We start from the raw sequence: 72089 nt of genomic DNA, 5'->3' as shown, positions 1-72089 counted from the left end.
GCCGTCCCCTTCTTCTCATGCCTTCAATCTTTCCCAGCATTAGGCTCTTCTCCAGTGGGAAGTGTAGGCCAGTACATTTAGAGGGCAATCATTTGGAGAAATCTACCTGGATACCACTGAAAACTACCAAAACCTAGTTTGTTGCCATTTACAGAGGTGGAATTCCCCCCCCCCCCTTGCATTGATGCTAATAGAAGAATTTATCATTCTTTTTTTAAAAAAATAAACCCAAAGCACTGGCATAAGGAATTCACGAATTAATGGTTGGGTGGGAGATTCCACTAAATTTTAGGTAGTCCTTGGGTTATAAGGCCATTGGGATTGATGACTGCTGTCACTAAGCAATGCAGTTGTCAAGTGGAATATCATACAGCTTGTCCTCAACTTACAACAACAATTGAGCCCAAGATTTCTGATGCTAACCAAGACAGTTGTTAAGTGAGTTTTGCCCCATTTTTATTGTATTGTATTGTATTTTTTATTGTATTTGGTTTATTTGTATGCCGCCCTTCTCCAGGAGGGACTCAGGGCGGCGAACAACTCAGGGGGGAAAGGGGACATAAACACAGTAACACAATTTTATGGCCTATCTCACCACAGTTGGGAATCACTGCAGTTGTTAAGATAGTAACATGATTGCTTGGCGACTCTTGCTTCTCCGTTAACTTTGCTTGTCAGAGGTTTGCAAAAGATGATTGGGACACGGCCAGTGGTGGGATCCAAATAATTTAACAACCAGTTCTCTGCCCTAATGATTTCTTCCACCAAACTGCTCAGAAAGTTAACAACTGGTTCTCCCGAAGTGGTACGAACTGGCTGAATCCCACCCCAGGACATGACAACTGTCACAAATACATGCCAGTTGCCAAGCATCCGAATTTTGATCACATGACCATGGGAATGCTGCAACGACTGTTAAGTGTGAAAAGCAGCCATAAATCATGAGTCACTTTTTGCAGTGCTATTGTAGCTTTGAACACTCCCTAAATGATGTTAACTGGAGGATTCCCTATATTTATTAGATGGAAAGCACAAAGATAGGAGTTTTCAGTAACTCTTTACATGAAGCCTCCTTGAATTAACTGCCTGTCCTTCATTCTGAAAATCAGTGGCTGAACGCTGGTTCCTTGAAGCATAGATGTGATAATACAATTCCCTCTCCCTCTCCCCCCCTCTCTCCCTCCCTCCCTCCCTCTCTATCAAGCAAAAGCGTTGTTAAGTGAGTTTCACCACATTTTACAAGTTGGCCACGCCCACCCAGTCACATGACTGGCAAGCCACTCCCACGCCTGTCACATGACCAGCAAGCCACTCCCACAAAGCAGGCCACACCTACAGAAGAGGTTGTAAAAAAAAATTCAAACCCACCACTGCCCTCATTGTTCAGAAACACATTCTCTCTCTCTCTCTCTCTCTCTCTCCCCACCCCTCTCTCACACACACAAACACTGTACAAATAATAATACAAGAAACGTGGTGGCATAGTGGTTAGAATGCAGTATTGCAGGCTAACTCTGAGTTCCACTGCTAGGAGTTCAATCCTGACCAGCTCAAGATTGATTCAAACTTCTATGCTCCCGAGGTTGATAAAATGAGGACTCAGATTGTTGGGAGCAATATGCTGACTCTGTAAACCGCTTAAAGGTAAAGGTAAAGTTTCCCCTTGCACAGATGTGCTAGTCGTTCCCGACTCTAGGGGGGCGGTGCTCATCTCCGTATCTAAGATGAAGAGCCAGCACTGTCCGAAGATGTCTCAGTGGTCATTTGGCCGGCATGACTAGATGCCAAAGGCGCACGGAACACTGTTACCTTCCCACCAAAGGTGGTTCCTATTTTTCTACTTGCATTTTTACATGCTTTCGAACTCCTACGTTGGCAGAAGCTGGGACAAGTAACGGGAGCTCACTCCGTTACACGGCACTAGGGATTCGAACCGCCAAACTGTCAACCTTTCTGATCGACAAGCTCAGCGTCTTAGCCACTGAGCCACCGTGTCCCTCGTAAACTACTTAGAGAGGTCTATAAAGCCCTATGAAGTGCTATACAAGTCTAAGTACTATTACTACATGCAGTAGCTTCAGGTCACAATGAGTCTGAACAAGGGAGTCCCAGTTAAGATAACGAGGTGCCAGATATTGGCAGGGTGTGTAACCTAAGAATGCAATTATGAAAACTTGAGCCAAGGCAATGACAAGGCAGGGCAGCTGTGTTCCTAATCAAATCGCACTAGCACTTGAGGCTCTGTAAGAACACGGTTTTTGGATTCCATGAGAAACATTCTACTATTCTGGACTTTGGTGGGGTTCCCGCCACCCCACCCCTCCCATTCTTGTTCCTTGTCCTGCATTCAGATCCTAGGCTTGACATTTCGTGATGGTATGGAATTTTCTGCTGGTCTTACAGATAATAATAGGATGCAGTGGCTCAGTAGCTATGATGCTGAGCTTGTCGATCCGAAAGGTCAGCAGTTTGGCGGTTTGAATCCCTAGTGCCACATAATCAGGGGTGGGTTTCAACCGGTTTGCGGCGGTCCCCGTGAACCGGTTGGTTGGCGAACCCGGAAGTAAGTAACTTCCGGGAACGACGAAGGGCCCACCCGCACGCCCGCGATCCTTACCCGGTTTTCACGAGTTCTGCGCTTCCACGCATGCGCAGGATGTATACAGCGCCTGCGCGATCCTCCAGGAGCAGCTGGAGCATCGCACAGACGCTAGTACGCATGCGTGCGTTGCACGCGTGCATGAGGACGCCGCCGGCCCCATTCCAACTGAACTGGTTGGAACGGGGCGAGAAACCCACCCCTGTGCATAATGGAGTGAGATCCCGTTACTTGTCCCAGCTTCTGCCAACCTAGCAGTTTGAAAGTATGTAAAAATGCAAGTAGAAAAATAGGAACCACCTTTGGTGGGATGGTAACAGCGTTCCGTGCGCCTTCCGCCTTTAGTCATGCCGGCCACATGACCACGGAGACGTCTTCGGATCACACTGCCTTTTTGGCTTTGAAAAGGAGATGAGCACTGCTCCCTAGAGGTGAGAATGACTAGCACATATATGCAATGGGAACCTTTATCTTTACCTTACAGATAAATCTCACGGCTCTGTTTTTCTCCTGCTAGCATATGGCTACCACCTTAGTTACAAGGCAAGTTATGGACTTTTTGAACTTTCTAAGACATAAATGTTCTCCAGCGAATTGCTCACATGAATCCTTGACTACTCTCAGAAAGTTCATGGCAATAAAGCTATTCAGGAGTAAATCCACCTAGCTTTCTGTGTTGGGTTAGTTGCCACAGGACAGGCATGGTGCACCAGCCAAAATTAAGAAAAGGCTCTCCTCAGCCAAAGCTTCCAGGTGCTGACTGTGCAGAAGTCACGAGCCCAAATCAACCCTCCTAAGATTGCTTCACTGAAGAATGCTTTATTAGACTTCATTGCACAACATGATTGTAAGCAACAAAAGTCATAAGGAAAATATTCAGGTGTGTTACCACAGAGAATTCTCCGTACTCCAGAAATCTTAGTTTACTAAACTTAAACTCAAATTTGAGCTAATATTTGAGCTAATATATAGGTCCTTTGCTATTTTTATACATACACACATACATTTTAATTTGCAATTTGCCCAGTGGTGAAATTCAATTTTTTTTACTACTGGTTCTGTGGACATGGCTTGGTGGGCATGGTGTGGCTTGGTGGGCGTGGCAGGGGAAGGACATTGCAAAATCTCCATTCCCGACCCACTCTGGAGCCAGCCAGGGGTGGCATTTGCCAGTTCTCTGAATTACTGAAAAATTCCGCTACTGGTTTTTCAGAACCTGTCAGAACCTGCTGGATTTCACCTCTGAATTTGCCCAATCTAACTTCTTTTTTTTCCAAATATTTTTTTGTAATAGAATTCTGCATTACATGAAGGAATTACTTTTGTGAATATGGGCAATTTGTATTGTTATTTGTCTAATCTGGTTATCTGGGTGATATTTGTCTAATCTGGTATAGGTTCTCCTGCTTGAGCAGAGGGCTGGACTAGAAGACCTCCAAGGTCCCTTCCAGCTTCTATTCTATTCTATTCTATTCCATTCCATTCCCTATTCCTATTCTATTCTATTCCATTCTCTATTCTATTCCATTCCATTCTCTATTCCATTCCATATTCTATTCTATTCTCTATTCTATTCTATTCCATTCCATTCCCTATTCTGTTCTATTCCTATTCCTATTCTATTCTATTCCATTCTCTATTCTATTCCATTCCATTCCCTATTCCATTCTATTCTATTCTATTCCATTCTCTATTCCATTCCCTATTCCATTCTATTCCATTCTATTCCATTCTATTCTATTCCATTCCATTCCATCCCATTCTATATTCTATTCTATTCTATTCTATTCTATTCCATTCCATTCCATATAGAACCAAGGTGGCACAGTGGTTAGAGTGCAGTACTGCAGGCTACTTCAGCTGACTGCTAGATGCAGTTTGGCAGTTCGATTCTTCCTGGTTCAAGGTTGACTCAGCCTTCCATCCTTCCAGATTGTTGGGGAAAATATGCTGACTCTGTAAACCGCTTAGAGAGGGCTGTAAAACACTGTGAAGCAGTATATAAGTCTAAGTGCTATTCCATTTCCATTCCATTTACTTTCCTTTAAAAAAAAAACCCTACTTTTTAAATGGCACACCACTCAACAAAACTTGGAGAATAAGCATATTCCCCATCATGTATTCTCATTCACCAATGTACAATGACGAGGTACGTTCCCTGTTCAAGCGTAGATTGTGCTGCCTGCCCCTTCCTTCCATGCGCAGCCTGTTCTGTCAGCCCTGAGCACAACAAATGAAGGAGAATGTTTCAGGCATTGGTCTGTCAATGAAGTGATGTGTAATGATAGTAATCGTGATGATAATCATTTTTGCAATAGCCATTTTAATGCCTCTTCTTCTCAAAGTGCCGCAAATGGTTCTCAAGGACAGCTTCATGGTTAAAAAAAAAAAACTTAGAAGGGATTAGAATTCCTTGTCTAGGAGGGTTTGGATAAATTTGTGCCTTCAATTAATGGAACTTATTTTTAAAATATTTCTTGGGTTACCTATTCTGGACAGAATACTTCCCAAGGAGGGAGAGGTAGATAAATAAATGCCTGCAGGAGGCAGTTTTCACCCTCCCAGAGGCTCAAGAAAAGCCTCCGGAGCCTGGGGAAGGGGGACATGCCCCCCCAGCCGTGGTGCAGGAGGCTGACTAGGCCACGCCCACCGTGGCCACGCCCAGCCAGCAACCAGGCAGAGAACCCGTAGCTGAAACTTTTGAAGCCCACCCCCTGATATAATCACTCTGCTCCACTGGTTAACTACAATACAATACAATAGCAGAGTTGGAAGGGACCTTGGAGGTCTTCTAGTCCAACCCCCTGCCTAGGCAGGAAACCCTATACTGTTTCAGACAAACAGCTATCCAACATCTTCTTAAAGACTTCCAGTGTTGGAGCATTCACAACTTCTGCTGTTCCACTGATTAATTGTTCTAACTGTCAGGAAATTTCTCCTCAGTTCTAAGTTGCTTCTCTCCTTGATTAGTTTCCACCCATTGCTTTTTGTTCTACCCTCAGGTGCCTTGGAGAATAGTTTCAGTCCCTCTTCTTTGTGGCAGCCCCTGAGATATTGGAACACTGCTATCATGTCTCCCCTAGTCCTCCTTTTCATTAAACTATACATACACAATTCCTGCAATTGCTCTTTATATGTTTTAGCCTCCAGTCCCCTAGTCATCTTTGAACTGACTGGGAATATTTCACCAGTCAATTGGCACGTGAAATATGGCAGAATGGTTCCCAGGATAGTTTTGCAAACATAAAAGTTTTATATTTATCAAATAATAATAAAGCAAACTAAGAGTGTCCCTGTGAGGGGTTTGCTTGTGAGATCCCTCAAAGAATTTACTTAGCTACCTTTGAGAGCATTATAGTTAGTAAGAATATACTAGACATTGTACTACGTACTACAGGTAGACATAGTACAATATCTAATATATTACTATAAGTATTTTCAGTGGTTGAGGGGTTGTTACAGAGAAGATCACCAAAGAGGGCAGAATGAGAAGTAACAGATGGAAATTTATCAAAGAGGGATCCAATCTAGAATTAAGGAGAACATTCCTGACTGTGAGAACAAATAATGAATGGAACTGTTTGCTTCCAGATGTTGTGGGTCCTCCATCATTGGAGGTTGTCGAGATTGTCTGGGATCTTCTGCTTGATCAGATAGTTGGACTAGAAGACCTCTCAGGTCCCTTCCAATCTTATTATTATTCTATATTCTACGTTATAATCAGCTCTTTGTGTCTATGTGATTATGGGTAGAGGGGGTGAGGGTTTCATCCAGCCGGTCAGTTACGTCATCTTGCAGAATTTTCCTTTCTACTCTGGGATCATAAGCATTTTGTACTCACAGCAGAGATGGATTCCTACCAGTTCGGCTGAACCGGTAGCGGTATGGCGGCCTGAGTCGTTGGAACTGGCAGCGACCCAGGCCTGCCACACCCCTGAGCTGGTTCCCCAGTTGCCACTGCCATGGAGTTCTGTTTTGGAGTTCTGTGCATGTGCAGAACAATTTTAATTGTTAATTAATTAATTAATTAATTAAATGCATGCACAGTGCGCATCTAGGTCACGCGCAAAAGCGCACGCACGAGCTAACCGGCAGTACAGCCAGCCAGAACCCATTCCTGACCCATAGACTATGCTCACTGGTCTTTGGACCGCTCTTCAACTTTGGAGCTGTTGTGACCACCCCACACCTAGACCAGAAAACTCTGTAATTCATGCCTTGGTCACCAGTTGGAAGAGCATTCAAATACCTGCACATGGAGCAGCCTTTAGAGATGAGTTAAAGGCTATCATTGATTCGGAATGCAGTAGTGAGATGACTGGCATGTTACAGGTAAAGGTTCCCCCGCATATGCGTGCTAGACATTTCTCGAACTAGGGGCAGTGCTCATCTCTGTTTCAAAGCTGAAGGTGCACAGAACACTGTTACTTTCCCACCAAAGGTGGTTCCTGTTTTTCCACTTGCATTTTTTACGTGCTTTCGAACTGCTAGGTTGGCAGAAGCTGGGACAAGTAACGGGAGCTCACTCCGTTACGCAGCACTAGGGATTCGAAACGCTGAACTGCCAATCTTTCTGATCGACAGGTTCAGCATCTTAGCCACTGAGCCACTGAGTCCCGCATGTTATACCACCCCCCCAAAATGGGGTTGCTGAGGCTACCGATAGGCTTCTTGGTCTATTAACCTTACCTGAATTGTACTGGTGAGAACACCTCAAGAAGGTCTACTGAGATTTCTTTTTCCATCTGAAGTTAGGGGGACGTGGATGAGATGATATGCCTCCTCCAACCCTCTTCTTCCAGGTGTTCACATAATCTCCTCCCGTGTAATATGTAGAAGATCATTGAAAACACCATTATTTTATTTATTCATCAAACTTGTATGCTGCCCATCTCACCGAAGATGATCCTAGGGGGCATTCAGTGAGTCTTCCTTATAGTTAAATGCTATTGGTATCTCTCCTGGACAAGAATTTATTTGTTGCGGCCTGCCAGTGGCAGCAGATTCGACAGTGAGGAGGTTGGGGAGGAAGATGGGCCAGTCCTGGAGTCTGGGGAAGCCGACTGATGAAGGCTCTATGTCGGAGGCAGAGAGGGGGCCAGAGCCATATGCCAGTTATCAGCTGCCTTCAGAGTCAGACATTAGTGAGGTAGATGAACAGCTGGAGCCTGTTCCCAGTGTGCACATGCGCAGAGTTGCAGATGAAGGGAACAGCTAAAGAACAGGGGTCAACTTGGGAGTAAGGCCACAGGTGGACGATGAATGGCCCCTTCTAGAGGAAATAAAAGAGGAGCGAAAGGGGAGTGGAGCTTGCAGGAGACAATTAGTTCGCTTAATTGGTTCGTGACTCTTCGAGACTCCTTGCCAAGTTTTGCAGATATCGGCCTGTCAGTTCTCCAAGCCAGATAAGGTCTGTGACTGTAAATCCTCCCTTGAAAGACTTTGCTGGATGTGAATGAGCAAAATTCACAGTAAATTAATAAAACGGGTTTTGGTTGGGACAAGGGGTTTGCTTCATGCTCTCGGGAAGCCTAGGCTCAAAACATTATTATGGATATTTTTAAAAAGGGAATCTATTGCAATCTTCCCAAAACTGGGTCTCCAGTTCCAGATAGTTGCAGCGCTTTTGACTAACTGAAGTTTCTGGACCATCTTCAGCAACCACATCACCTGTAAATATGCTGCACAACAGTGAAAGATGCAGTCTTTACAGCTGTCAGTCAAGTTGCCTGTTAGAAATACAAATCGCTTTGGAGGAATTAATTGAGTGCCACCACCTCCGCTTCCTTCCCCTTCCCCTCCCATATAAACATAATAAGTGATAAGTAGGAAGTAGTAATAATAATAAGTGACCCAGCAAAGCAGTGAGCATGGTGGAAGACCTCATTCAAAGTAATTAGCAATCCATCATTTCTCTCCACCGCACCAAATTTCTATACTGACCTTGGGCCAAATGCATTTGAGATAATCAGCTCTGTGTTAATTATAAATAATGCCTAAACTGTCTCCACCAAGGTTGGCCCCTGAAAAAGACAGAAATGAAACTGGCAGCAGCTCAAAAAGAAGGAGAAAAACATGACTGGCACGTGTTCACCCAAATTCACCACTGCGGTTGTCCAAATTCAGCATCCAGAAAGCTGCATACTCTTCATATCAAGTTCAGATGGTACTAAACTTAAACCAAGTTTATTGACTGTATTTTTCGGAGTATAAGATGCACCTTTTCCCTCAAAAAGGAGGCTGAAAATCTGGGTGGGTCTTATACACTGAATACAGCATTTTTTGCCTCCCGGAAACCCCGCCCCTTTCACCAAAATGGCCATGCAGAGCCTTTAGGAGGCTTTCAGAGAGCTCCTGGAGGCTGGGGAAGGCAGAAACGAGCAAAAAACGGGCCATTTTTTGTTCAATTTTGCTCCCTCCAGCCCTTAGGAGGACTCCATAAGCCTCCTAAAGCTAAGCATTCCATTTTTTTGAAAAGAAAATGGGCCCGTTTTTTGTTTGTTTTGCCCCCCACACCTCCCAGGAGGACTCTACAAACCTCCTAAAGGGTATGCATGCCCATTTTTGTGTGTGTGTGTGGGGGGAAATGGGCCCGTTTTTGCTCAAAGTCATGAAGTGGGCGTGTGGGGGTGGTGTGAACTGGTTATAATCTTATGTGAAACCCACCTCTGAACTGCCTATCGTCTACTGTTTCTATAGTTTGCATAATTCAGGTTGTTTCTACTATTCTTAGTAATAGCAATAGCAGTTAGACTTATATACCGCTTCATAGGGCTTTCAGCCCTCTCTAAGGGGTTTACAGAGTCAGCATATCGCCCCCACAGTCTGGGTCCTCATTTTACCCACCTCGGAAGGATGGAAGGCTGAGTCAACCTTGAGCCGGTGAGATTTGAACCGCCGAACTGCAGATAGCAGTCAGCTGAAGTGGTTGCAGTACTGCACTCTAACCACTGCACCACCTCGGCACCTTGGAGATGAGGATAAAGTTTCTGACAGTCCCAAAACTGTAAATCTTAAAACAGTCTTTCTGACCTCATTCCAAGTACCTCATCTGCTCTATTACAGGATCAGAATTATTTTTGCAAAACGCATCCAGCATCTATTTATGGAAATCCCTCAATGGAAGGAAAACTCAAAGCCAATAATGCCCTGTTATGTATTTGCATGTGCATACGCTTTTTCTACTTTTCCTTAAAATATCCCACGGGGGAAACCTTAAATGTGGGAAATCCTATCCATGTAGTGAAATGTTACATTCCCAAGGAACCCCCCTCCCACCCATCTCCTTTTTCAGTAAATTGGCTTAGTGTTTGGAACCGAAGCTTCTGTGATTCCTGCAATCGTGTTCAAAGGAAAAAAATTCCTTTCCTGTATGTAGAAAGATAAGATAGTGGTTTTTCACTCATCTGTTATTTTTCCAAGGCTGGAAAAATGAAAGTGGCTAAAAAAATATATATATCAGATTAGAGGATGCATCAGATTTTTTGTTTTCATTTTAATTATTCACCTTTGTATATTGAGTTGGGAGAAGGATGCACTTTCAATGCTGGTTGTCCTTAAAAAGTGTTTCATTTCTGGGTTGATTACACATTACACATTTTTTTCCTCTGCCCTGTGAAACCCCCTTCAAGCAAAAATGCTGAGGATTGGAGGGAAGCATTCAGGAAGTGGTGAGACGGAGGAGGGGGAAGAAGAGGAGGAGGAGGGGGAGAGAAGGAAGAAAAGGAGGTGGAGGTGGAGGAAGAAGAAGAAAAGGAGGAGGAGAAGGAGAGGAAGAGGAAAAAGAAGAAGAGGGAGAGGAGGGGAGGAGGAGAGGAAGAAGAGAAGGAGGAGGGCAGAAGGAGAGGAAGAGGAGGAGGAGGAGGAGGAAGAAGAGGAGGAGGAGAAGGTGGTGGTGGAAGAAGAAGAAGAGGAGGAGGAGGAGGAGAAGGAGAAGGGGAGAGGAAGAAGAAGAGGAGGAAGAGAGGAAGAGGAGGGGGAAAAAGAGAGGCGGCAGAGAAGGTGGTGGTGGAAGAAGAAGAGGGGGAGGAGGAGGGGGAGGGGAGAAGGAGAAGGGGAGAGGAAGAAGAAGAGAAGGAGGAGAGGAAGGAGAGGAAGAAGAAGAGGACGAGGCAGAGAAGGTGGTGGTGGAAGAAGAGGAGGAGGAGAAGGAGGGGAGAAGAAAAAGAGGAGAGGAAGAAGAAGAGAAGGAGGAGGAGAAGGAGAGGAAGAGGAGGAGGAAGAAGAGAAGGAGGCAGAGAAGGTGGTGGTGGAAGAAGAAGAGGAGGAGGGGAGAAGGAGAAAGGGAGGGGAAGAAGAAGAAGAGGAGGAAGTGGTGGTGGTGGAGGAGGAGGAGGAGTAGAAGAAGAAGATGAAGAAGAGGAGGAGGAAGAAGAGGAGAAGAAGATGAGTAAAATTACTACTACTACTACTACTACTACTACTACTACTACTACTTCTCCTTCTCCTTCGTCTTCTTCTTTGGAAGAAGAGGAGGAAGAGGAAGAGGAGGAGGACAACCAAAATTTCTTCCAAAGTCAATCCCACATGGGTTCTGGCTACACACAGGGGTTGCCACAGTAAAGTAGGACAAGTTATGGAAAACTTTGCACCTCGGTGACGTCACTGCCAAGCCCCTCCTTTGCACATATCCGGTTCTCGCTTGCTAAGCACGGGGAGCATGCTCAGTGGCTTATTTTCTGCCAGTAATTGCCAATGGCCAGCCAAGACCATACTAGCTTGTTTTTTTTTTGCCGCCAAGAAATAATTAAACTATTAAAATTATGTTCTGCCATCCTGCCATCTTTTAGATTGAAAAAAAAAATCTGACAATTAAAGTTATGCCGTTGGTTCTTCATTGCATTCCAATACATTTATGTAAAAAAGGATTGTCTAAGAGAGAATTTTATTGGAGATGTAATAAAGATAATGATTCTTTATAACATGTGTTTTTACAATGTCCTACGCATAACAGGAGGGACGCAGTGACTCAGTGGCTAAGACGCTGATCTTGTCAATCAGAAAGGTCAGCAGTTCGGAGGTTCGAATCCTTAGTGCTGCATAATGGAGTGAGCTCCCGTTACTTGTCCCAACTTCTGCCAACCTAGCAGTTGGAAAGCATGTAAAAATGCAAGTAGAAAAATAGGAACCACCTTTGGTGAGAAGGTAACAGTGTTCCATGCTCCTCTGGCATTTAGTTATGCTGGCCACATGACCACTCAGATGTCTTCAGACAGCGCTGGCTCTTCGGCTTTGAAACGGAGATGAGCACCGCCCCCTAGAGTCGGGAACGACTAGCACCGTGACCCGTCAAAAGCGAGTTCCACAAAAGCGCGGTCGACGAAATCGCGTATGTGACATCATCACAACGCAACGAAAAAGATCGAAAAATTGAAATAAAAATTAAATTACAGCAAGCCGATTCACATAAAGGTAAGGGTTAGGTTAAGGGTTAGGGTTAGGGTTAGGTTAAGGGTTAGGGTTAGGGTTAGAGCGTTAGCGTTACGTTTAGCGTTAGGTTAAGGGTTAGCGTTAGGTTTTTCGTTACGTTAAGGGTTAGGTTTAGGGTTAGGTTTAGGGTTAGGTTAAGGGTTAGGTTTAGGGTTAGGTTTAGGGTTAGGTTTGGGGGGGTTAGGGGAAGGTTTTAGCTTTATTTTTACATTTTTTGATCTTTTTCGATCTTTTTCATCGCGCTGTGATGACGTCACATACGCGCTTTCGTCGACCGCGATTTTGTCGTCCGCGGTTTTGTGGTAGAACCGACTAGCACATATGTGCGAGGGGAACCTTTACCTATGTAAATATCTAGACTAATAGACTAATATCTACATTAGCCTATGTAGAATTACAACTGTTAATTGAACCGTTTCTATTATTTTTATGTTGTACTTTCCCCCTTTCTAAAGCAGTTTTTGTACAATTATTAAGAGCAGCCCTCTGTCCATGCTAGTTTTGCTCTGTGTGGGAACCCAGCAGGGGTGGGTTTCTCCTGGTTCGCACCAGTACGCCAGAACCGGTTCATGAAATTTAGCATACCTTTTGGAACCTGTTCCAAAAGGAAGGAAGGAAGGAAGGAAGGAAGGAATGGAGGGAGGGAGAGGGAGAGAAAAAAAAGAGAGAGACAAATATGGAAAGAGAAAGAAAAAAGAAAGAAAAAGGAAGTGGGAGAGAGGAAAGAAAGGAAGAGGTGGAGAGAGACAAAAGGAAGGAAGGAAAGAAAGAGTGAGTGAGTGAGAGAGAGAGAGAGAAAGAAAGAAAAAGAAAGAGAACTTATGACCACCATTGAGCCCAAAATTTTGGTTGCTAAGCAAGATCATTGTTAAGTGAGTTTCACCACATTTTCCAATAACCCACCCGGTCACACGCCCACCAAGCCACACCCACCCAGTCACATGACCACCAAGCCACTCCCACAAAACAGGCCACACCTACAGAATAGGTTCTAAAAATTTTGAAACCCACCCCTGGAACCCAGCCATAAAGTTGTAAACCATACTTGTTGGCTTTATTTAATATGGGAAGCCAATCATGGTGATTGATGCCAGAAACCAAAGTCAAAGCAAAGCATGGCTTAAAGCACAGGGTGTATCCAGCCAATAAATTGGAGCTCTGTTTAGCTAATACAAGAAGAAAATGGCTTTGCAAAACCCTAGAATAGAAGAGCGAGTAGGGTTTAAAACTAGATGAATAAAACTGCGAAGGGTCTCTGGAGTTAACATCTCTCTCCATGTCTGGAATGTCATTCATAACCTGTTGGAATGTCTTAACTACTATTTTGTTTTCTTAACACATATTTCTGCACCTGAAATTTTTAGCTCACTGATGCAATGCCAGATTGCAAGATCGCGTTCACTCCAAAGTCCTACTACCCACGTGTTCTCCCTGGAGAACAGATCCTCCAGGGACTGAAATACTTACCTGAGTTTCTCAACTTGGAAACCTTGATCTGTTGGTATTTATTTAGATAATCCCTCTCAACTCCAGATCCCCAGAAAAGATAATGTTCTTGCAAGGTTACCCTGATTAGTTAATCCTGCATTGAGAGTTCAAGAAGTCTTACAACACACACTCTCACACAGTGGAAGCATTTTTGTGCCTTCGCTGACTCACAGGAGAGGACTTGGTCTACCGTTGTATGAATTGAACAGGCAACTCAAGCCGATCGTCTTGCTCAGAATGTGTGATGTTTTTCAGGAAGAAGGCGGTTGTTGGTTTGTGGATGACATACTAATGGATATATTTACACAAATAAATGAGCATGCAGCCATATCCAAGTCGTTGAAAACAGGGTATGAATCTGCTCAAGGTAGAGAAAGTGAATTCTAGTCCTACCTTAGCCTGAAAGATAGCTGGGTGACTTTGGGCCAATCACCAGGAGAAAGTGAATTCTAGTCCTACCTTAGCTTGAAAGATAACTGGGGGACTTTGGGCCAATCACCAGGAGACAGTGATTTCTAGTCCTACCTTAGCTTGAAAGATAGCTTGGTGACTTTGGGCCAATCACCAGGAGACAGTGATTTCTAGTCCTACCTTAGCTTGAAAGATAGCTGGGTGACTTTGGGCCAATCACCAGGAGAAAGTGAATTCTAGTCCTACCTTAGCTTGAAAGATAACTGGGGGACTTTGGGCCAATCACCAGGAGACAGTGAGTTCTAGTCCCACCTTAGCTTGAAAGATAGCTGGGTGACTTTGGGCCAATCACCAGGAGACAGTGAATTCTAGTCCTACTTTAGCTTGAAAGATAACTGGGTGACTTTGGGCCAATCACCAGGAGAAAGTGAATTCTAGTCCTACCTTAGCTTGAAAGATAACTGGGGGACTTTGGGCCAATCACCAGGAGACAGTGAATTCTAGTCCCAGCTTAGCTTGAAAGATAACTGGGGGACTTTGGGCCAATCACCAGGAGACAGTGTGTTCTAGTTCCACCTTAGCTTGAAAGATAACTGGGGGACTTTGGGCCAATCACCAGGAGAAAGTGAATTCTAGTCCTACCTTAGCTTGAAAGATAGCTGGGTGACTTTGGGCCAATCACCAGGAGAAAGTGAATTCTAGTCCTACCTTAGCCTGAAAGATAGCTGGGTGACTTTGGGCCAATCACCAGGAGAAAGTGAATTCTAGTCCTACCTTGGCTTGAAAGATAACTGGGGGACTTTGGGCCAATCACCAGGAGACAGTGCACCTCCCCAAAACATATTGGCACAAATAAGTATGGCATGATGGGAAAATGTGTAAATGTTATGCGCCCTTGTGGTACGGTTAATTAAACTGCAGTATTTGCAAGCAAACTCTGTCCAGAGCCTAATGCTCGATCCTGACTACGATCCATCCTTCCATCCTTCTGAAGTTGGTGAAATGAAGACCCAGTTTGTTGGGGGCAATAGGCAAACGATACTCATATTGTAAACTATCCACAGCGAGTGCTGTAAAGCACTATGGGGCAGGATACAAGGAGTCCTCAGCGTATGGCCAGAATTGAGCCCGAAATTTCTGTCGCTAAGCGATACATTTGGTAAGGGAGTTCTGCTCCACTCTATGACTTTCCTTGCCAGAGTTGTTAAGTGAATCACTGCAGGGGTAAAGTTAGTAAGACGGTTGCTAAGTGGATTTAGCTTGCTTCAGAAGGTTGCAAAAGAGGATTACATGGCCCAGGACACTGCAACCGTCAAAAATATGAGTCAGTTGCGAACCATCTGAACGTGACCACGGGGATGCCGAAGCGGTCGTAAGGGCGAAAAACGGGCCGAAGTCACTTTTTTTCCAACGCTGTTGTAACTTCGGACCGTCACTAAATGAACTGCTGTAAGTCGAGGACTACCCATATAAAACTAAATGCTATTGCTGTTGCTGAATCTGTGCTTCTGGCTCAGCGTTTGTACGGTCGTTCCAAAGAAGCCAGTTTTGCAGCGCACAGAGCTTCTTTTTAAGCGGGGGGAGGACGGAGGAACAGAGTTAATATCCCCCGTGGCTACTAATATCTAGCACAGGCCCATACAATCATTAGGAGCAATGCTACCTGGCAGCAGGAAATCTTTTACGAAAGAGTCAACCTGGTAACTATTCGAGAAAGGACGACACATTCCTGCAAGCTAGCAAAAAAGTTCAGGGTGAAAAGGATCTTTGGCTGGTGTGCATGTGTATGTGTGTGTGTGTGAGGATGGGAAGACAGATACTTGCACTTTTAAGCTATCTCTGTCTTTGCTGGCTAAGCAGATTCTGATTATTATCATGACTCTCAATTGGCTACAGAGGTTGCTGGGCCCTGGAAGGAGGAGGAGGAGGCTAGCAGGGTACAATGGATTAATATATTCCACCTTAATAGCTGTCTGAGATAAATCTTCCAACCTTTGTGCCTGTTCTGTGTCTCCTGCTCTTTAGCACCCTGTTTGTGGAGGAGCTGTTTTATGGCATCCCGGAGTGTCCGGCCGTCTATAAGTAGAGCTGTACGGGCAGATGTGGCTGTGCATGCAAGTGTGTAATGAGAATCTATGAGATCAGTGAACCACTACGGAGGAGAGCCCGGCGAGCGGGGCTTGCAAGAGAGAAACCGAAGAGCCGGCTGCGTAAATGTCTCCAACCAAGCCAGACAGTTGCAAAACTTAAGGCTGTTCAAAGAACGGTGGACTTACGAATGTTAACACCCCCAAGAACACAAATTTGTTAAATTTTAGAATTGCAGGGCAAAAAGTATCAGCTCTGGCATCAAGATCTATTTGATTTTATAGGTAAGTTGTGTTGTGTGTTTATTAGTTTTGTATGCCGCCCACTCCCGAAGGACTCCGGGCGGCTCACAATAAACAGGGGAAGGGAAATAAATAAGACAATACAAAAAGGTAAAGGTTCCCCTCGCACATATGTGCTAGTCGTGCCTGACTCTGGGGGCGGTGCTCATCTCTGTTTCAAAGCCGAAGAGCCAGCGCTGTCCGAAGACATCTCCCTGGTCATGTGGCCGGCATGATTAAATTCCGAAGGCGCACGGAACGCTGTTACCTTCCTACCAAAGGGGGTTCCTGTTTTTCTACTTGCATTTTTACATGCTTTCGAACTGCAAGGTTGGCAGAAGCTGGGACAAGTAACGGGAGCTCACTCCGTTACCTGGCGCTAGGGATTTGAACCGCCGAACTGCTGACCTTTCTGATCGAAAAGCTCAGCGTCCTAGCCACTGAGCCACCGCGGCCCCATTTGATTTTATAGTGGCTAGGAAATCAAACAGCTGAGTAAAAATAATGTATTTGCTTCTTTTTTTAAAAAAAAGCAGAACCATAGTTCCACTCTTTGAAGAAATGGGATGTTAGAGAAACTTTACGCTGAGAACTCTGCCTATAGGAAATGGCAGAGTGATACAGGTAGCCCTCGACTTACAGCCGCAATGGAGCCTGCCCAGCATGCTTGTAAATTGTGACAATCATAAATGGGGTCACCCACGTGACCAACTGGTTTTTGTGACCGTTTTTGCAATGTTTTTGTTAAGTGAACATCACAGTCATCAAGCTAACCAATGGTTTGAAATGGACCAGTTTTGCCAAAAAGTGAATGTAAATATCAGTTTTTGGCAAAACCATTGAAAATCAAGTCACATGATGGCAGGTTAGCAATAGCACTTAGACTTATATTCCGCTTTACAGTGCTTTACAGCCCTCTCTAAGCGGTTTTAGCCTATTTTCCCTAACAATCTGGGTCCTCATTTTACCCACCTCGGAAGGATGGAAAGCTGAGTCAACCTTGAGCCTGGTGAAATTTGAATTGCCAAATTGCAGGCAGCCTGCAGGCAGCACAAGGAGCCTGCATTACTGCATTCTAACCACTGTACCACCATGGCTCAAATGCTGCAAATGCCCACAAAGGCAGCCAGTTATTGAGCACCAGACTTCCAGTCATGTGACTGCCTGGAGGGGCCAGCTGTCCGAACTTCAGAATTGAGTCGTAAATAGTAGAGGGAGATGTGTTAAACAGTCACTAAGCGATTGGTCATAAGTTTAGAACTACCTGTATTTATTTGTGAATATGAAGGTATAGCCCACGAGATACGCTAATCTTCTGTTCTGACCCCCTCCTCCGTTCAGTAACGAAAGCTGAGACAAGCGTAAAATGGAATGTCCTTTACTTAGCAAGTCCAGACTCTCGGTGGCTGAAAGCCAAATAAACAAAGCAATAAGGACTTTGGCAGCAAGTCCGAGAAACCTTGGCAGCAATGCAAACAAACTCTGGCAGCAATCCAGCCTGCCAAGTTCGTTTCTCTTTAGTCTCAAACGTGCAAGAAGGGCGTGGCACAAGCAGTCTCTTTTATAGTCTGGGAGAGGAGCTTAATGACATCAGCTGAGCATAATTACATCCTCTTGACGCCGAATAGCCCTTCGATGCCGTGCATCCTGGAACAACTCACAGTTGGTTCCTGGATCGCTCTCTCTTGTCTCCTCCCAACTGATCCAAGGCTCAGGCGCCACCTGATGGCCAACCAGTCTCTCTGCTCCCTGCTCGGAGTCGGAACCCTGTCCAGGGTCCTCCACATCCTCCAGGGCCGACTCATAGGGCCCCTCGCTGTCAGAGTCTGGTGGCAGCTCCAACGGCTCCTGCCGGGCCACAACACTTCTCTATTTCCACTGAAGGTGTATGTGAATCAATATGAATCAATATTGACTTCTGCTTATATAATTGCATACTGTCTGAAATTAGTTGTTTTTGGAAACTTAATTCTGGACTGTAAATGTTATCTCACTGCTGCGTCTCGCTTCTATTCTTGGCTTCAAAGCTAGGGACATTCTTGAAAACATAGAAGGAACTGTTACACGGGCTGCATAGATAAAGGAACTAAACTAGGGAGTTTTCCTGGCTCATAAATCCTTAAAGCATTCTGCCGAAAAACAACTTGGCCAAGGGGAGCAGCCACCCCCTTACGCAAGGCTATAGGAATTCTCCCCAGATAAAGTAGACACAGACGGGAACTTGAATAAAAGACTGCTTTTATTTTTTCGTTGGTAACAAATCTTTTTATCTGATTGGATAAACTTTGTTTCTATCTGCCCAAAATGTATATAATACTCTGAGCCGCTCTTGCAGGGGGTGGCTATTCCTTACATGCATTTGTTCGTATGTTTTGAATATAGTTTTGTCACCCAGCTTTTGCTATGGCCATAAATAAAAGCGCATACTTTTTGCAAGCCTCATCTCGAGCCTCTCTCTCTTTGGCATCTCAGCAGCTCGGGGAAAACTGCTGGAACCTTCCACCGCTATAAGAACCTTAATTCCCAGAATTCTCCGGGAGGGCCAAATTGGTTATGGAATTCTGGGATTTGAAATCCGTGTATCTGGAGAACTTTGAAGCTATTAAGGGCTTTACAACAGAACAATGACATAGCTAAATTTCTGCAAGAAACCCAGGGGTTTGCTCCTAGGGGTTCGCCGGGCTTCGGGAGAACCTCTTGCTAAGATTCTGTGCAGTTCAGAAAACCCACAAATCTCACTCCTGGCTGGCCCTGCCCACCCCTCCCCTCCCAGGAGTCCCCACACAGCCCATTTTGGACGCAGGCAAATGCAGTGCACACACAGAGGCTCAGGGAGGGCAAAAAACGCACGTACCAGAAGTTTGGGAAGGCCGGAAATGGGCCTCTTTCTGGCCTCCAGAGGGCCTCCAGAGCCTGGAGAGGCTGTTTTCTCCCTCCTCCCTCCCTCCGGAGTCCAGAGCCTTGGGAGGATAAAAATGCCCCCTCCCCCCATGGTGCAGGAGGCCAACTAGGCCATGCCCACCATGCTCACGCCCACTCAGCAACGAGGCAGAGAACCCCTTGCTAAATTTTTTGAAGCCCATCCCTGAATAAACCCCAGAATCAAAGACCGAGGCTACTAAAGCTATAACTGTGTCACAACGAGCAATATGATGAGAATGATGTTTAATTAAGATTGCAGGTTGACAGGGCGCGAGATAGCACCGGAACTGCTTGATCGCAGGCAAATTGTCTGAAATTCTTTGTTCTCACAAGCAGATGCGTGGGGATCTAAGATAATGCTATCAGCAGAGAACAGGGGGTTGTTTTTTTTCAAGGAGCAAATGCCCATTAAAATCCAATTAGAAAGACCCAGTCATAATCTTTGATAAATGGTTTTGATTAGTCATGCTGATTGCTTAATTAATGGGCTTAGCTAGCGGTGGGTGGGTGGGTGGGTGGAAAATGGGGGTGAAAGAACCGAGGGTACCTCCATTTTTATCTTTCAGCGAGATCTGCAGAAAGACAGCTGTAGCAATAGATTATGGCCGAATGATGTTTTGCAGTGCGGAACATGACTTAAATCGAGGGAATTGTGGCTAGGCATGTAACTCACATGGGCCAAACTGGAATATTACACATCCTCCCAATCTGGTGCCCTTAAACTCCCAGAAGTCTCAGCCAGCATAGGCCGCACTGAATTTCTATTTAAATTGAATTTCTAAATTAAATGGGAGTTTGTAAAATCGAGCAGATGAAAGCTAATAGATGCATTTTTTTTCCTCTTTGAAAAGCAGGGGTGAAATGCTACTGGTTTGAGCGAACCGGTATTTCCAACGATCAGCTGGGTGACGATCAGCTGTGATGCATGATTTATATTAGCTAGAATCATCGGATTTCCTGCTTTCTAACTAATCTAAATCGCATGGCACAGTGGATTCTCCCACACCACCCCCAGCTGTTCTACTTACCTTAATTTAGCAATAGCAATAGCAGTTAGACTTATATACTTTCAGCCCTCTCTAAGCGGTTTACAGAGTCAGCATATCACCCCCACAGTCTGGGTCCTCATTTCACCCACCTCAGAAGGATGGAAGGCTGAGTCAACCTTGAGCCGGTGAGATTAGAACCGCTGAACTGCAGATAACAGTCAGCTGAAGTGGCCTGCAGTACTGCACCACCTCAGCTCTTGCAATTTCCCACCAAAGGTGGTTCCTATTTTTCTACTTGCATTTTATCATGCTTTCGAACTGCTAGGTTGGCAGGAGCTGGGATAAGTAATGGGAGGTCACGCTGTTACGTGGCGCTAGGGATTCAAACCACCGAACTGCCGACCTTTCTCATCAACAAGCTCAGCGTCTTAGCCCCTGAGCCACTGTGATGTTCCCGATCAAGATCAAGCAATGGGGATAGAAGCGATCCATTCGTGATCTCACCAGATTACTACACAGCCTCCTGGATAGCGAGCTCTAACTTTGCTTTTCTATTTGGCACCAGGCCTTTTGGGCAGTTGATTGAAGAAGTTTTCCTCAACATTTCTTCCTTTCTGCAAACCTTCACCCATGGACGTGGTTCAAGTGGAAATATTGAAAAGTGGGTAAAAGAAGAATATAAAACTTTATTAATCCACAGGCCTTGAAAGTCATGTCACGGCCTGCCCTAAGAAACTGAGCCAGAGGAGATAAAAGAATTTTAAAAGTGGGTGAAGCAAGAATACTATTACACAATAGTGTAATCAATGAGATCGGATAAGTAATACGCAAACCACTCTCTGCTCCGTGTTTAAATCAATCTGTCCTGTTACATCACATTGTCATTGAGAGAAAGTAGCTTACGAGTTTAATTTTTAGGCACTGCTTGTTAAATGTTTTATTAACGTGGGTTTAAAATGTCTGAACCTTGTTTTATATGGATTTTCCTTCTCTGACATCTTGGCTGTTCCCCCATCTAAAACTCAACAAACAGGATCTTTTCTTTAAAAAAAAAAGGAAGGGAATTATCATTATTGTTCCACTGTTTTTCACCTGGGCAGACACATTTTTATTTATTTACTATTATCTGATAACCCAGCAATTTTTGGCTATTTATTTATCCTAATCCTGAATTGGACAGGAAAAGCCCTGATTTCGGTGACAATTAAATTACTTCCCTGAAAATGTTTTCCCTCTAAACCCAGAAGCGTCAAGAAAAGTAATACCACCTTAATTTCTAATGTTGGTGTCACGTTCTGAGCATGCTCACCATGTTGTGTATTGGCGGGAGACAGCCGACAGCTGATTGGCTTACCATCTGACAGCCCCGAGTATGAAAGGGAGCTGTCAGATGAGAAGCCGCGCTGTGCCTGTCTCGGAGACGGTTTCCACTGTTAGCTTGTTATTGTTAAGGAATAAACTTGTTAGCCTTTATTCCTGTCCTTGCCTCAGTTACTTCGGCAATCACCCACCGTTCTCGGTACAGAACAGTTGGATTTTCCCCCTTGCCAGAGGGAGCCCCTTTGTGGAGTACTGTGAAGCCGTTACCATGGCAACTCCACTGCTCTGCACAGTAGAAGCCATTTTATGGCAGTACAGTAGAAGCCACTGTAAGGCACAACAGGCTGTATTTTAGCAGAACATACCCCCCGAGGGGTGTTAGGGGTGTCTTACCCCCACAGTATTAGTTTCCAGAGAGTAAGTTATCTGTCTGTGTACAAAGTTTGGTTGAAATTGCTCGAGCCGTTCCAGAGGGTCCAGAGTTAACAGCTGGTTTTATATATAGAAATAGATTTGTCAAGCAACAATTACAAATTCGAATGAACAAAACTAAAATGTGACAGGCAGGTTAAACACACTAACTTGCATAAACAACTGCAAGATGCTTTTTTCAAGAGGCAACTGGATTTTCATGTTGTTGTTGTTGTTGTTTTTTTTGTTCTTTGGAAACGTTTCACAAAGGGTTTTCAAATGAAAACAACAAGAAAGTCCAGGTGCCTTTTGGGAAAAAAAGAAAAAGCACCTTTGGGACAACCACGGCCAGGAAGATTGAGAATCTCCAATTGTTTATTGAGAATAAACAACCGTACCAGATGGCTTTTGCAACGTTGAAAAAGACTCTTTCACAACCAGCAAGTTTGCCTTCCAGCTCAATCAGAGCTCCCTGTTAGGTCCCAAAGGTGCTTTTTCAGGAGGCAAACTGGACTTTCTTGTTTCTTCTTCGTTTTGAAGAACTTTCGCTTCTCATCCAAGAAGCTTCTTCAGCTCTGACAGGATGGGGAGGGGGGGAAGGGAAGGATTTATATTCCTTGCAGACAGCTGGTCATTTCCATCCTTTTTAGAGGTTTGTTGAAGCACTTGGAGGCTTATCTGTGTCCTCGGGGTCACCTGAGTGGTGCTCCTGGTTCCTGTAGTATGCAATTTTTTCCTCTCTGGAAATCCATAACTACTCCCCAACAAATCAATCAATCGATCAGAATAGAGCTGGAAGGGACCTTGGAGGTCTTCTAGTCCCACCCCGTTTAAGCAGGAGACCCTAGACCAGGGGTTCAGCAAACTGCGGCTCTGGAGCCGCATGTGGCTCTTTCCTCCCTCTGCTGCGGCTCCGTCACTGGTCGGCGCCACAATTTTGAGAGGAGCTTCCATGGGAGGGGGGGAGAAGCACAGTGCACCACGAGAAGACTCTATGGCAAGGGGAGGATTTTCCAGTTGTCTTCACAATTGATAGGGCTTTTGGTTATGACAGGTAAAGGAAAAAGTGGGTGGGGGAACTGAACTTCTGGTCAGCTTCAGAATTGAACAGGGGGCTTCCGGTTAGGACCTTTGTGGCTCCCTGTGTTTTCTTTTCTGTGGGAAACGGGTCCAAATGGCTCTCTGAGTGTTTAGGTTTGCCGACCTCTGCCCTAGACCATTTCAGTCAAGTGCCTTTCCAGCCAGCTGTTCCATTGCTTAATTGTTCTCACTGTTAGACAGTTTCCCCTTAATTCCAGAATGCTTCTCTCCTTGATTAGTTCCCATCCATTGTTTCTTGTCTTGCCTTCCTTTCTCTAGACTAGTCAAACCCAAACCCTGCATTGGAAGGATATACAGGTGAAACTCGAAAAACTAGAATATCTTGCAAAAGTTCATTTATTTCAGTAATGCAACTTAAAAGGTGAAACTAATGTATGAGATAGACTCGTTAAATGCAAAGCAAGATAGTTCAAGCCGTGATTTGTCATAATTGTGATGATTATGGCTTGCAGCTCTTGAAAACCCCAAATCCACCATCTCAGAAAATTAGAATATTACATGCAATCAATAAAACAAGGATTGTACATAGAACAATATCGGACCTCTGAAAAGTATAAGCATGCACATGTACTCAGTACTTGGTTTGGGCCCCCTTTTGCAGCAATTACTGCCTCAAGGCAGTGTGGCATGGAAGCTATCAGCCTATGGCACTGCTGAGGTGTTATGGAAGACCAGGATGCTTCAATAGCGGCTTTCAGCTCTTCTGCATTGTTCGGTCTCATGTCTCTCATCTTTCTCTTGGCAATGCCCCATAGATTCTCTATGGGGTTCAGGTCAGGCGAGTTTGTTGGCCAATCAGGCACAGTAATCCCACGGTCATTGAACCAGGTTTTGGTGCATTTGACAGTGTGGGCAGGTGCCAAGTCCTGCTCGAAAATGAAGTCAGCATCCCCATAAAGCTCGTCTGCGGAAGGAAGCATGAAGTGCTCCAAAATCTCCTGGTAGACGGCTGCGTTGACCCTGGTCTTAATGAAGCACAGTGGACCAACACCAGCCGATGACATGGCTCCCCAAATCAAGACTATGGAAACTTCACACTGGACTTCAAGCATCTTGCAGTGTGTGCCTCTCCATTCTTCCTCCATACTCTGGGTCCTTGGTTTTAAAATGAGATGCAAAAGTTGCTCTCATCAGAAAAGAGGACTTTGGACCACTGAGAAACAGACCAGGTCTGTTTTTCTTTAGCCCACGTAAGATGCTTCTGACGTTGTTTGTTGTTCAGTAGCGGCTTGACAAGAGGAATATGACATTTGAAGTCCATGTCCAGGATCCATTTGTGTGTGGTGGCTCTTGATGCACTGACTCCAGCCTCAGTCCACTCCTTGTGAATGTCCCCAACACTTTTGAATGGCCTTTTCCTGACAATTCTCTCCAGGCTGCAGTCATCCCTGCTGCTTCTGCACCTTTTTCTTCCACACTTTTCCCTTCCACATAACTTTCTATTAATGTGTTTTGATACAGCACTTTGAGAACATCCAACTTCTTTTGCAATTACCTTTTGAGGTATCAATGATGGTTTTCTGCACAACCGTCAGATCAGCAGTCTTTCCCATGATTGTGATTCCTACTGAACCAGACTCAGGAACCCTTTGCAGGTGTTATGGCTTAATTAGCTGACTAGAGTGGGACACTTTGAGCCTAGAATATTGCACCTTTTCACAATATTCTAATTTTTTGAGATTGTGGATTTGGGGTTTTCATGAGCTGTAAGCCATAATCATCACAATTATGACAAATCACGGCTTAAACTATCTTGCTTTGCATGTAATGAGTCTATCTCATATATTAGTTTCGCTTTTTAAGTTGCATTACTGAAATAAATGAACGTTTGCAAGATATTCTAATTTTTCGAGTTTCACCTGTATAATTTTCTTCACCATTATCATGTTTAGCTATGGAAATGATAACAGCTATGAATTTATAACAGAATAACAGAGTTGGAAGGGACTTGGAGGTCTTCTAGTCCAATCCCCTGCTCAAGTAGGAAACCCTTTACCATTTCGGCCATTTATGTTAATTTTACCCCTAGAAGCATTGGGGTCATAACACTCAGAATATCACAATCAATATATCTTCCACAATTTGCAATTCTCAATATTCCTACAGCAGTTTTTTCAAACTGCCACTGGGGGTTTGTGAGAGACTAAACTCACTTCTCACAAGTTCATCCAAACTCAGCCAACAACATGCATAGAAAATGTTCTAAGCCTTTGAACAAACAAAAAAAAAGTATTCTCCGTGTTCTATCCCCATGCTTTTGTCTCTTGACTGGGAATTCTGGAAACAAAGCCTTGTTCCACTGTTGAATTGTTTTCACTGTGAGGAAATTTCTCCTTAGATCCAGGTTGCTTCTCTCCTTGATTTAGTTTCCACCCATTGCTTCTTGTCCTTGTTTCTGGTAGTAAAACTGACATAACGTTTCTTGTATAGGGCCTGCTGCTTGCGCAGGGGGTTAGACTAGAAGACCTCCAAGGTCTTTTTCCCAGCTCTGTTCTGCTTAAGGGAGCAAGTGAAGTTGCAGGGCCTTGTAGGCGGGCGGGTGCGCAAGAGGCAAAATGCCCAAGGGCAACGCCCGTTGCAAGCGGCGGCTGAGAAAGCGCGAGCAAAACACTTGCACTTTGCACATTGCAACACAAAAGCCGAGAGGGAGGAGCGAGCCTTCCTCCTGCTGCTCGGGCTGAGCAAAAAAAAGGGCGCTTTGGCACCCAGCAACCCGTCAGAAAGCAGACCGGTGCAAGGAGCAGAAGCAGCCTCGGCTTGGGTCGGTAGGCAGAACGGGGTCTTTCTCTTCGGGGGCGGACTCGAGTGGGTCCCTGGTTGGACGGGTGGGTGTATGAAGGCCGCGCGCGCGTGTGGAAGAGAGGCCCGTTTTGTTTTGTTTTTTGCAAGGCGCGCGCGGTTCTTTTCGCCCGCTGCGCCCCGAAGGCGAAGGAGCGTTTATTTATCTATTTTTTTGCCAAAGTTGCGCCCCGCTTGCTTAGCGCGCTTGGTGCGGGTTCCTACACGTGTGCGGTGTGTGCGTGTTTTGTGTTTGTGTGACAGAGAGAAAGTGAGTTGTTGAGTAAAAGCTGGGCGGCGTTTCCCTTAAGACAGGGGTGTCCCAAACTTGGGAACTTTTAAGACTTGTGGACTTCAACTCCCAGAATTCCCCAGCCAGCATAGCTGGCTGGGGAATTCTGGGAATTGAAGTCCACAAGTCTTAAAAGTTGCCTTAAGAGATCGGTGCAAGTCTCTCTTCCCCACCTCTCCCCTCTCTGGGACTGTGGGAAATCCACTTGCGCGCTTAAAGAGAGGTGCGCCGATCTGTGGGGCTTTTTGCAAATCTGGAAGAAGCTGTGGTGTGGTTGGAAGAAGAGGGGCATCTGTAGGTCAGGGCTGAACTGGGAAGAAGGCCTTGGTGCACTGCAAGCACTCTAGACACAACTTTGATCTGCATGGCTGAGAATCCTCATGGACTTTGGTCGCAATTCCCCGATTAGGTCACAATTATGGGTGCTGGGGAGCGTAGGAATAAGCCTCACCCTGATGGTCTTGATCTACAGGTAATAATCCTCCACTTCCAACGGGAGGCCAAAATTTCTGTTGCTAAGTGAAATGTTTGTGAAGCGAGTTCCGCCCCCCCTTTTTACGACCGTTCTTCCTTGCCACAATTGTCAAGCGAATCGCTGCAAGTGGAGAAGCGAGCAACCCGGTTGTTAAGTGAATCAGGCTTCCCCCATTGAAGGTCACAAAAGGGGACATCAGGACACGGCGACTGTCATAAAATATGAGCCCGTGGCCAAGCATCTGGATTTTGATCACAGATTTTGGGGATGTTGCAAAGATCAGAACTGAAAAACAGCCGTATCTCCTGTCTTTCAGCATCGTTGTGACTTTGAACGGTCGCTGAACGAACTGTTGTAAGTTGAGGACTTTCAGTAGTCAGAGAATGAAACATCTGCAAGCAAACACCAAGCTGGGTGGGGAGTGGGGGAGTACCAGAGGACTCCAGGCCTCTGCTTAGCTCCCTGAATCCCTGGTTTGTTGCCCCGCTTCCATATGGGGACAAGAAAGGGTGGGAGGTTTCCCCCCAGAAAATAGGGTGCAGAAAATACTGGGGGGAGGTGGGAGGGGAGCTGCACCCTATTCATCTCACCGGAGAGTTGCACAACTTGGCTGTAGTTCAAAGGGCAACTCAAAACTTAATTACTGGATAGTAAATCTGGTATGATTGCGAAATGCAAATGGCATTTGTATAGAGATGAAGCAATCAACGTACTTTGATTTAAAGCCAAAGGTAGATTTCACTTAGTGCTGGTGGGAAACAGGCTGAGTTTTAGCCCACCTGTCAAACTGGTTCACCCTTAACTGGTGGTTCACATTGTCCTTGAGTGTAGAAATGGGTGTGTGTGTGTGTCAAGGGAGTGGGAGTTCATATTTTGCACAAGATGTTAGTTCACCTTTGGCCCCAAGTGAGGTCCACCTTCAAGATGCAACCGAGATACAGGTTTTGCCGCCTGTGGGAATTCAGTTGCGGCACCAGGAGTTAGGGTGAGGATGAAGTAAAAAAATAATTTTAACTTGTGTTATCTACTTTGCGGAGGAGAAAATGATTACAGGCCACAGTTAGCTGGCTTCGCATCACAGGAGAAAGCTGAAGAAATCAGAAAGTGGTTTTGTGCAAGATAATTTTCCAGCCAAAAAGGGGAGGAGTAGCAGATTTCTGTTTGGCTAATTGGATTGGTTCTGTGGGAAGTACACCCCAAAAGGACAGTGCCAGGAACCACGAAAGCAGTGCCAAAAGACTTAAAACCCTTTCACCCCAAAGCAAAAGCACCAGCTGAAAGAAAAAGAGTAGCCAAAATTTCTTTCCGTCTGTATTTTTATGAATACAGATAGTCCTCAACTAATAAACATTGGTTTAGCGGCCACTTGAAGTTAGAACCACACGGGGGGGGGGGGGAAGTGACTTACGACCACTTTTCACACTTCTGACCCTTGCAGTGTCCCCGGGGTCATCGGTGATCACCTTTTGCGACCTTTTGACAAGCAAAGACAGCGGAGAAGTCAGATTTACTTAACAACTTAAGTCTTACTGTCTTAGTGACTTGCAGTACGTCACTTAACTGTGTGGCCAGAATGGTTGTGCAATGGGGCCGAATTTCATTTCACAAATACCTCTTAGCAAGAGAAATTTGGGGCTCCGTCGTGGTCGTAGGTCGAGGACTACCTGCAACTCAAGGCGGTGAACATTCTTAATGCTCCTTTCTGCACCTATTTTCCTCCCCACGACAACTCTGTGAAGGGGAGTTGGACTGAGAGAGAGAGAGAGAGAGAGCGATTGGCCCAAAGTCACCCAGCTGGCTTTCATGCCTAAGGTGGGGACTAGAACTCCCCGTCTCCTGGTATTAGCGTTAGCACCTTAGCAATTACCTTGAGTTGGATTCTAACTGTGATTCTTTCCAGGAATTCCTGACTCCTGATTTCGTGGCCAGTGGAATCTTTTGCTTCTTAATGCCGTGGGTGATGCCCGTGGCACACATTTCCTTTTGCAACCAAACCTCTTCAATGGGTTGTGGCAGCAATTGAGGAAAGGTGTAAAGTTAGGCCTAGGGTTAGGCCTAGGGTTAGGCCTAGGGTTAGCTTTAGGGTTAGGTTTAGGGTTAGGTTAAGGGTTAGGGTTAGGGTTAGGGTTAGGTTAAGGGTTAGGTTAAGGGTTAGGATTAGGTTTAGGGGGGTTAGGTTTAGGTTTAGGGGTTAATTTTAGGTTTAGGGTTTACAGCGTGCTTCTGTCTCCGCGCTGTTGTCGCCCTGTTGATGACGTCAGCTACGCGGTTTAGTCGGACGCGGTTTTGTGGGTGAACCCCCCAGCTCTACCCCAGAGAAGAGGAAAATGAATGCGGGATTTTACAGCAAAATAAAAACAATGTGCTTGGTTTTTTTCCTATGTGCTTTTTCAGTCAGCCTGGACTTAAAGGTATTTTACAGGTAGTCCTCAAATTAATGACTACAGTTGGGGGCCAGAATTTCCATTGTTAAGCCAGGTGGTTATGAAGTGAGTTGCGCCTGATTTTACAAGTGCCTTGCCACAGTGGAGGAAACCAATGCAGTTAAGTGAATCACACCGTCACTAAGTGAATCCTGTTTCACCGCATTGACTACCTTGGGGAAGCCAGCCGGGAAAGTCCCAAATGTCCTGTGCAGCTGCCCTAAATACATGCCAGTTGTGAAGCATTCAAAATTTGATCAAGTGACCCTGGGGATGATGCAACCATTGTTAAGTGAGGACTGGTCAGAAATTAACTTTCCCCCCCCCCCCGAATTCTGTTTTAACTTCGAACAGTTGTTAAACAAATGATTATAAGTTGAGGACTAACTGCATTTAGTCTCTCTCTCTCCTCTGGCATCTCCACAAGGAGATTGCCAGAGGAGAGAGAGAGAGAGAGAGAAAAGTTTTGCTCAGTTGCAACTTTATTTATAATGGTTCAACCTTTAGCAAACAGAAAGAAATATATTTAGAATGGGTCAGTTTGTAGGGCGTGCAAGATTTCCCAGTGTTGTCCTCCTACAGAAGTGATGGGCAACCTTTTTCGCGTGCCCTCACGTGCCCACCCCCTTAATTTTACGCCCCCCCCCCGAGCTGTGCCCCCTGCGCATGCACGTGTGACACCCCCTCCCCCCGGTTGCCCCGTGCATGCTCACGTGGCTTTCTTGGGGCCCGGGGAGAGAGAAAACTACCTCTCCTGCTTCCCTGAAGCCTCTGGAGGACGAAAAACGGCCAAAAACCAAGGCTGAAATAGCTGGCCAGCATGTGCACTGGAGCAGCAGGGCAATGCCTCGCATGCTCTCAGAAATGGCTCCGTGGGCCACCTGTTCGCCATCACAGTCCTACAGTTTCTTGTCTGCCTCTACAGGAGTTCATTTAATGGCCATTCAAAGTTGCAACAGCACTGAAAAAAGTGACATACGACCGTTTTTCACACTTACGACCATTGCAGTATCCCCCCCCCCATGGTCATGTGTTTTGTTTTTTTTATTGAAAATTTAAAAAAATGTTTTACAAATATTTACCTCCCTCCCCCACCCTCCCCACCCGAGCCCATCTCCCCCCCAACCTCCCCCCCCCCCGACTTCCCAGAGCAAATATAGGCTATAAATCTTTAACAATCATATTCTAAAATAAACTAAAAGTAACTTGGCTGCATCTTTCATTTGTGCTTTAACTCCTCTTTTGTTAAGCTAACTATAAACAAATTAAATCATTCCTTGCTTCTTCAGTCATAAACTATCTGGAATTTTTTAGTCCCGTATTTATTTTGAATGTAGTCAATCCATCTTCTCCACTCCAGTTTATATTTCTCATCTGAATGATCCTTAAGATATGCTGATATTTTAGCCATCTCTGCTAAGTTTGTTACTTTTAATGTCCATTCTTGAATAGTAGGCAAATCTTCCTTCTTCCAATATTGTGCCACCAACAGTCTCGCTGCCGTTGTTAGGTTCAAAATCAGATTAGTCTCTATAACAGTACAATCAGTAGTTATACCTAACAGGAATAACTGAGGGGTCACGTGTTTTATATACAAATGCTTGACAACTGGTTCATATTTATGACAGCTGCAGTGTCCCAGGGTCATGTGACCATCTTTTGTGACTTCCTGACAAGCAAAGTCAACGGGAAAGCCAGTTTCACATAACAACCTTGTTATCAGCTTAGAAATTGCAGTGATTCGCTTAGCAACGGTGGCAAGAAAAGCTGTAACATGGAGCAAAACTCACTTAACACATTTCTCAATTGGTAACGTAAAATCTGGGCTCAGTTGTCGTGGTAAGTCGAGGGCTACTGTAGATGGCAATTGTAGTTAAAACTTTGCCTGCGTACAGGTCCATGGATCTAGTCCTTTGTGGCAAGAACTCCAGAATGCAATCTTGACTGTGAATTTGCTTCCCTCTGTAAGCTCCAGAAATTGGATGTGGGGTGAGTGGGAGGTGCTTCCTCATTTGGGAAAAGTGAAAGTGAATGCTTTTAAGCATACCTCACTTAAGTGACGGATGTTCCTTACTAACTAGAATCAACACAAAAGGCTACCAGAGTTGTAGGGGAGATGAGAGAAAGAAGGAAGGAAGGAAGGGAGGGAGGGAGGAAAGAAGGAAAGAAAGAAGGAAAGAAAGAAGGAAAGAAAGAAGGAAAGAAAGAAGGAAGGAGAAAGAGAAATAAAGAAAGAAAAAGAAAGATAAAGGAAGGAAGAGAAAGAAAAAGAAAGATTCTGCTGTGGAAATTGGCTTGCTAAGTAATAGCATGCAAATAGGTTGTACATCATTTTGATTCAGCACAAATAATTGCTGCAAATGTTTTTTGTTGTCATTGTTTGTTTGTTTGCATCTATATGTTCAGGGTTGAGCAGTCTCTTCATTCATTTAGTCATGCCGCTTAATCATGTTCAGCATGTGCAAAATCTGCATTTTGTATGGTGTTGGGATTCAGAGGCTGGGTGAGAAACGGATGTTTGGCTTAGGGCTCAATCATGCAAGCTGATTGGATGACTTAGGGCAGGGGGTCGGCAAACCTAAACACTCAAAGAGCCATTTGGACCCGTTTCCCCACAGAAAAGAAAACACCGGGAGCCACAAAGGTCCTAACCGGAAGCCCCCTGTTCAATGCTGGAGCTGACCGGAAGTTCAGTTCCCACACCATAGAGTCTCATCCTAGTGCGGCATACTTTTTCCTCTTACCTGTCATAACCAAAAGCCCTATCAATTGTGGAGACAACTGGAAAACCCTCCCCTTGCCATAGAGTCTTCTCCTGGCCCACTGTGCTTCTCTCCCCCCCCCCCCCCCCACACACCGGAAGGTCCTCTCAAAATTGTGGCTCCGACCAGTGACGGAGCCACAACAGAGGGAGGAAAGAGCCACATGCGGCTCCAGAGCCGCAGTTTGCTGACCCCTGATCTAGGGGCAATCTTCCACTCTCCTTATAAGGACATCCTGATCATATTTTGAGCTCTTGGGAGAAAGGTGGGTTTATGTCAGACCCCAGACCAAGAATGATGTGTGATGATTCTTCCAAGCTGAGTAGCAGGAGAACAGCTGTGGTGGCCTAAAGGTGGAGCTCTTCCCTCACAACCAGGAGGTTGGGAGTTCGATCCTAGGTAGAGACAGATGTAGGGTCTCTCCTGCTTGGGCAGGGGGTTGGACTAAATGACCTGCAAGGTCCCTTCCAACTCTGTTAATCTATTACTGTATACAAGGCATGTCCAAACTCCGCCCTGGGGGCCAATTGCGCCCCGTTTTCAAATTTCAAGCCGCCCGCAGTCTCTTCTCCCTGATGGAGTTAATTGTTTAGTCTTTCATAAAATAGCTCATTTGCATTTAACGTTAATGGTTCAAAGAATGTGAGGCTGAATGGTCGGCCTCTTACATTTTCCCCTCACCAAATCTGGCCCTCCTTGCAAAAAGTTTGGACACCCCTGCTGTATGCCATTCCAGACAAGTGGCTATCATAATGTCTTCTTAAAGACTTGCAGTGTTGGGGCATTCATAACTTCTAGAAGTAAGCTTTTTCCAATGATTAATTGTTCTAACAGTCAGGAAATTTCTCCTCAGTTCTAAGTTGCTTCTCTCCTTCATTAGTTTCCACCCATTGCTTCTTGTCCTGCCTTCAAATGCTTTGGAGAATAGCTTGACTCCCACTTTTTTGTGGCAACCCTTGAGATATTGGAAGACTGCAATCATGTCTCCCCTAGTCCTTCTTTTCATTCAACTAGACATACCCAGTTCCTGCAACCGTTCTTCATATGTTTTAGCCTCCAGCCCCCTAATCACCTTTGTTGCTCCCTGTTCTATTTGCATCTAAATTAAGTCCCTTTTTACAACATATGCTCTGTGTACCATTAGGGAGAGGCTGTCTTCGCCCTCTTTCTCTCGCCGATCATAATCTGGGCTGAGCTGCCTCTTAGTCCTCAGGAATGCACCTCTCTCCTTCCTTGGAGTTCACCCCATTCCATCACAAATGTTCTTGGGTTTGGAACGGTGTGTGGTTCACCTTTCATGCTCAATCATTGCGCCAGGCTTGGGTTTGGCTTAAGTGAGGATAGGATCAAAAAGCGATTGTGCCAGGACAAAGCTAAATTAGATGTGACGCAGTGGTTAGAGTGCAGCACTGCAGGCTACTTCTGCTGATCACCAGCTGCCAGCAGTTTGGCAGATCGAATCTCAGCAGGCTCAAGTTTGGCTCAGCCTTCCGTCCTTCCGAGGTGGGTTAAATGGGGACCCAGATTGTTGGGGGCAATATCAGCGGTGTAATGCTACCAGTTTGAACCGGTTTGCCCGAACCAGTAGTAAAAATGCTACCCGTTTGCCCAAACTGGTAGTAAAAACAATGCTTCCAACGATCAGCTGTGAAATGCGATTATATTAAATCTAAATTGCATGGTACAGCGGATTCTCCCCCCTCCCCTCCCCGCTGTTCGATTACCTTTGCAGGCACGGCCACATTGCTACCGAACCGGTTTTTTCCACCCCTGGGCAATATGCTATCTCTGTAAACCGCTTACAGAGGGCTGTAAAAGCTCTATGAAGCGGTATTGCTATTTGCTAAGTATTATTGCTATTTAATTTTAAATAAGCAAAACCCACAGGCTTTTTGCATGAGTGTTCAATGATTTCCTGTTCTTTTTCCATACACCTAAAAAAAACCTCTGCTTGTTACTAGCATGTGGCAGAAGTAGCAATGCGGATAATCCTCGGTTTAGCATCTTTTATGGCCATTTACAGCGTCCTGCAGTCATGCAACCACAATTTAGGATGTTTTTGCCAGAAGCTGGGGTTTACTTCCTTTTTCCAGCAAAATCACCTTACAGCCGCAATGGTGAATATATGGCACCAACTCAGCTCCACTGTGCATGCGTGCCTCCCGCCGGCCAACTGATTTTTGGGTCTGCCGCGCATGCATGGGGGGCGGGGCGCATGCAAGAGACACGCGCACATGGGTGGAGGGTGGGTGGGAATGCACACCATGTTTGCTTAATGATCACAAAAGATAAAATCAGGCCTGGTTATACGTTTATAACAGAACAACAGGGATCTTGGAGGTCCTCTAGTCCAACCCCCTGCTCAAGCAGGAAGTCCACGGCTTACAACAAATTCTTTTAGTCACTGTTGAAAGTTGGAACAGCACGGAAAAAGTGACTTACGACCGTTTTTTCATACAACCATTGCAGCATCCCCACGGTCGTATCAAAATTCAGATGTTTGGCCACTGGCTCATATTTATGACGGTTAGTGTGTCCCAGGGTCATGGGGTCCCTTTTGTGACTTTCTGATGAGCAAAGTCAATTAATAACCATGTTGCCAACTTAGCAAGGCAGTGACTCACTTAGCAGCAGTGGCAAAAAGGTTGTAAACTAAGGCAAAACCCACTTTAAAAATGTCTCATTTAGCAACATAAACTTTTAGTTAGTTAGCAGTTAGCAGTTTGACTTCTATACCGCTTCATAGGGCTTTCAGCCCTCTCTAAGCGGTTTACAGAGTCAGCATATCGCCCCCACAGTCTGGGTCCTCATTTCACCCACCTCGGAAGGATGGAAGGCTGAGTCAACCTTGAGCCGGTGAGATTTGAACCACTGAACTGCAGATAGCAGTCAGCTGAAGTGGCCTGCAGTACTGCACTCTAACCAATGCGCCACCTTGGCTCTTATGGCTTAATTATGGTTGTAAGTGGAGGACAGTGTATATAATTTCAGACAAATGATTGTCCAATCTCTTCTTTAAAACCTCCAGACTAACACAATTCATGTCCATAGTTTTAGGTTCACGTTGGGTACAACTACCGACATTAAACTGTGTTAGTCTGGACGGCTACCTGAATCGTATCTTTCATGCATGCATGCATGCATGTATGTATGTAAGTAAGTATATCGAACAGAGTTTCATCCGCCATAGAAACCAAGGAGCAAGACAAATAAGATATATACTATTTACACAGTGCTAGTCTTATACAATTATTTTTGACCAATTTATTCTAATACTAAAACATATGAAGAACAGTTGCAGGAACTGGGTATGTCTAGTTTAATGAAAAGGAGGACTATGGGAGACATGATAGCAGTGTTCCAATATCTCAGGGGATGCCACAAAGAAGAGGGAGTCAAGCTATTCTCCAAAGCACCTAAGGGCAGGACAAGAAGCAGTGGGTGGAAACTAATCAAGGAGAGAAGCAACTTAGAACTGAGGAGAAATTTCCTGACAGTTAGAACAATTAATCAGTGGAACAACTTGCCTCCAGAAGTTGTGAATGCTCCAACACTGGAAGTCTTTAAGAAGAAGATGGATAGCCATTTGTCTCAAACGGTATAGGGTTTCCTGCCTAGTCAGGGGGTTGGACTAGAAGACCTCCAAGGTCCCTTCCAATTCTGCTATTGTATTGTATTGTAATACATATATAATCTCTCATTTCAGAGCTACTGAGCCTATTTTTTTCCGTGTCCCGACTCCCACCTAGTTTTTTCCAACCATTGATAAAACCTACTCTCTAAAATCTGAATCACAACTTGAATGTTGTACTTTATGCTTTTCTTTCTTTCGCTTCGTGTTTCAGGTCTTTGGTGAAAACTGGTCAGGATGGGAAACTTCCATGAATTACTGGATCATGAAGTCACTATGGCATTTATGAGATATGGAACCATCGTTGTATTGAAAATGATGCTCATGAGCGCCATCACAGCTTTCTTCCGAATGAAGAAAAAGGTGAGAGACGAAAGTTGGAGTTATGAAAAAAAGCAGTGTGTGGAGTGAGACTTGTGAGCACAACACTTTGCATGATAAGCCAGGATTGATGGGAGTTGTGCTTTCAAATCTGAAACGCTCCAGGTTAGTTCATACAGGCTAAACCATCAAATCTTTGGGTTTGTAATTTATTATGGACTAACATTATATACAAACCAGGCCTCTGGGTTTTGTTTTGTTTTTTTAAAAAAAGCATCATTCAAAATACCATAGATTTACTGCCACAGTTGCATTATGACTCTCAGAGAGTGTAACATAAATGTAATAATGTTAAAATAACTAAAATAAGTTAAGATAAATCAAGGGAAGAGCCAAGATGGCGCAGTGGTTAAATGCAGCACTGCAGGCTACTTCAGCTGACTGCAGTTCAGCAGTTCGGCTGTTCAAATCCCACTAGGCTCAAGGTTGACTCAGCCTTCCATCCTTCCAAGGTGGGTAAAATGAGGACCCGGATTGTTGTTGGGGGCAATATGCTGACTCTGTAAACCGCTTAGAGAGGGCTGAAAGCCCTATGAAGCGGTATATAAGTCTAACTATTGCTATTGCTATTGCTAAACATCCATGGTAGATTCATTTCTATTGGCATCCTTGTTAGTTATGTTAATTATGGTAATAACCAAAGATCTGAAAAACTATTGGGATGCTATATGTGTCAGCGTTCCAAGTATCATGTAGAATTAAATCAGAGTCCAAGGCAAAACGATTCTTAAAGTTCCAATTTAATAAAGCAGACATCTTAGCACATGTGTGTTAATCCCAATTCTGGAAATCACATCAGAATTCCACCCAGTTAAAAGTTCATGAATCTTGTCCCCACACCCACAATCCATCACATGGTCCAATCTTCTTCTTCCGCGCTGGTGTCTCCACCCAGCTGATTCTGGTCAGGTGTAAAAGTGCGGAGACAAAAGATGACCTTGGTCTTCTAAAAAAGAATGATAACAATACATTCCACAATCCTACTCCTTTCTATTCTCCCCTCCCATGAACTATACTAATGAACCAGCATATTGAAATAAGAGAAAGTGTGGCAGGCCAAAATTCCAAAAGGAATATAATGGCAGGCCTGACAATATGAATAGGTAGGATTTCAGTTCATCAGTTACAAAAAATAGCATTACTAAGGATACTGCACAAGGGACCCAGTGGCTCAGTGGCTAAGGCCCTGAGCTTGTTGATCAGAAAGGTTGGCAGTTCAGCGGTTTGAATCATTAGCGCCGCGTAATGGAGTGAGCTCCCATTACTTGTCCCAGCTTCTGCCAACCTAGCAGTTCGAAAGCGTGTAAAAATGCAAGGAGAAAAATAGGGACCACCTATTACCAGGTAACAGCATTCCATGTGCCTTAGGCATTTAGTCATGCCGGCCACATAACCACAGCGCTGGCTCGTCGGCTTTGAAACAGAGATGAGTATCGCCCCCTAGAGTCAGGAACGACTAGCCCATATATGGGAGGGGAACCTTTACCTTTACCTAAGGATATTGCCTATGTTTACAATATTCATAGCTTTGCTAGATGTTTAAGAAAGACCAAATACAGATGATCTTTTGCTTACAATGGTCTTGGAAAAGGTACTTTACAGCCCATGTAAGTATTTCAGGCCACCATAAAGTGTTGCAGCTCAACATCACACAGCACAGTCAGTAACTATATTTTGGTGGGCTGCGGGGATGTATGAGACCAAAAGGGCTGCCTTCTAGGGGTTCCACCACAAAACCGCGGTCGACTAAAGCACGTGTCACTAAAGCACGGTGACAAAACCGCGCCGTCAAAACCGCGCAACAACAGCGTGCCGACAACAGCACGCCGACAGAAGCGCGCTGTAACATAACCCTAAAAATAACCCTAAACCTAACCCTAAACCTAACCCTAAACCTAACCCTAAACCTTACCTTAAGTTAAATTGCGCTTCTGTCGGCGCGCTGTTGTCGGCATGCTGTTGTCGCATGCTTTTGACATCGCGGTTTTAGCGCCGCGGTGTTGTCGGCGCGCTTTTGACTTTCGCGGTTATGTCGTGCCACGCCTTCTAGGAAGATTTCACCTCCATAGGGGGCTGAAACCTTTGCTTAACAATGTGGAAGACAGCTTAACAACTGTAGCTGGGAGTGTGTGATCGTTGAGGAAAGCAGTTAACGTTGGTGTCTTAATGACTGCTTCATTCAATGACCGAGATTCTGGTTTTAATCGAGGGCTACCTGTAGTCAGCAGTACTAATTCAACTCAGAAATATCTGATAGACTGAATAGCAATAACAGCAACACTAATAATTGGTGTAGTAGTAAGTCAGGGGCATATCGCTTCATTCAATACTGCAATGCTGATTCTAACCACAATGCCACCGCAGCTGACCCTGGCATGGTACCTTGTAATGTATCCTCATCTTTCTCCCGAATAGGCATTCGTTAATCCTGAAGATACAACATCGTTTGGAAAAGGAGAGAATGCGAAAAAGTTCCTAAGGACCGATCCTGATGTGGAACGTGTACGCAGGTAATTCTGGAGCTTCTTATCAAGCACATACCGTATTTTTCGGAATATAAGATGCTCCTTCCTCCCTCCCCCCAAAAATAGAGGGTGAAAATCTGGGTGCGACTTATATAAAGAATGCGACATTTTTGGCCTCCCAAAACCGCGCCCCCTTCACAAACATGGACATGCAGAGGGTTTGAGAGTCTTGCAAATGCTCCTAGGGGCTGGGGAGGGGAAAAACAAGCGGAAAATGGGATGTTCACCAAAACAAGGTGTGCAGAGTGTTTGGGAGGCTTGCAGGGTGCAAAAACGTTTTTTTTTTTAAATTACCTCTTCAAAATCTTGGTGCGCCTTATACTCCGGTGCCTCTTATACTCCGAAAAATACAGCATATAAAGGGAAAAAAAATACATGGGATGGTTGAGTGCAAAAGGCTCTCACCAATGTACCTGCACTTTATTTTCAATTACTGGCTTAGAAAAAATATTGATATAAATATAAATGTAGATTGGTGGCCATATCTCCAACTACAATCGAGATACAAAACAGATGTGAAAGAATATGGAATATTCACAGAATTACAACAGATAGATAAAATTTTAATTGGCCCGGAAAATAAATTCATAACGAAAATTTACAAATATTTATTAGAAGCAACATTAGAAGAAGAAAAAGTTAAAGGTTGCATGATAGCGTGGGCCAAAAACTTTGGTTACAACAAAGATCTAGTGGATTGGGAAAGAATTTGGAACACAAATTATAAACTAACACAATCAGCAGCACTTAAAAAAAATATGTACAAAATGTTTTATCGTTGGCATTTTCCACCAACAAGATTGGCTAAAATGTACCCAAACATGAAGCCGACCTGTTGGAAGTGTAAAAAAGTACAAGGGACTTTTTATCACATATGGTGGACCTGCCTGGAAACAAAAAAAAATATTGGACAAAAATTTGGAAATGGGTGCAAGAAATTACAGGAGAACAGATAAAATATAAATCCGAAATCTTTCCGCTGGGAATAATCAAAGGGAAATATACAAAGAAAATTAAGTACATATTAACACATCTGCTAACCACAGCTAGAATAGCATTTGCTCAATGCTTGAAACAAAATAATACCCCCTCGGATGAATTAGTGATTAAAAAAAACCTTTGGATTGTGCAGGGATGGACAAATTAACACTGAAATTAAAAGATAAAGAAGAATCGGAATGTTATGAAATTTGGAACAATTGGTGCAAATGGCTGCAAAACAAGAATAAAATTAATTAAGCCGAAAAACAATATATATAAATATATATATATAGAACTGTGTATAAAGGTGTGTAAATATAGAAGCGAAATATTATATACATGTACAGGTATGATGACCTAACAATGTTGATATAATGACTGTAAGGTGTTGTAGAAGGGAAAAAATAATAATAAAAATTGCTAAAAAAAGAAAAGAAAAAATATTGATAGCGTCATCCCTCGGTCCATTAATAACTCTCTTGTTTCTTTGATGATCCTCTGCAGGGGTCAACAAAATGTTCCGTGACTGTTTGCTTGCACACCCCTATCTCTCCATTCTCCCGGAGAGTGTTTATGATGGCCTGTGCTATTGCAACGTCTCGAGTTTGCATATGTAATTCCCACAGTCAATATGCCATCTAATTCACAGCAGAAATGGGCAGTAGCATGAACTGGCCATGCTATTCTTCCGGTGCTGATTTCTTGAATACAATTTGCTGCTCCCCCTTTTTTGTAACAAACAAACAAAAATGAATTGGAGGGAAGGAGAAGTTATCCCAAGGCTGATCCTGGGATCATCTTGTTTCGCTCAAACAGAAAAAGATGAATCTCAATTTTTTTTAATTTGGATATATTTATGATCTCATGAATAGACGGCCTTTAATCTAGAAGATAAATCAGCCATTTATTTCTTTTGAAGATTAATGTGAGTTTAAGAACAGCTGCTAATGTGACAAGTGGGGAAATCCTATGATTGGGACTATCTTTACGCCAGGGCTAGCAAATCTGGGCTGCAAAACCCAATGGTGCCACTAGATGGTAGCAACAGCACTTTGTGACCCCCTACTGGTGGTTTGAGGGATGCAATGGCTCAGTGGCTAAGATGCTGAGCCTGTCGATCAGAAAGGTCGTCAGTCTGGTGGTTCGAATCCCTAGCACTACATAAGAGAGTGAGCTCCCGTTATTTGTCCCAGATTCTGCCAACCTAGCAGTTCGAAAGCATGTAAAAAATGCAAGTAGAAAAATAGGATCCACCTTTGGTGGGAAGGTAACAGTGTTCCATGTACCTTTAGCGTTTAGTCATGCGGCCCAGATGACCACAGAGACGTCTTCAGACAGACCTGGCTCTTCAGCTTTGAAACGGAGATGAGCACCACCCCCTAGAGTCAGGAACGACTAGCACATATGTGCGAGGGGAACTTTTACCTTTAATGATCGTTTGGATACAGCTCTGATTCAGTGACTCTTTCCGCCCCTTTGCCAGTAAGCAAAGTTCTCTCCACAATTTCCCCAAGAGTTTTCAGAATGCATATGTAGAGTTGTGAACCACCATATCTTGAGCACGGGTTCTTCAAGATGTCTCCAAATTAAATGCTGAAGGACACTTTCAGGTGTTTCCTATGGGGCAGGCCTTGCAATCAGAAACGGAGATAGGGTGCGATTGCCGTGTGTTTGTCAGAGTGGAAAATTAGCATCTCAGTTAGCAATAGCAGTTAGACTTATATACCGCTTCATAGGGCTTTCAGCCCTCTCTAAGCGGTTTACAGAGTCAGCATATCGCCCCCACGGTCTTGGTCCTCTTTTTACCCACCTCGGAAGGATGGAAGGCTGAGTCAACCTTGAGCCGGTGAGATTTGAACCGCCGAACTGCAGATAACAGTCAGCTGAAGTGGCTGCAGTACAGCACTCTAACCACTGCGCCACCTCGGCTCCTATTGTTAGCACGATGTAGACTTGGGCTCCAGCTCAAGTCTTGAAAGCTCAGAAGACTAAATCCACTGACCCAGATTGGGTCCTCCAACATTATACATGTTGGATCCTGCAACACGTATATTGGCCTTCATTCCATAAGGCCATTTTGTTGGTACCAAATAGTGAAGAAGCCTCTAACGCTGTGAATCTCTTTTGTTTCTTTCCCCAGAATCCACCTCAACGACCTGGAGAACATTATTCCATTTCTGTTTGCTGGGTTCTTCTACTCCTTTAGTGGCGTGTCCCTCTCTACCGCTTTGCTGCACTACCGAATTTTTCTTGGTTCTAGGATCTTCCACACCATTGCTTACCTGGTACCTCTTCCCCAGCCCAGTAGAGGGTTGGCTTGGATGGCTGGTTACTTGGTCACCTTTTCAATGATGTACAAGATTATAATGATTGCTTTCACTGTGTCTTAGAAAAGAAAGCTAAGTTGTACTTCGGGGGAGTGCCTTATCCAAACAATAGAAGAGAATGTATTGAGCTTCGAGTTGAACTGTGGAGTCCTTGGTGCTCTCTGGACTTGCTTGTTTGCTTGCAAATGTTACATGACCCAACTAGGTAACACTATCAGTGCTAGTGAGTGTGGAGTCTGCTCCCCGTGCTGCTTCTGGTGGGAGTGTGGTTTTCTCCTTGGTGCTTTCTCGATTCAAGGAATTATTCAAGGCCATGTAAACATGGCAAATAAATAAACCTGCCTGAATCAAGGAATTGCCAAAGAGAAAAAGGACGGCCCCAGTAGCAGGACAAGCTACTGTATATGAATGGAGCAACCTCCCCACACTCGCTAGCATTGATAATGTTACCTAATTGGGTAATGAAACGCCTGCAAACAATCAAGCTGAACAAGCACCAAGGACTCCACCATTAATTCTTCCTCAGAGAAACTCCTTCCTACCTGCCTCCCAACTTTCCAGCGCATACCTGTGCCTCCTGGGATGTTGGATCTCTCCACTGCCTTCTAGACGTGACACCCCTGGAGTTCTCTTTGCCATTGTGTGCTGAAATTGATGTATGGAGGGTCTTGTTTCCAAGGTCCCTGATCCTTCCTCTTAACGGAGCATCACCCAATGATAGCGCAAATGCTTTGTGTCCTAGGCACCACCTCTGTTAGCATAAAAAGTCACACATAAGGCAGCGGTTATATTCTCTGTCTCCCGTTCCTTCCTCTCACTCTCAATATGTCAGAAATTCAGTGTGAGTGATTAAATCTGAGGCCATTATATACACAAAACATTGGCCCTGCCACTGAGGTGATTTCTCTCCACGATGTCGCCTTTTTTCAAAGTCACTGAAGCCGGTGGCCTCTTTATCCTCTGTTGTTCTCTTGTCTAACGCTCGTGTTTTCTATTTTTCAAACAAGATTGCGATCCATGAACGTTCATGGGGGCAGTTTTCTTTGCGAGTGTCAAATGTGGAAGACTGACAATAAAACAGTGTTCTCTAACTTAGGCCCATCATGATATGTTTGGGTCATTATCAGTAGTTCTGGCTTGGTAGTAACAAAAGTTGTAGGCCACATTTAGAGAGCTGGAAGCTGGAGAACACTATTACAAAAATGGCTTCCCTCTTTGCCCTTCCAGTTACATCAGTTTGGCGACTGTTGACAAACAAACCCCCAAGGGGAGATTTCTAATTTGATCCACCAACTCTTCCTTGGATTTGCTTGCAAAACTTCCTTGTTTTCCGGAGGAAATCTCAGGATGAACCAGGAATGGGTATTGTGATGTCCAATTGGCCTTGAGACAGTTAAACTGAAGCCACGTCTCTGCGCTCCTTGCTTCTGGCCCCCAGTTTTCAACTCTGTCTGGCCTAAGCGAGGCTGTTGCTTTTGGCTCCTCACATCCAAAACTCAGTCCAGATTCATCCTGCTTCAAATTCCTCCCTGCCTTCCCTCACCTGCCTCCATCTGCTTCCCTGAGGTCTCCCCTGTTTGCTTCAGTGTTATGAGAGAAGGGAAGATGTTCTCCACTTTCTAAGACCTGGAATCTGGCTTACCATAAGTGATGGTAGAATCCCTTTTTCTGGGGTTATTAATTTTTCTAGGATATTAATTCTTTCGCTAGTCATTTTTGAGACACTGGATTATTTCTGTGATAAAAGCAGAGCATATGAGAAGCAGATATGTTCCATCTTGAGTGGTTGAGGTACAATCTTCCAGATGGCTTTGGAATATGACTCCTTTTCTCCCTGGTGATTAGCTATGCTAATTGATCAGCATTGGAAGTTCAACAGTATCCAGAAAGCCATACATTTTGGTAGGCCCTAGGATTGTAGATCTGAGAAGTTAACAGTGCATTTGAAACTCACAAAGTATGTCTTTAGCCCTGTTAACTTCCCATCTTCATCCTCAGTTGAGTTCTTGGTTTGATCCCTAAAATTAAAGCCCATGGTTCCGATTGGTAGTTCCACAACATCTGGAGAGCCATAGGTTCCCCACCCCTGTTCTATGTTTTGAATGCACAAGGCCAGAGGCTAGAAGCTATGAACCAATCCACAGAATTTCCACCGAGGGAATGGGCTTTGAATGTTGCACCACGTTTGACGTAACATCAGCATTCCAAATACTTTGGTTAAATTGAAGCTGGTTTGTGTTCCCGTTTCTGTTTTGTTAAGATTTGAGCCTCGTGAGCAACTTCCTTTTATTCTCCCTTTTCTCCTTCACATGTTGTCTTAGCTCACGCAAGCTTTAGCGATTTTTTTAATGTGCATTCTCTCTTTTGAGAGCATATGTGAATAGTAATTTTCTACATATGCTATTTTTGGGATGTATCTTTTTGAAGCGTAAATAATAAATACAACAGCAGGAAAAAAAAAAGTGTGTTGGATTTTTTTTGCGGCCGTTTCTTTTTTCCCCTCCTTGCCTTGACTACAGTCAGCAAATAAGATGTCACAAAGAATCAGGGACTCAGAGCATCAAGTTCTTTGAAGAATATTTACCTTCATAATAAGATACTGCAAGCAATGCCAGTCCTTGTTGTAAAAGAGACTTTGATACAAATAGGGGTTTTAACCAAGGGCTGGAGTAAATGGAGTAAAACTGAGAATGAAATTTCTCTTAGTCTAATGTAACCTATACAAAGGAGAATATTTTAAGTGGCCCTCACTGTGTCTCAGCAGCTTTCGTGTTGTTTTTATTTCTTACTAGCTGATGACACGCCGTTGCCCAGGTATTTATAGACGTCGAAGCGTTTGTCTGATGGCCTTTCGTCCCCTTACTCCCATGCCCATCATCCCTGCCCTCTTCCTTCCCCCTCCCATGCGCTCCTCTTTCCCATTCTGGCACCTTTCCACAAATCCACCAGGCGCTTCACCATTGGTCCAATGAAGGGCAAACGTCACGGGTGGCTTTCCAGAGGAAGCTGCGAAGGAACTGACATCACAAACAATTGCCGCTCTAGGATGTCACACTCGCTCTCCTTAACGGCCCAGGCTCTCCCTTCTCCCATCCATGACATCACAAGCAATTGCCACTCTAGGATGCCATGCTCGCTCTCATTAACGGCCCAGGCATTCCAGAGTTATGCTGAAACCGCACGCACACACACACACACACACACACACACCAGGGATCCCCCCCCCCTAGTATTTGTCTCCAGAGAGTAAGTCATCTGTGTACCAAGTTTGGTTGAAATTGCTCAAGGCGCTCCAGAGCTATGCTGGAACACACACACACACACACACACACACACACACACACACACACAGAGCATATAGATAAAACAGAAGAGGTGATTGGACCCTTCAAATCCATATCCTAAAAGAATAATATGTGATCAGAAGTTTATATGTGTACTAGGAATGAGCAACCAAATTTAGCTGTCCTGACACCATGAATCAAGGATAAAACCTGAGGGGGGGAGGGACTTTTTTGGGCATAGAAAGATAGATGAAGAGTCATGTTCTCCGACATTTTAGAAAGTACAAATTCCATCATGTCCCAGAACTTCATCATGTCCCAGGAATTCTAAGAGTAAGCAATAAAACACAAGGAGCAACAGAGCACAATCCATGGACTACATTATTTTAAAGAATAGAGCATGATGATGTGGCCAAATGCTTATAAGTTGAGTATAGTATAATTAGTCCTTGACTTTTGACCTAAATGGGGACCAGAATGTCCATTGCTAAATGACACAGTTTTAAAGGGTGATGTGGCATCACTGTATTGCTTAGTGACCGCAATCCCTGCCGTCGTAACTCCAGACGCATGGGTTGTTAAGCAGGAAGTGGACTGTGTCCCAGGTAAGGAGCATGGGATGTCTTGAGGGATGGGGGAAGTCCTGGGCAGGTTCCACGTGTGTTATAACTGAATAAAATATACTTTTACTGAAACTCAATTACAAAAGCAACAGGTTGATGCACTTTGACCAAACGGTGTATGGTATATTATCTTACTATTCTGTCAATAAAAGACTCAATTTAAAAGCTGAGAGTGCACAACCTTTTGTATCTGACATATCAAAGATCACACTTATTTCCAAGATCACACTATTCTTTCCTACATTAATCCAGACTCGATAGATCCCAATTTTTCATAAATCAAAGGATAGCATGTACATTAAATAAATAAATAGGCTAATTCCAAAGTTTGAATTCATATACTTCATCTTTGGGACAATCATGACCTGGATGGCTAAGAATCTCCATGGACATTTAACTTCAGTGACTGGAATTTGAGTGAATTGGGTGGAAGACACTTGGGTTCAAATCTGTCAGGATCATGTGGCTGTAGATTTGGATCTCTTGGATCTCCGTGCTTTCTGTCTTTAGTCTTAGAAGGAGTTGACCTTCCTCCTTTGAGACTGATTATAATCTTTAACAGTTTTTGACTTGCAGCTCCTGCTGAAAAAGGACAGTTGTGGCCCAGAGGATCTTTGCAGCTTCGTGTGGTGTGCCAGTTGCATCCATTCCTGGATAGGCACTCTTCCAGATGGTCACTCATGCCCTGGTCATCTCATCACAATCCCAAGTGCTCTACATGAGACTGCCCTTAAAGTCTACTTAGAAGCTACAGCTGGGCACTGGGAATGCCCAGATGCTTACATGACCTCTGTATACCACTTACTTCTATGTGAACTCAAGGTGCTTTAAAACCCTATATGGCATAAGGCAAAGGTAAAGGTTCTCCTCGCACAATGTGCTAGTCGTTCCCGACTCTAGGGGGCGGTGCTCACCTCCGTTTCAAAGCCAAAGAGCCAGCGCTGTCCGAAGGCGTCTCCGTGGTCATGTACATCGTCGGCATGACTAAACGCCGAAGGGGCACAGAACGCTGTTACCTTCCCACCAAAAGTGGTTTCCTATTTGTCTATTTGAATTTCCACATGCTTTCGAACTGCTAGGTTGGCAGAAGGTGGGACAAGTAACGGGAGCTCACTCCGTTACACGGTGCTAGGGATTCGAGCCGCCAAACTGCTGACCTTTCTGATCAATGAGCTCAGCGCCTTAGCCACTGAGCCACTGTGACTAGTTATTTGAGGGATTCCCTGTCTCCCACGGAGTCTGTCCTGTAAGATCTGCCGTTCTTGGTTATCTCCTAATTCCATCAATTAAGCAATATCGTCTAACAGACTCAGGTCTCCTCTGATTTAACACTTGCCGTCTGGACTATCCTCCCCCTGGAAATTCACATACGGCGCCAGTGGTCCATAACTTGCAGTGCTTTGCCTGTAGGCGTCCAGGTACAATTCAAACTCTGATGTCCCTTTTAAAGCCCTTCGTGGTGCAAGTAATGATTCTATGAGAGAGCTTCTATCTTCCATGGTCTCTGTCCTTGCAGTGAGATTAGGCAGATGGGCACTTCAAGGGCAACCTTGTAAAGAGTTGCATTGGTGCAATTTTGAGGGAACTAGGCATGAAGGACTAGCTATTGGTCAAGAAAAGGGCACACAAACTTTAATGCCCCACTGGTCACAACTGCCACCTGCTCCTTGAGTAGGAGCTGAGAATTCAGGAAAATAGCAATAGCAGTTAGACTTATATACCGCTTCATAGGGCTTTCAGCCCTCTCTAAGCAGTTTACAGAGTCAGCATATTGCCCCCAACAATACGGGTCCTCATTTTAGCCACCTCGGAAGGATGGAAGGCTGAGTCAACCTTGAGCCGGTGAGATTTGAACAGCTGAACTGCAGAACAGCGGTCAGCTGAAGTAGCCTGCAGTGCTGCACTCTAACCACTGCGCCACCTCGGCTCTTGTGTTGCCTGCCAATCTTAAATGAGGAAGTACAACCCCCTGCAAAGAAAAAAAAAAAAAGGAACCCCTGTAGATTTTACTCCACTAGTAGTTGCTGATTATAGGGTGGTGGCGCTCAATTCCATTTTAAGGCCGTTGATCTAGCACTGCCCGGAGGCACTTCTGCAGTCGCGTGGCCAGCATGACATCATGGAGCATGGTTACCTTCCCAACGAAGTGGTACCTAGTTATCTATTTGCATTTGCATGATTTTGAACTGGCAGGCGCTGGGACGAGGACAGGAGCTCACCCCGTCGCTTGAAGCCTTGGGTCTCGAACCTTGGCTGCTAGCTTTCCAGCCGACAAGCCCAGCATCCAGGGGTGGATTGCTGCCGGTTTCACTACTGGTTTGAAACCCCCGCGTGCCCGACGTGCGCTGTGCTTTTGTGTGCTGTTCAATGTAAATTGTTTTACGTGCATGCGCAGAACAATTTACAGTGAACTGTGCACACGCAGTCACTGAAATCCAAAATGGCGGCAGCCCAGCGGCGGCGAGGGAACCGGTTCGGGGGTGGGGCAGGTCTGGATCGCTGCCGGTTCTGCGACCCAGGCCTGACTTCCACTACTGGTTTGGCTAAACCGGGCCGAACCGGCAGCAACCCACCTCTGCCAGCATTTTAACCTCTGAGCCATAGTACTATCCCGGTCCGTGCAAGAACAACATGAAAACCTTCTTAATCCAGGAGTCTTGGTATCCACCGACAGAGGCTGAGGCTCTTCTTCCCCATCCAGGCTCAAACGGGTGCCAGATTCTAGGACAGTACTTTGACAACTTCACCTGCATTATTGAGATATAAAATTGGGCTCTGTGCACATGCTCAAGACTATGGATGGCCACGGTCAGTGCTCTGTAGACATCGAGTCGCGGTGGCGCAGTGGTTAAGAGTGCAGTACTGCAGGCTACTTCTGATCACCGGCTGCCAGCAGTTTGGCAGATCGAATCTCACCAGGCTCAAGGTTGACTTAGCCTTCCGTCCTTCCGAGGTGGGTCAATAGGCTGACTCTGTAAACCGCTTAGAGAGGGCTGTAAAGCACTGTAAAGCAGTATATAAGTTTAAGTGCTATTGCTAACCTGCCATCATGTGACTTGATTTTCAATGCTTTTGCCAAAAACTGATATTTACATTTATTTTTTGGCAAAACTAGTCCATTTCAAACCATTGGTTAGCTTGAAGACTGTGGTCTATAAGGCACCATGAAGCAGTATATAAGTCTAAGTGCTATAGTGCTATTGCTATTGAACAGGACAGGGAGAGAGAGTCAACTCTACAAGTCAAGGAGAGATCCAACCTAGAACCAAGGAGAAACTTCCTGGCAGGGAGAGCAATGAATCAGTGGAACAGTTTGTCTCCAAAAGTTGTGGGCATTCCATCAGTGGAAGTTCTCAAAAACTGCCTGGACAGCCATTGGTCTGGAATGGTATAGGAATGGCAAACCTATGGCATGAGTACCAGAGGTGGCACACAGAGCCTTCTCTATGGGCATGCGCGCCATCTCCACCTGCTCTTCTGGTTTCCGGTGCACGCATGTGCGCCGGCCAGCTGGTCTTCACGTGCACCAGAGTGCCGGAAACCCAAACATCAGCTGCCCGGTGCGCATCTGCGCATTCCAGTTTGGGCACTCAGTGCTGAAAAGGTTCACCATCACTGGTATAAGATCTGCTTGAGCAGGAAGTTAGACTAGAAGACCTCCAAGGCCCCTTCCCACTCTTATTACTCAAGTGAGAGGCTGCAGCATGATGTCTTCTGTCACCACTGATTGGAAAAGTGGTGGGTTGCAGGCGGTATGCCCCGATACGGGCGTACTGAAGCCTGCCCGGAGCACCAGGTACCATTCCGGTATTGTGCTCCGGAGGGCCCACCCACCCAAGCTCCTTACCTGTCCTTTAAGCCTTTGGTGCTTCCGGGCATGTGCATGGGGCGTCTGGTGCCTGCACGACACTCCGCTGAGCAGCTGGAGTGTCGCAGAGGCTTGCGGAGGCATCATAGGCAGGTATGATGCATGCACGCACCGTGCATGCCCATGTGGGTGACGCCGAGCCGGATCCGGATCCAGAACCCACCACTGGATTGGAAGTAAGCATTGAGATGGATGGGAGCCATTGCAACACAGGGTCCCTTGCTCCTCTTCCCTCCCCATCCTCTTTTCCTTAGGTGACATGGAGAGGTGGGTTTCAAAAATTGTTCGAACCTACTCTGTGGGTGTGGCCTCCTTTGTGGGAGTGGCTTGCTGCCCATGTGACTGGATGGGAGTGGCTTGCCGCCCATGTGACCGGATATGAAGATGCCGACGACACTTGTCAGAACCACCTTAAATTACCTCACACACAGCACTGGCATGCATAAGAATAGGATGTAAACTTGTTTTTTAAAAGGCATCTTTGGTTTGCGTTAAAACAACTTCAACACACGCAATGTTCTGATTGCACCACAAACGCAGTAGTCATCCTTACCTTTCACAGAGGCTCTGAGTTTTATAAATATGAGCATGATAGTGTAGAATAATCATATCCAAGGACTGGTGGTGGGTTTCAAAAAATTTGGGAACCTCTTCTGTAGGTGTGGCCTGCTTTCTGGGTCCACTGGTGGAACCTCCTCTAACCGGTTCGGTAGATTTGACGAACCGGTTCTACCGAATAGGTGCGAACTGGTAGGAACCCACCTCTGGTGACATGCATGTTAGAAGGCCAGCCTATGAGTAGGGACTACCTGGCTTTCTGTATTTGTATGCCTTTTAAGTATTTTTGGGGCAACAAGCACATTAAAAACATGCAAAGGACATACTTTCAGTCCATGCAAAACACGAAGCGTATCTAATGCAAAGCTCTTTTTTAGAGTGAATTGTTTTTTTTTTTAAATTGCCAAATTTTATTTGGCTGCTCAAAAATTGTACTGTTTTCCATTGTTCCTAAAAGCGGCAGAGCGTCTTCCGATCCTCCTTTGGTTTTAGACACTCCGATGCGAATTTTTGTTAAAATGATTGAGAGCTGCCACTAGATGTCTCTCTTTGGCTTTTCCTGTTTCGCAGACACAGAAGCCGCCTATATCCAGATTGCGGAGTAAAATAGGTTTGGGGTTTCCCTGTCTGGCACCCAGAAAATCGAGGTTTTGGACAATGTAGTAACATGGCTGAAGTTGTTCCAGAAATTGCAATTTGTAAAAGAAAGAAAAAAAAAACCCGAAAGAAACTAGAAATGTTTTGAGAAAACAGAGCTATTGATGGTGGTGGTAGCAACACAGCCAATTTTCTCAGTTTAATTTAATTTAATTTATTTATTTACTTTGTTTATTTAATTTGTCAAACATGTACGAGATAACAGGTATCAGAATAAACATGAAATGCGTACGAATAAATGGGGACAGTAGGACAGGGACGGTAAGCACGCTGGTGTGCTTATCCACGGCCCCCTTACTGACTTCTTAGGAATGGGGTGAGGTCCACGGTAGACAGTTTGAAGTTGAAGCTGGGAGGGTTTTGAGGATGTAACAACAGAGTCGGATAGAGCATTCTAGGCGTTGACCACTCTGTTGCTGAAGTCGTATTTTCCGCAATTGAGTTTGGAGCTGTTTATCTTGAATTTGTATTGATTTTTTTTTAATATTTATTTTTATGACACATTTTTTCTTTACATATTGCAATCATATATTTAACATCTCTTCCTTGTATAAATGTGTTTTTATTTTCCATTTTCATTTTCGTACAGTCACATATATACTGTGCATAACCGGGGCCATATAACATTAAACAATAAACACAGCCATTCCTCTTGTCAACAATACCCCCCAAAATAGAAACCCAATGTACCTCTTCGACCCTCCATACACCCTTTCTTTCGCCCCCCTCTAACTTTCCATCTTCCCTCCATCATTCCCCTCTACCCTACTTCCCCTCCACTCCTCTCTCCCGGTACACTCCCTCCCTTCCTTCTCACCCTCCCTCCAATCCTCTCTCCCACCCTCTCTACCCCTCTTTCTTCTATCCCTCTACTCCTCCCTGTATTTCTACTATCTATTAATATATTCAGCTTGTCATATATTTAACATCTCTGTGGCATTATTCACATAAGTAGAATCAATATTCAACATATTATATACATTCTGTTTCCAAACGTTCTAACCCTATGGACATTTTCAATTCTTATTTCTATTGTCTATCCCATTCGTACCATTTCTCCCATGCCGCTTAGTATTCTGAATCATCCTTCCCCTTTAACCCTAATGTGAGTTTGTCCATTTCTGCACAATCAAATATTTTTGGGGTTACTAATCCAAAGTTCGTATTGATTACTTGCCTGAGTATTATTGAGGTTGAAGCTGAAGTAGTAGTTGTTGACAGGTAGGACGTTGTAGCAGACGATTTTGTGTACTATGCTTAGGACAGACCCTAGGCGGTGTAGTTCAAGGTTGTCCAAGCCCAAAATTTCAACCCTGGCGGCATAAGGGATTCTATTGTGAACAGAAGTTATCACAAAAGTCAAACCAGAGGACATTTTAGGAGCTCCAATCCCCCCTAGAAGGCATCAATTTGAAGAAGGCTATAAAGGTAGTCCTCAACTTACAACCATTGGTTTAGGGCCCTTTGGAAGTTACAATGCTACTTTAAAAGTGATTTATGACTACTCCTTGCACTTATGTCTGCCACATCCCTATGGCCATGTCATCAAAATTCGAGCACCTGGCACCCTGTATGCATTTAAGATGGTTGCAGCATCCCAGAGTCATGTAATTACCACTTGGGGGGTCTTCCAGCCACTTTCCCACAAGCAAAGTCAATGGGGGAAGTCAAATCCTCTTCAAGATCATGGGTTTTGCTTAATGATTGCAGTGCTTCGCTTAACAACCATGGCAAACAAAGGTCGTAAAATCAAGCACAACTCCTTTGCTTGGAAATGGAAATTCTGGTCCCAAGTCCCGAAGTATCAGTACATTGATTCAACATTTTTTTACTACCCTTTCTGTGGGTGCAGCTTTGTGGGTGGGGCGGGACTTTGTGGGCATGGCAGGGGAAGGATACTGTAAAATACGAGGTGGCATAGTGGTTAGAGTGCAGTACTGCAGGCCACTTCAGCTGACTGTTATCTGCAGTTCAGCGGTTCTAATCTCACCGGCTCAAGGTTGACTCAGCCTTCCATCCTTGCGAGGTGGGTGAAATGAGGACCCAGACTGTGGGGGCGATATGCTGACTCTGTAAACTGCTTAGAGAGGGCTGAAAGCCCTATGAAGCGGTATATAAGTCTAACTGCTATTGCTATTGCTATTGTTAAAATCCCCATTCCCTCCCCACCCCACTAACCTGCTTTCCAGCTTCGTTCTCCTGTTCAGGGCAACAAAAGAAGTTCAGCTGGCCAGCCTACTTGCCGGTTCTCTGAACTACTCAAAAGTTCGGCTACTGGTTTTCCAGAACCTGTCAGAATTGGCTGAATACCACCTCTGACCCAGATGCTTTTCCTTTTTTTTTTTTTTAGCAATTCACGAATTTCTGAAACTTATAAAGGAGAATATTTGTCACTCATGGTTGAACTGTGAGGTCCTTATTGCTCTCTGAGGCTGGTGGTTTTCTTACTGATGTTTCATTACCAAACTGATGATGTTACCTAGCTGGGTAATGAAACATCTGCAAGAAAACCACCAAGCTCAGAGAGCACCAAGGATCCCACACGACCCGATTATTCCCCAAAGAACCTAGGGACATTTCATAACTTCAGTAATACTCCGAACAGCCGCAGTTTTGAACGGTGGGTATTATGAATTTTGCCCAGTTTTACGATCTTTCTGGCTACAGTTGTTAAGTGAATCACTGCAGTAAGGGACTTAGAGCTTCTAAAATATCCTCTGGCTTGACCTTTGTGATAGCTTCATATGCCAAAATGGAGAAAATCAGCTGTGTTACTACCACAACCAGCAATAGCTCTATATTTTTTCAACATTTTAAGTTAGTAATCGCAGTAGTAACAGACTTATATATTGCTTCATAGTGCTTTACAAGCCTCTCGAAGTGGTTTACAGAGTCAGCCAACAATCTGTGTCCTCATTTTACCGACCTCGGAAGGATGGAAGGCTAAGTCAATCTCGAACCGGTCAGAATTGAACTCCTGGCAGTTGGCAAAGTTAGTTTGCAATAGTGAGCAGTGAGTTACCCCTGCAGTTCTGCATTCTAACCACTGTGTCAACCACGGCTCTGTAGTAACCCGGTTGTTAAGTGAATCTGGCTTCCCCATTGACTTTGCTTTCACATGGCAGCAAAAGGTGACCACGTGACCTTGGGACACAGCAACAGTCGTAAATATGAACCCGTTGCCACACATATGAATTTTGGTCACATGATCACAGGGATGTTGCAAAGGTTGCAACTGTGAAAAATGCTCATAAGTCATATTGTCCAATGCTGTTGCAACATTGAACGGTCACCACATGTTGTAAATTGAGGACTACTTATATGGATTAAGCAATAGAGCAGAGCAGAGGTGGGTTCCTACCAGTTCCAGTCTCTTCTATAGAAGAGGTTCCAAAAATCTACAGTGCCGTTTAGAACCGGTTCCAACTCCCTCCCCCCGCCCATCCACACATCATCAAGATGAAGAGCGAGAGGAGGAATTCTGGGAGTTAAAGTCCACAAGTCTTAAAGCTGTCATGTTTGAACACCCCTGAGTTTTTTTTCTAAAGGGTTAGAAGAGTTCTAAAGTTGGCCACGCCCACCCAGACAAATGACTGCCAAGCCGCTCCCACCTGGTCTCATGGCTGGCAAGCCACTCCCACCCAGTCACATAGCTGGCAAGCCACTCCCACAAAGCAGGCCATACCTACAGAAGAGGTTCTAAAAAAATTTGAAACCCACCACTGGAGCAGAGGTGTCAAATATGATTTCATCGAGGGATGTGTTTGACCTCGAAGGGCTGGAGTGGGCATGGCCAGGGTGGGCATGGCCAGCTCAATGTCGCTTGTGTCGGGGGCACCTGTGGTGGCCTGAGTGCTCTGCCAGAGAAAACGGGCTTCCGAGCTCCGTTTTTGGCTGCAACGGCCTCCTGCAATCCTCTGCCAGGAAAAACGGAGCACGGGAGGGCCGCATGTGGAGAGGGAAGAGGGCTGCAGGAAATTGTCCCAGCCAAAAACAGAGCTCCATTCTTGCTGGCAGAGGCCCTGTGGGCCAGTCCTTCACTGCTTCCAAGATGGCCCAGCGGGCCAGATCTAAGCACCCCGCGGGCCAGATCCGGCTCCCAGGCCTTGAGTTTGACACCCCTGCAATACAGAGTCCATTTTGCACAAACCCGGTGTTGAAATTGCTAATGATGCAACTCCACTTAAAGTCCTGTTTCTCATTTGGACACCACAGCACATCCCTATTTGTATTTCATCTCCTTTTGCCTGCTACTTTATCTCTGTCCTCCCTTACCGAGTAGCAACCCAAGGGACAACATTTTTAATCATTGGCGGTTCCTATCTGAACTTTTTCACATGTATTTAGCATTACTTTGCTTTGAGGCAGGGACATATGGAAAAGTTATTTTTAATTCTCACGGTGAGGCTCAATTACTTAAAAGGCATTTTATTCCCATCTGCCTGGAAATCAAGCGTTCAAAATCTCCTCTGTTTTCACAGCCAAGGAGAAAGAGAGTCTTGCAAACTGGGTCTCTAATTTGTTTGGGGTTTCGAAAAACTTTGTTTCCCCCACTGATCCTTCCACCAAAATGTCTCGCTGTCTAAAGTGGGGAGCATAAGGGGGTCTCCCCTTCCCCCAATTTCTCTTGCCGAGAATCCAACTGGACTTCTGTGGACTCGAGAAAGTTTGGGAGAGGGCAATGTATGCTGAGTAACAAAATCTGGGTCTTGGGCTCCAAGTGTATGAAGGGTCCTATCTCTGGACTATATTATAGAATAGAATTAGAGTGGAGTGGAGTGGAGTGGAGTGGAGTGGAGTGGAGTGGAGTGGAGTGGAGTGGAGTGGAGTAGAGTAGAGTAGAGTAGAGTAGAGTAGAGTAGAGTAGATTAGGGGGTAGGGTAGGGTAGGGTAGAGTATAGAGTAGGGGATGGGATAGGGTGGGGTAGGATAAGGTAGGGTAGAGTAGAGTAGAGTAGAGTGGAGTAAAGTAGAGTAGATTAGAGGGTATGTTATGGTAGGGTAGAGTATAGAGTAGGGGATAGGATAGGATAGGGTAGGGTAGGATAGGGTAGGGTAGGGAACAGTAGGGTAGAGAAGAATAGAGTGGAGTAAAGTAGAGTAGATTAGAGGGTATGTTATGGTAGTGTAGAGTATAGAGTAGGGGATAGGATAGGGTAGAGTAGAGTGGAGTAGATTAGAGGGTAGGGTATGGTCGGGTAGAGTATAGAGTAGGGGATAGGATAGGGTAGGGTAGGGTAGGATAGAATCGGGTAGAGTAGAGTAGAGTAGAATGTAGAATGAGTAGAAAAGACATTGGAGATCTTCTAGTCCAGCCTTCTGCTCAAGCAGGAGAACCTTTAACAGATTAGACAAATATCAACCAGATAACCAGATCACACAAATAACAATGTAAAATGCCCTTATTAACAAAAATAATAAAAAATATAGAATAGAATAGAACAGAGTAGAGTAGAGTAGACTAGACTAGACTAGAGTAGGGTAGGGTATAGAGTAGGGTATAAAATAGAAATCAAAATAGAATAGAATAGAAGAATAGAATAGAAATAGAAATGAATAGTACAGAACAGAACAGAATAGAATAATAAATCTACTGATCCTTTGAATGTACACTAATTGGCATACGTTAAAATGAAATTTCATTGCATACAGCTCTCAAAGGGTCACCACCTCCACTATACACTACATGAACATGACTAAATAAATAAATACAAAATTATGTATCTACCCACATATATTATATGACACAGTGAAACAACACAGTCTAGTTCAGATTTATACATATACATGGCGAGAAAAACGAACCTTGCGAGTTTACCAGACCGATGGCCTAGGGGACAAAGCTGTTACGGAATCTGGTAGTCCTACTAGCAACTATCAATATCTTCCTTGGCCACTGTGTGCAGGTAGTCTGTCAGACCCGAAAGCCATCTTTTACCTTTGTGGGAAAAGGTAACCCTGACATAGTCTTGGACTTACAACTATTTGTTTACTGACTGTTTGAAGTTACAACAGCACTGAAGTAAGTGACGATGACCGTTTTTCAAATTATGACTCGTGCAGCATCCCCATGGGTACCTGATCAAAATTCAGAGGCTTGGCAACTGACTTGTATTTATGATCCTTGCAGAGTCCTGGGATCGTGTGAACAGTTTTTGTGACCTTCTGACGAGGAACGTCAATGGCCAAACCAGATTCAGTTAACAACTATGTTACTTACTTAACAACTGCAGTGATTTGCTTACCAACACTGGCAAGAAAGGTTGTCAAATAACAACTGTCTCGCTTAGCAATGGGAATTTGGGCGCCAATTTTGGTCTTAGTCAAGAACTACCTGTGTCTGCGACTGGAATTGTTTTTAATTTGTCGTAAGACGGTTCACCTCCCAGATTCATTTGTTGAGATGTGGGGCTGTGTAAATTGAATAAATAAATACAATAATAAATAAATATAAAGCTCTGTCTTCAAGAAAACGAAACATTTACAGAGGTCTGCCAAACAGTACTGTGTTTTCCCGAAAATACAACCTACCCTGAAAGTACGTCCTAGCTTGATTTTTACACATGTGCCCAATATAAGCCCTACCCCCAAATAAGACCTAGTTAAGAGCACCCAAGGGTGCTTGGGGTGGGATAAGGTGCATGGGTAAAAGTTAAATTAGAGTGGGGATGGGGGGTAGAGCTGCCCTACTTACCAGGCCTTGCACACAATGACACCCGCCCCGCTTTACAGACATATTTCTTGCTGCCACTCATATATGTCACCCCCGGCTTCTGTTTTGCCATCAGAGGCCTTCTGGAAAGGCCTCTGCAGCTGAGGAATAGGCTCCGGATTGACACGTGTGATGCCTCCCCAGCCTCGTTTCAGCATCAAAGGCCTTCGGAAAAGCCCTCTGCAGCCAATAACAGAGCGCTGGGTTTAGGGGTAGGATTCAACCAGTTTGACCCATTTCGGGCATACTGATAGCTCCAAAGATCAGCTGAGAGTGAAATGGTTCGCTCTGACTTTCAGGTGGGCCTGTCCGCCCGCCCCTGGGCTATACTCACCTATAGGTCCTTGTTTTTTAACCCAGCTGATAGGTGTGGCAGAGCCGATTGCCACGCCTCCAGTGGTGAAATCTAATTCCTCCCCTGCCAGTTCTGTAGGTGTGACTTGTTGGGGAGGGGGTCATGTGACTGGGTGGGTGTGGCTAACTTTTTTTTCACTTTCAGCTATTTTTTTAGATTTTTAAAGCATTTTTCCCCTGTTGGTTCGGGCGAACCGGCAAGGAAAAAATGCTTTTAAAAGCTTTAATAAAACTTTCCGACGATGGCGCAGCTCAGCTGTGAGCCGTGCGATCCTCGGAAGCTTTTAAAAAAGCTTTTTAAAGGATTTTTTCCCCCTGTCGGTTTGCCCAAACCAACCGGGGAAAAAATGCTTTAAAAAGCGGGGAAAAAACTTCCAACAATCGTGCAGCTCACAGCTGAGCTATGAGACTCAAGGAAGCTTTTTAAAATTATTATCAGTTTGCAGAACCAAGGACAATCATTCCTACCGGTTCGGCCGAACCGAGCCGAACCGGGAGGACTTTACCCTTGTGCGCCACAGCTGTTTTGGCATGCCTCAGCTGCGGTAGAAGGTAAGTTTTTTAGCTTTGTTTTAACACACAAAGTATATGCTCAGCGAATCGGTTGTTAGATCGGTTGAATCACACCACTGTCCAGCTTGATAGTTTTTATCCATTTGTTAGACTTATATCCTGCATTTACAGATACAGCAGTACCCATTGTTAATTGCCTCTGAGAGGCGTGATGAGTACCAAAAACGATGAGTAGCAAACAAATTTTCCCCATAAGGAATAATGTTGTGAGTCACAAGGCAGCCAACTCCGACAACTTCTAGCTTGTGTGCCAAATACCAAGCAAACAATGAGTGCCAGGACAAAAGGTTCGCATCCACATGCATTGAGTACCAAATCTGATGAGTTTCGAAGCAGTTGAGTTAGTATCCAGGTACCATTGTGGTTCTCAAAACACAACCATTCATTTAGTTGCCATTGAAGCCCTGAAGAAAGTGATTACCCTATTTTTCAGACTATAAGACACACTGGTGTACAAGGCGCACCAAAATTTTGAAGAGGTAAGTGTTGTGGCCCAGCAGGAGCCGTTGGAGCTGCCATCAGACTCTGACAGCGAAGGGCCCTATGAGTCAGCTCTGGAGGATGTGGAGGACCCTGGACAGGGTTCCGACTCCGCGCAGGGCGTAGAGAGACTGGTTGGCCACCAGGAGGCACCTGAGCCTTGGACCAGTGGGGAGAAGACAAGGGAGCGTGAGCCGGATGCCAGTAGTGAGTTGTTCATGGATGCACGGCATCGAAGAGCTAATAGGCGTCAGGAACAGTTGCGCAGTTACAGGAGGTAATTGCACTCAGCTGGTGGTCATTAGGCTCCTCTCCAGACTATAAAAAGACTCCTTGTGTACATGCCCCTCTTTGCAGAAGTCAACGCAGGATTGAATGTCGGAGGACATTACTGTGAGCTTGGCAGGCTGGATTGCTGCCAAGCCTTATCTGTGTTTATTGCTGCCCAAGCTTGTCTATGCTGGTTTGCTGCCAAGGACCTGTCTGTCTCTTAATTAAATGCCATAACTTATCTTTGGCTCGGAATGTACTTTGGTGTGGAACGAGGGGGGTCAGAACAGGTAAGTAAGGAAAAAAAGTTTTTGTCCTCCCCTCCCCGTTTTTTTTTTTCAAAAATGGGGGCATTTTTCCCATCCCCTAGCCCTGCTGAAGCCTGCAGAGTGCTTCTGGGGACTGGAGGAAAGGCAAAACATCTTGATTTTTGCGAAAAGTGGCCTGTTTTTCTCCCATTTTTTGCAAAAATGGGATGCAGGGGCGGGGCTTTGAGAGGCCAAAAATGGCTGTATAAGATGCACCAACATTTCCACGCTCTTTTAGGGGGGAAAAGGTGTGTCTTATACTCTGAAAAATATAGTAGGATTGTTGCAGAATTCCCATAGTCACGTGATCAGAATTCGGGCGCTTCGAATCCAGCATCTATTTACAATGGTTGCAGCCATTCCCAGGTCATGTGATCACCATTTCCAACCTTACTCGTTGGCTTCTGCTGAGCCAAGTCAATGGGGAGAGTCCCATTCCCTTAACAACTATAGTGAATTCACTTAACAGTGCCAAGAATGGTCCTACAATAAGGGATGACTCACTTAAGAACCACTTGGTGTAGCAATAGAAATTCAGCATGCAGGAATGCATACAACGTTTAAATAAAACATTCTATGCTATCAATCTCTTCTTTCCGATACATTTGTGAAATCATTTCCCCCCAGTTTGTTTTCAACTAAAGGATAATATGCGAAATTTGTTTCCAAACATGCCATACATTTTTTTTTTTAATATGCTCCCAATTATATGGATGCTGCTGGATTCAGAGTAAACTGCGGCAGGAGCCAAGAAAAGTCCCCCCCCCCTGTTACCGCCTTTCCTTTTCAGTTTTACAAATATTTTCCTGCCATGAAGATGAATGGGAGGGCAGATAATCAAGGCTACTCACACCAATGACTTGGAATAATGGAAAAGGACCTGGAACTCCTGTATTTTTGAATGGCAACTCCATGGGATAACTTGGTTTGTCATAGCTGAACATGGGGCAATTTAAAACCTTGCCTGTCTTGATCACCGCTACTACCATTCTAGGCAAATCTAGAGAGCATACTAAAAAGCAGAGACATCACCCTGCCAACAAAAGTGCGTCTAGTCAAGGCTATGGGTTTCCCAGTTGCAATGGACGGCTGTGAAAGCTGGACCATAAGGAAGGCTGAGGCCTTTGAACTCTGGTGCTGGAGAAGACTCCTGTGAGTCCCTTGGACTGCAAGGTGATCAAACCGGTCAGTCCTAGAGGAGATCAACCCTGACTGCCCTTTAGAAGGCCAGATCCTGAAGAGGAAACTCAAATGCTTTGGCCATGTAATAAGAAGGAAGGACTCACTGGAGAAGAGCCTCATGCTGGGAAAGACTGAGCGCAAAAGAAGAAGGGGACGGCAGAGAAGGAGGTGACTGGATGGAGTCACCGAAGCAGTAGGCGTGAGTTTAAATGGACCCCAGAGGATGGTAGAGGACAGGAAGGCCTGGAGGAACGTTGTCCATGGGGTCATGATGGGTCGGACTTGACTTCGCAACTAACAACAACAACAGCAGCCATTCTTTTAACTTTCCGTATGACAGCCGCTCAAATGAGGATATGCTATGATGATATGATGATAGCAGTGTTCCAATATTTGAAAGATGCCACAAAGAAGAGGGGATCAACCTATTTCCCAAAGCACCAGATGATAGGACAAAAAAAAACAATGGGTGAGAACTACTCAAGAAGAGAAGCAATCTGGAATTAAGGAGAAACTTCCAAACAGTGAGGACAGCTTGCCTTCAAAAGTTGTGGGGGTTTCATCACTGGTGGTTTTAAAGAAAAGACTGGTTAGCCACCTGTCTGAAATGATATACACCCTAGTGCAGGGGGTTGCACTAGAAGGCCTGCAAGCTCCCTTCCAGCTCTGTTCTGTTATTTTGCACGGTGGTGCAGTGGTTAGAATGTAGTATTGCAAGCTAACTCTGCCAACTGCCAGGAGTTTGATTCTGAGCGGCTCAAAATTGACTCGGCCTTCCATCCTTCTGAGGTCAGTAAAATGAGGACCCATATTGTTGGGGCAATATGCTGACTATGTGAACTGCTTAGAGAGGGATGTAAAGCAATATCAACCATTATATAAGTGCTATTGTTAGATAGATAGATAGATAGATAGATAGATAGATAGATAGATAGATAGATAGATAGATAGATAGATAGATAGATAGATGATAGATAGATAGATAGATGATAGATAGATAGATAGATAGATAGATAGATAGATAGATAGATAGATAGATCGATCGATCTATCAGCGGTTCAAATCTCACCGGCTCCTTCCGAGGTGGGTGAAATGAGGACCCAGACTGTGGGGGCGATATGCTGACTCTGTAAACCGCTCAGAGAGGGCTGAAAGCCCTATGAAGCGGTATATAAGTCTAACTGCTATTGTATTCACTATCCTCTATTCTGATAACGTGTTTCTAAATGATTCAGTGACTTGTTTTAATCTCTAGTTTGCTTCAAACACATAGACAAATGCACATTTAGTTAATTTAACTACAGAATTGTCTTCATTTTTTTCTTCATACAAATCTGTGGCTTTAGAAGCATCTGGGTGGAATCATAATCTCTACTTTTCTTCTCTGTAGACAATGGCTTTTGGCACTTTGCCATTTTTTAACTTTATTTGAGCATCTTCTGTCAATGCCATTTTTTTAAATTTTGGTTGGCAAAATCATTAGCTTGATAAATAGGAACGTGTGGGTAAAACACAAGCCTTGGGAAGAATTCCTGAAATTATATGCATAATCAATTATACTGCTTTGAATGGAAAAGAGTGATCCACTAGGTCAATGTTTCTCAGTCTTGGCCATTTTAACAGGTGTGGACTTCAAGTCCCAGAATTCCTCAGTCAGCATGCACTAGATCATAGGTGTGTAACCTTGGCAACTTCAAAACGTATGGACTTCAGCTCCCAGAATTCCCCAGCCAGCATGGCTGGCAGGGAAATTCAGGGAGTTGAGACCCACAAGTCTTAAAGGTGCCAAGGTTGGATACCTCTGCACTGGACCATTTCAAATAGTGGACCAGATTTCCATTGGTGGGACTGAATAAAACTGCTCTCATTGCCCTTTCTCTAAAAACACACTTTAATGGAGAGGTTACATGCAAGAGATTGGGATGAAACTGAAAATTTCCAAAAACTGCAAATCTCTTCAGGGTTGTTGTGACCCTCCAGCAGCCAGCGGAGCTGGTGGCAGACTGTAAGAAGGTTGGGGAGGAACATGGGCCAGTCCTGGAGTCTGGGGAAGGCTCTGATGAGTGGTCTGCACTGGAGGCAGAGAGGGAGCCAGGGCCATCCAAAAGTGATCACCTGCCTTTGGAGTCGGATATCATTGAGGCAGAAGAACAGCTGGAGCCTGCTTCTGATATGTGCATCTCAGAGCTGCCAGGAACTAAAGAACAATGGTTGACTCGGGAGTAAAGGCACGGTGGACAGTGAATGGCCCCTCCCATAGGGAATAAAGAGGAGTGAAAGGGGAGTGGAGTTTGCAGGAGAGTTCAATTCATTAGGGTGAAAATCTGTTCCTGACTTCTTGCCAAGTAATTGCTGCTACAGCTTAGCGTTTGGAAGATATCGGCTGGCAACTCTCCAAGCCTGATCAAGGTCTGTAGTTGTGAAATCTCATGAAAGATTGTTTGCCGGGACTTTGCTGGAGAGGAATCCCCTTTAACCTAAATAAAAGAGGTTTTATCGGGACGAGGAGTCAGCTTCGTGCTCTTGGGAAGCCTAGCTCAGAACAAGGGTTGTACAATGAATGTCACACTCCAACTGTGAGAATTTGACAAATATTTCTTCTCCTTTGAAAGGAATTTCAAAAGTGAACATCTCGAAGAAGTAGAAGATGAGAATGAGGAACCTTAAAGAAACTCTCCTTCCTTCCAGCCATTCTGTTGGAATTGGCTGTTTCCGGCCCAAAACTTAGCATAGTTCTGGTGTGGAAAGTCCTGGAATTTCCATGTGGTTGAAGCTCCCCATTTCTGCCTGCCATCTTGGCAATTATTGCTGTTGCTGAAAATTAAGCCTGTGCTTAAATGCTTTGATGAACAGCTACTGGAGCGCTTCATTTTCCCTCTTTATTACTCACTTTGAGTATTGGTGACACATACGCTCCTTTACAAGCCTACCCTTGTAGTAATTTTCTTAATAAGAATGGCAATTGGAAGGAACATTTTCTACAAAAAAAGAAAATGACACACAAGTGCTCCTCTTTATGTCCCCCTCCTCCTTCTCCCGCTATTCATTATTCACAATCAAAAGGAAGAATTAGCTTTCAGAGCCATCTCACCCAAAAGGGGTTATCACTTCGAAAGAAGCACTTCTGGTGCTTAGGAAAAGAAACGGGGGAGGAGGGTTACAAATGAATTGAGTGGCTCACACAAGCTTACAGAGGGCGGACAGGGATTGCATTATGAAAAATTATGAGCAGACAACTCCCCGGGACAACATATAATTTTATTAGAAAAGATAGGGAGAATTTGTGCTCGGAACAAAACTCTACACTTTGTGTAAATTCTTGAAATTGGGCAATTCAGGTGTGATAGAGAATAGAATAACAGAGTTGGAAGGGACCTTGGAGGTCTTCTAGCCCAACCCCCAGCCTAGACAGGAAACCCTACACCACTTCAGACAAATGGTTATCTAATCTCTTTTTAAAAACTTCCAGTGTTGGAGCATTCACAACTTCTGGAGACCAGTTGTTCCATTGATTAATTGTTCTAACTGTAGGACATTTCTCTTTACTTCTAGGTTACTTCTCTCCTTGATTAGTTCCTACCCATTGCCTCTTGTCTTGCCCTCAGGTGCCTTGGAGAATAGTTTGACTCCCTCTTCTTTGTGGCAACCCCTGAGATATTGGAACACTGCAATCATGTCATTCCTGGTCCTTCTTTTTATTAAACCAGACATTCCTGCAACTGTTCTTCATATGTTTTAGCCTCCAGTCTCCTAATCCTATTTGTTGCTCTTCCCTCCACTCTTTCTAGAGTCTCCACATATTTTTTACACCGTGGTGACCAAAATTGGATGCAGTATCCCAAGTGTGGCCTTTCCAAGGCATTATAAAGTGATATTAACACTTCACATGATCATGATTCTCTCCCTCTGTTTATGCAGCCTAGAACTGTGTTGGCTTTTTTGGCAGCTGCTGCACACGGCTGGCTCATATTTAAATGGTTATCCACTAGGATCATGTTGCAAAATACTAGAACTTTCTTCCCTCCCAAAAGTTGTATGTTGCGCCTAGCGCAAGCTTCTAATTCAATGGAAGACATGGCAAAAAAAGAAGTTATAGGCAGGGCTTCCTCCTCCTTGAGTGCGCTGACATAGCACATGAAGCCATAGTTTGTTGAGTAAACCCCAATTAACCAATATCATCCTCTTTTAACGATCCCATAATCCCTTGTGGCATGGAGCCTGGGCAACTGAGCGGGGCTGAGTGTTGACTGGCCGGATGACCTTTCTGTCGCCAATGAGGAGTTTTTTTCCCAGCAGATAAATTCTTAGTGCACCCAGAGAGAGAAATATCTGCCTCTATCTAGGATCAAACTCACAGCCTCCTGATTGTGAGGCGAGAGCTCTGCCTCTAAGTCACCACACCACTCCTAATTAACCAATATGCCCAGTTGCAAACCATAATCCACATACATAGAGCTGTTAAATGAAACTCAAACAAATGCATGATATTGTCTTTTGGTGACAAATAATGTCACCCATTGGAAAAAAACCTTTGGAGACGGGGTCAAGAGGCGCTGCCTAGGCAATGGGCAGATAAGAGAGTGTGTAGCTCACAGTTGGATAGTGAGTGGGGTAAAAGCAGTGGTGGGTTTCAACATTTTTAGAAGCTCTTCCGTAGGTGTGGCCTGCTTTGTGGGAGTGGCTTGCCAGCCATGTGATTGGGTGGGCATGGCCAACTTGTAAAATGTGGTGAAATTCACTTAACAACGGTCTTGCTTAGCAACCAAAATGTCAGCTCAGAAACTCTGGCATTTGAAGCACACAAGTCTTAAAGCTGTCTGGTTACAAACCCTTGCACCCCTAACCCTCTAAAAAAAAACCAGGGGTGTTCAAACTTGACAGCTTTAAGACTTATGGACTTCAACTCCCAGAATTCCTCCTCCAGTCATGTTGGCTCAGGAACTCTGGCATTTAAGTGTGCAAGTCTTAAAGCTGTCAAGTTACAAGCCCCTTGCACCCCTAACCCTCTAAAAAAAAAAACCAGGGGTGTTCAAACTTGACAGCTTTAAGATTTGTGGACTTCAACTCCCAGAATTCCTCCTCCAGTCATGTTGGCTCAGGAACTCTGGCATTTAAGTGTGCAAGTCTTAAAGCTGTCAAGTTACAAGACCCTTGCACCCCTAAACCCTTTAGAAAAAAAAACCCTCAGGGGTGTTCCAATTTGACAACTTTAAAACTTGTAGACTTCAATTCCCAGAATTCCTCCTCTCGCTCTTCATCTTGATGATGTGCGGATGTGCGGGGGAAGGGAGCTGGAACCGGTTCTAAATGGCACTGTAGATTTGTGGAACCTCTTCTATAGAAGAGGTTAGAACTGGAAGGAACCCACTCCTGGGTAAAAGTCTCAGAAGAAACTTCCTATATTCTCAGGCTGTAAAGGAGATAGTGGAGAATTGTATTTTCAGACTTGCAAGATTCTGTTAATATAGCTTTAGGGTTCCACCACAAAACCGTGGTAGACAAAAGCGCACTCGACGAAAGCGCGTACGTGACGTCATCACAGCGCGACGAAAACATCGCGCTGTGAGCGGTAAATTTAAAATTAAAGCGAAAACCTTACCCTAACCCCCCCAAACCTAACCCTAACCCTAACCCTAAACCTAACCCTTAACCTAACCCTAAACCTAACCCTAAACCTAACCCTTAACCTAACGCTAAACCTAACGCTAACCCTTAACCTAACGCTAAACCTAACCCTAACGCTTAACGTAACCCTAAACCTAACCCTAACCCTTAACCTAACCCTAACCCTAACCCTTACCCTTACCTTTACGTGAATCGGGTTGCTTTAATTTTATTTTAATTTCAATTTAATTTATTTTTAATTTTTTTCGTCGCGCTGATGATGACGTCAGGTACGCGCTTTCGTCGAGCGCGCTTTTGTCTACCGCAGTTTTGACGGGTCACGTAGCTTTAGCTTATCTGGTTCTGTTTCCTGTCTTTTCTGCCTCGTAAACCATGGAGTAGCTTAAATATTCTTGGAATCTGAGGAAGGACAACAGTGGGTAGATAGACTCTAGCCGAAGCAGATGAACTGCCTAATGTTCTAGTCAATACATATGAAGGGCTTTGGGTTGAGAGAGATTGTTACAGTTCTTAGTAAGTGTCAGGGCTGTCTCTGTTTAATCCCTGGGAAAGAAAAACCCTTGACTCCATAGATTTAGAGAAAAGGTACCTTTACTACCTTTACAGCAGATGTCAGGCAAGATCTGAAGCAAAAACACGCAAAGAACCAAATTTAAATAGACCCTAGGAAACACCCACACACACACTTGTAGTTAGGCAACCAGAGTTCAGTCATTGGCCAGAAGATGTTTTGCGAAAGTCTCTGATTCAGGTGCACTGTCGCTTCCTTCTGTATACTGAAACTAGAAGAATTGATCTTGAAGATGATAAACAAAGTCGAACCTGGCATTTGCAAAGTTTCATGAAAAAATTCCACTGTCTCCTCCTGCAATCTCTTCCCCCTTTCCATGGTAGCTGTCAACAAGCTGGCAAGCAAGCAAAGGTGCAGACTGATAGTAAGGCTTAGGTATTTGGACTGAATGAATGAAGTTGACAGTTCATTTACAGTATCCACAAATCACTTCCATATCACCACTGTGCTACCCTGTCATCCCATTGTTGAGAACCTCTTTGAGTGATAGAACAACAACAACAACTACTATTACTACCACCACCACCACCACCACCACCACCACTACTACTTCCTCTTTCCACTCCCTCTCCTCCTTTTCTTCCTTCTCCTTCCTCCTTCAGGATACTATCTCTTTTTCTCCATTGTCACCTTCCCATCACTTTCACGAATTTTCATTGTAGTCCTTGATTTAATTTTATGACCTTTTTTACAGCACTCATTAAATGAACATCACACTTGTGAAGAAAACTCATAATTCATTTATGGGCAGGTTTTGATAAAAACCCAAAGAAAATGCCATTTGAAGGCAAAACCATCACAAAACACGATCATGTGACTGCAGGAGGCTGCAATCAGTTCTAAATGTGACCCAGTAGCTGAGCAACCAGAGTGTGGTAATATGACTGTGGGTATCTCCCCTATTGTTGGAACTTTGAATCAGGGTCATAAATATTCCTCAGGTAGGTCCATTGTAAGTTTGAACACTTGCTAAGTGTTGTGGCCCGCCAGCGGCCAGAAGAGCTGGCAGCTGATTTGAACAATGAAGAGATTGAGGAGGAACATGGGCCAGTCCTGGAGTCTGGGGAAGGCTCTGATGAAGGCTCTGGGTCGGAGGCAGAAAGGGGACCAGAGCCGTATGCCAGTTATCAGCTGCCTTCAGAGTCAGACATCAGTGAGGCAGATGAACAGCTGGAGCCTGTTCCCAGTGTGCCCATGCGCAGAGTTGCCAGATGAAGGGAACAACTAAAGAACAGGGGTCGACTCGAGAGTAAGGCCACAGGTGGACGGTGAATGGCCCCTCCCAGAGGAAATAAAAGAGGAGCGAAAGGGGAGTGGAGTTTGGAAAAGACAATTAGCTCGCCTAATTGATTTGTGACTCTCTGAGACTCCTTGCCAAGTACAGCATTGTGTTTTGCAGATATCGACCTGGCAGCTCTCCAAGCCAGATAAGGTCTGTGACTGTAAATCCTCCCTCGAAAGACTTTGCTGGAGGTGAATGAGCAGAATTCACAGTAAATTAATAAAATTAATAAAAGGGTTTTTTTTTTGTCAAGACAAGGAGTTTGCTTCATGCTCTTGGGAAGCCTAGATCAGAACAAAGTGACTGGTCATAAAATAAGGACTACCTGTATCAGTGTCATCAACACAAGTAGTAGTTAGTGGAAAACTATTTCTGAAAGGAGTCGTTCATAGGGTGAGAGACTGTAAGAAGACAAAGATGAGTTTATTTACAGTAGGTGTGGAGAGGCAACCCAGCCGGTTCACCGACAAAAGCGCGCCCAACAAAAGCGCTCCCAACTAAACCGCGGTGACAAAACCGCGAGTTCTAAAGCGCTCCGACGAATGAGCGCTGAATCGCGGCGACAACAGCGCGGCGACAGAAGCGCGCTGTAAACCTAAACCTAACCCTAACCCTAACGCTAACCCTAAACGTAACGCTAACCCTAACCCTAAACATAACGCTAACCCTAAACCTAACCCTAAACCTAACCCTAAACCTAACCCTAACCCTAACCCTAACCCTAACCCTAACCCTAAACCTAAACCTAAACCTAACCCTTACCTTAACTTAAATCGCCCTTCTGTTGCCGCACTGTTGTTGCCGCGCTGTTGTCGGCGCGTTGATGACGTCGCGGTTTAGCAACGCGGCTTTGTCGGCACGCTTTTGTCAGGTCACGAAGCCAGCCTAGATGGAGAGATGGTGTTCCACTTCGTTGCTCTCTTATAAGTCTGTCTGGAAATTACTCTTGTCTTTTTCAAGACGTTTTCACCCCCGACCAGCATTCATGATGTCTTCCGGAAATCCACATGGTTCTCCCTACCTATTGTAGGTCTTGACAATTAGTCCTCTACCTATCGCTACAGATCTGCCCTGTGGTGTTATGGCGCTTCTCCTTGTTGAGTTGCTCCACCTCATAGAGGCAAGGTATAACTGATTGGCTACTGTGATTCTTGGTTCAAAAAGGTCCTAGAAGGAAGAGGTGACTTCGTGGCTTTGCTTACCTCTTTGAAGATTTAACCCTCCCTGTTAATTGCGATTCCTCTGCTCCGAGAGAGCATCTTACACACTCAGGGCACACTTCCATTTTTCAAGTAGGAATCCTCGTGTAGCTTTGTAATGTTAACTGCCTTTTTATGGAAGGATGGTGTGTGGAAAATATGTGGAGGGGAGTGGAGTGGCATCTTTTGAGCCCGGCCGGCAAGCTACCGCCTGAATACTGATGAAATGTTCTGAAGCAGTGTATTGTTTTTGTAACAAGTCCCAGTTGTAAGCTGTCGGTAAGTTACCTGACTCAAGCAAAATGCTGCTATTTCTAATTTAACACATTCTGAGAACTGAGTAAAAAATGTCGGCTTTTTCACAAAGGATTCAGGCCAGCGGCCCTCAGGCCAAAACATTGACCAGGCTATTCCCACCCCCCATCCCACTTCGTATCGATTAGCAACCTTACCTTACCAGGCAGTTGAAGGATAGCAGGGTTTATAATCGCCGTTACCTGCACGAATGCCCTTATTGAAACCTAATTTCCTATCCAAAATGCAGCATTAGGTTAAATCAAACGCGGTTACATTGCGAGCCTGGCGAACGTTCCTCAACAATGTTGAGATTATTATTTTTTTTCCAGGCTGCTTTCAGCTATCAGGGTTTCAATCACACCTGAAGCAACTGATAACTTATGCACAGTTCTTTAAGAGCAGTCAAGTAAAGTTTGAATTTTATGGATAAATGGATTAGGGATTTGTCAGGCCAATTTTGCAGATTTTCGTTGGAGAACATCACAAATCCATAAATTGTCAGGTCGCTTTTCAACTCAAAAATGCCATAAATATTTATCTTGGGGAGAGGAGACAAGTTATTTGTAGCTTCACCTAATCGTTTAAGCGTTTGAAATATTCAAAGACATTTGTTATTCAAATAGGGACAACCGTAAGAGAGCAAATAAGGAAGGCCATTGCCACAATACTGGGCCACTAGTTTTGGTGCTGTAACGATGGCATTTCAAACCTTTCAGGCATTGAACTAGTGGTGAGTTCTGGGCGGTGCAGTCTGGTACCTGTGTACTGGTGGTAGCTGGGAGTAGCGGCCACCATACCGGAATAGTGGCTTATTTGGCCCACCCGCCCGCCTGCATTCCTTACCGCGTTTTGATGCAAATGGACCAATTGCGCACGCATGCACAGCATGTGGTGTCTGCGCAACCTCCACCGAGCAGTTGAGTGTCATTGGGCAATGGCATGTGCATGTGTATGCAGCGGGCATGCCTGACGAGGACACCCAGCCCCATCGCAGTGTACCGGTTGCCACGGGATCCGGAACCCACCACTGGATTGAATGTCTTGTAAGGGGCATCCAGGCAGTGAACTAGGTTTACGTTTCTGCCTAAATTTTATTTAGAGCAGGGGTGTCAAACTCTATGTCATTGAGGGCTGCATCAGGGTTGTGTTTGACCTCAGGGTGCCAGGCTGGGTGTGGCCAACTCGCTCCCTGTGGTGGCCCGAGTGCTCTGCCAGCAAAAACAGGCTCCAGAGCTCCATTTTCGGCTGCAACAGCCTCCTGCAACCTTCTGCCAGTGAAAATGGAGCTCAGGAGAGCTGCAAGCAGCCCTTGTGAGCTCAGCTTTCAGCTGCTGCGACCTCTTGCAACCCTCTGTCAGTGAAAAGGGAGCTCAGGGGGGCCTTTGGTAGATGCACTGCGGGCCAGTCCTTCGTTGTTTCCAGGGTGGCCCTGCAGGCCAGATCTAACCCCCCCCCCCCGCTAGGCCAGATCGGGCCCCTGGCCTTGAGTTCGACACCCCTGATTTAGAGGGATCTTTTTGAAAGAAATTAAAATTGGGTTGGGGAATTTGTGGACTTGAAGATGATGCTTATACCAAAGTATGAGCCAGTATGAGTAATGAAGAAGAATGCTGAAAGTAATGGTTGAATAATATTTGTGTGATCACAGATTCCCCACCCTTGAACTAAACATTCCTATTTTGAGGAATCATTTAAACGAGCATAGAGGAAATGAAAGGAATCTGGTAAGTATTCTACTACCTTATTTATTTCTTGGGTTTGCTTGATGCTAAGCTCCACTGGGCAACTGTGTATTATCCTTGTGTGTTGTACAAACTCAACTCATGTAGTAAATTTAGGATTCAGCAGGTCATGGAAAGGGAGAAAGTTGGATTAACTATGACAACTAAACGTCATAATTTTTGGACCTAGATTATAAACCCACAGAGATTGATAAACAGGGAGAACTTCAAGCATTGTTGTATCACTGATCACTGTTGATGTGCCTAGTTGGGTAATGAAACATCTGCAAGCAAACAACCAACCTCAGAGAGCACCAAATTTGAGACTGGACTGGAATTGTGATGCTTGGTCAAGAAACAAATCTAGCCATGGTGGCCCTGTGGTTAGAATGTCTTATTTCAGGCTAACTGCCCACAGCCAGGAATTTAATACTGCCCTGCTCAGACTTCCATCCTTCTAAGGTTCGTAAAATGACCAGACCCAGATTGTTGGGGGACAATATGCTGACATGTGTAAATTGCTCAGCGAGTGCTATATAATGCTATGGAGTGATATATAAGTCTAAGAGCTATTGCTATCTTGGCCAAGATAGAAATATTTTGAGGGGATCGAGTGGAGATGGTTTAAAGGGACCGACCTTGGACTCTACTCTTCTTTCTCTTGGTGGATTCAGGTTTTTTGTCCATGTTGACTTGAGTCTGTAGATAGGGATCTACAAGAAGCTCGCTATAGAACAGGGGTCCTCAAACTAGGGCCCGCAGGCCACACATGGCCCTCTGAAACCATTAATCCAGCCCACGCAGGACCACAAGGCTGCCTGCCCACATCACCCCACCTACCCACTCTGGCCCCACCCACCTTCTGGAGGCCAAGGAGAACAAAGATGGCCCATTTTTGGCCTCCCTAGGAG

The 72089-nt window shown here is 44.7% G+C and overlaps 1 protein-coding gene across 2 annotated transcripts; it reads left to right on the top strand.

The window, feature by feature from the left end:
* Positions 1–25661: 25661 nt before the first annotated feature.
* MGST1 (microsomal glutathione S-transferase 1) lies at positions 25662–43631 on the top strand. 2 transcript variants are annotated; one of them, XM_032220954.1, is made up of 4 exons: positions 25662–25804; positions 35615–35763; positions 38197–38291; positions 41428–43631. In XM_032220954.1, the coding sequence occupies exons 2-4, from the start codon at positions 35638–35640 to the stop codon at positions 41675–41677; spliced, it is 471 nt and encodes a 156-aa protein (XP_032076845.1). In that variant the 5' UTR covers positions 25662–25804; positions 35615–35637; the 3' UTR covers positions 41678–43631. The 2 variants fall into 2 exon arrangements, with proteins under 2 accessions (XP_032076845.1, XP_032076844.1); XM_032220953.1 differs by having other exon boundaries at positions 25663–25800.
* The last annotated feature ends 28458 nt before the right edge of the window (positions 43632–72089 follow it).

The sequence above is a fragment of the Thamnophis elegans genome, chromosome 7, assembly GCF_009769535.1.
Source record: "Thamnophis elegans isolate rThaEle1 chromosome 7, rThaEle1.pri, whole genome shotgun sequence".
Taxonomy (NCBI): Eukaryota; Metazoa; Chordata; class Lepidosauria; order Squamata; family Colubridae; genus Thamnophis; species Thamnophis elegans.
The sequence above is the reverse complement of the archived record's forward strand: the minus strand, read 5'-3'. Positions and strand labels throughout refer to the sequence as shown.

Coding starts and splice junctions, on each gene's coding strand:
- MGST1 (XM_032220954.1), top strand. CDS start 35,638: ATGGGAAACTTCCATGAATTACTGGATCATGAAGTCACTATGGCATTT. Junction 35,764..38,196: donor TCTTCCGAATGAAGAAAAAG/GTGAGAGACGAA, acceptor TCTCCCGAATAG/GCATTCGTTAATCCTGAAGA. Junction 38,292..41,427: donor GATGTGGAACGTGTACGCAG/GTAATTCTGGAG, acceptor TTCTTTCCCCAG/AATCCACCTCAACGACCTGG.